The following is a 60,948-nucleotide window of genomic DNA, read 5'->3' as shown; positions in this document are numbered from 1 at the left end:
TCAGTGGGGACCAGGCACGCCTGGAGGTGTGATGTTCCTTCTGTGCTTTAGCTTTGGTGCTTAGTGTCTCCCCAAATGGCAGCAGATCGATTCCTCCTGACCTTTACCAAAAGCCATGGAAAAGTGTGTTGTGGACACATGCCCTGCTCAGGTGCTGAGGAGATCATCTCAGCCCAGAGAAGTAATTCAGCTCCAACCTTTGCTGCCGCCTCACCTGCTGGAAACCTCCAGCAGTGGGCTTCCCACTCCTTCCTTTGGTCCTTGGTCCAGGGCCTTGGTGTCCTTCAGCCTCCTTTAAATGTGATGCCCAGCTCAGGCTCTCCAGTGCTGGCCGGAGCAGAACAGATCACATTTTCTCTCGCAAAAGTTCTGGCAGTGTTTTGTTCCAGTCTTCTGGCTCCTGCTTCTCCAGATCCATGAGACCCATGACTGGTGTCTGACTGACCCTCCTGGGCTTCCCCATTTAATCATGATGAAGAACAGATGGAGCTGCTTTCTAGCATGGAGCCAGGAGACAGCCAGTGGAGATGGCAGGATCAGGCCTGGGAAGGGCTCCCCTGAGCTTCTGAACATCTTTGACTCAGCTTTTAGTGAGGTTTGGCCTGTCCCATCTTCTGCAGGGCTTTGGAGCACAAGTGTGATGGGAGCGGCTGAGGGACCTGGGGGGTTCAGCTGGAGAACAGGAGCTGAGGGGAGACCTTCTGATCTCTGAACTGCCTGAAAGGAGCTTGGAGCATGGAGGGGATTGGTCTCTTCTCCCAAGGAACAAGTGACAGGATGAGAGGAAATGGCCTCAAGTTGTGCCAGGGAAGGTTTAGATTGGACATGAGGAAAAATTTCTTCTCCAGAAAGGGTTGTCAGGCATTGGAACAGGCTGCCCAGGGCAGTGGTGGAGTCACCATCCCTGGAGGGGTTTAAAAGCTGTTTAGATGAGGTTCCTAGGGACATGTTTCAGTGCCAGAATTGGGTTATGGTTGGACAAAGTGATCTCGAATGTCTCTTCCAATCAAAATGATTCTATGATGAAGCAGAGATCAAGGTGAACAGAAGAACCTTGATTTCATCCTCCATCTGAGTTTCCTAGTTGACTTGAACAGACCAAATATGTGTTGCCCACCACCTCCACCTGGTTCAGTGTTTGCCTGTTTATCTGTTATCATTGGTGCTCCCTGCTTGTGGCTGCTGAGCTGGACTGATCCTTGGGGCAGCATCTCGTCTCTGGCTGCCTGGGGAGCTGGTGTACTTCCAGGTTTGCCCTGTGGGTGCCCTGGTCAAGCCAAACAGGGCAGCCATGGTCTGGTTTCCATCATGCAGTTCCCAGCAACCTGTGGGCAGGAGAAGCCTCCAAGTTGCTTTTGGGCACCTCTGGAGTCTTTGCCTCATGGACATCCCAAAGGGGCCCCGAGCACACGCTGTTCTTACATCAGGGATGGGTTGAACAGAGCTGGTTTGATGTTCTCCATGATTGTTTTAAGGCAGGAAGGCATTTGAGCTGAGTTTTGCCAAACTTGCCTAAAGCAGCATTGCCCCGTGTCAGATTTCTCCATCCCTATTCGCCTTCCCCAACTTTTCTCTGCATAGAACCCCCACCAGCCTGCGGGGTGGCCCAGAACTGGTAGCAAAGGTGGATGTCGCGTGTGTCACTTGGTTGTGCTTGCACAGGAAAGCTGCAAAAGATGCAGGAGATGGAGTCTCACATCACCTGGGACCACAGCCACCCTCTATTGCCTCCAGCTCTGCCCATCCATCAGCACCACTTCTTTTATCCCTTGGGACTTCTCCCAGCTCTGCATCACGCTGGGCTGTCTTGGCCCCTCTGAACTTTGCTTTCCCACGTGGAACTGCTGGAGACGGTCTCAGGGGTTCAGCAAACACAGCTCCTGCAGTTGCTTTGGAAGAGTCTTTTCCCACGGCAGGGCCACCTGGCTCTGGCACAGGGTGGGATCCAGGTCGCCTGACACCGGGATCCTTCTGCTCCAGACGGGCGCTGTGTGGGTGGCACACAGATGATTAATGTATTACATGGTGTACTTAGGACAGGTAAAACATCAGGCATTGTCTATCCTGACTACACATTTATGGCAGCTGGCTATGACTGCGGAGCTTATCTCAGGTTTAAACATTAATTGCAGTCCCCTGGAATGCCTGTCCCAGCACTGTCCTGTTCCAGACGCAGCTGCCAATGTCAGGCATCGGGGAAATTTTGAAAACGGTTGGTGAGTTTGGGCCGTTTCAGAAATGGCTGGTGCTGCTCACGCTGCTCCCCTGCCTCAGCGTGGCTTTCCACCAGTTTTGCCAACTTTTTATGGTTCCAAACGTGCCGCACCACTGCAACACCAGCTGGATCCGTGCGGTCGGCCCCAACCTGACCGAGGAAGAGCAGCTGAACCTCACCCTGCCCCGGGACGCAGACGGGGCGTACGAGCAGTGCTCCATGTACTCACCGGTGGACCGGGACCTCGACTCCATCGTGGCCTATGGGCTGAACACCACGGAGAAGTGCAGCAGTGGCTGGGTGTACCCCTCAGCACAGCCGCCGTCCCTGCTGACCGAGGTCTGTAATCACCTTTGATGTGCAGGGGAGGTGGAGGGAAAGGACACCCAAAGGGCTGCCCTGTCCTGCAGTTCAGTTGAAGCCAGTACTGACTGTGGTGCAGCTGGGCTGGGTTGATATTCACATCAGGTGTGTTCTGGGGACCTTGGCTACACCACTCAGCCTCTGGTGTGGTCCCTGAGAGGTTGCAGGCAAGCGGGCTGCGATATAGACATCAGTGGGGCCACAGGCAGAGCTGGTGGAGACATTAATCACTCCTGGTGGGACCTTTTCATAGAATCACAGCACGGCTGGGGTTAGAAGGGACCTCTGGAGATCATCCAGTCCAACCCACCTGCTCAAGCAGGGTCACCAGAGCAGATCACACAGGAAGGTGTCCAGGTGGGTTTGAATGTCTCCAGAGAAGGAGACTCCACAGCCTCTCTGGACAGCCTGGCCCAGGCTCTGGCACCTCAAAGGAAAGAAGTTTCCCCTCATATTCAGATGGAACCTCCTGTGTTTCAGTCTGTGCCTGTTGTCCCTCATCCTGTCGTTGGGCACCACTGAAAAGAGTCTGGTCCCATCTTGACACCCACTCTTGAGATATTGATCAGCATAAATAATGTCCGCTCTCAGCCTTCTCTTGTCCAGGCTCAACAGCTCCAGCTCTCAACCTTTCCTCAGAGCTCTTTTGGTTGTCCCTGCCCCTCCGCAGACTGAGGGCCACCTTCCAGCTTCTCCCTGTGTACAGCTTTGTGCTTTGGCTCGCCGGCCAGGGAAAGCAGTCAGGGCTCAGTGCGTGGCTTTTCCTCCCAGGAATGGTGGGGAACTTGTCAGGGTGACAGGCCGTGGGATTTCTGCCTCAGGGTCTCAGCATGGAAACTCCAGGTCAGGGTTGTCACAAACAGCCGGAATTCCTCACTGCTCCTCAATTTGTGTGGAGGTATCAGTGGAGAGGAGAGGAGAGGAGAGGAGAGGAGAGGAGAGGAGAGGAGAGGAGAGGAGAGGAGAGGAGAGGAGAGGAGAGGAGAGGAGAGGAGAGGAGAGGAGAGGAGAGGAGAGGAGAGGAGAGGAGAGGAGAGGAGAGGCTTGCAAAGCCATACATCTGACCGTCAGCAAGAGCTTCAGCAACACAAACAGTGTTCTGGTGAGCAATGCTAAGGTTCTTTCAGTGCTTTCTGACCTCTCTGTATTTCCTGTACATGTTCTTCCCTATGTGACTCTTTCTATAGATGCACTCTGGATGCTGGCAGCTGCAGAACATCTCTTTACTAGAAACTGCTCGGTCCAGGAATCAGCATTGTACTCATCCTTTTTCCCTCGGGAAGGAAGGCAGTGTAGGAGAAGCAAAGTGCTGGGACTTCTGTCCCAAGTCTCACTTTAAGCAAAACTTCCTAACCAGGAGGGTTCTCTGGGGGTACCTGGCCTGGGGGGGAGTCCGACAGGTTCCAGGGCTTGGGAGAGCTTGTCCCACCACTGACCTGTGTGGTATGTGCACACTATGGAGATGCACATCCTTGGAGGCAGGATCAGAAAGCATCGGTAGCCTGTTGAGAACAAAACCATCCGTGTTTCCTTTCTCCAGTTTGACCTGGTGTGTGACAGGAAGGACCTGAATGACATCTCCCAGTCCATCTACATGGTGGGGCTGTTCCTAGGATCCATGATCTTTGGGCCACTAAGTGACAGGTGAGGAGACACAACCACCCAGACGGGGTCTGTGCAAAGCCAGCAATGAGCGGAGCAGCAGGCTGCTCCCAGCCTGGTCACCGCACCATGTGTGTTTTGTCACTGCTCATCAGGAGCAGGGACCTTGAGCAAAGTCCTCAGGTCCCATGAGGACACGGCTGCGCAGGGGGGTGGAAGGGAGAAGGGTGCATGCAAGGTGCTTTGCATGTCAACCCTGAGTCCAGGCGTGAGCCTCATCACCCTCAAGAGAGGGTGATACAGTCACTGTGTCACCCACTGGGCTCTTCAACATCTCCATGAGGTGATTCGAGATACCAGCTGTGTCTTCCCTCTTCCTCCTCAGGATCGGCCGCCGGCCAGTCATTCTGATCTCCATCTTCCTTCAGGGCTTGTTTGGTGTAGGAATTGCCTTTGTGCCCCATTTCTATGTGTACATGGCCTTCAGATGTGTCGTGGGGGCTTCGGTGTCAGGGATCACCATGACGATACTATCCTTAGGTGAGTAGGATGCTCATGCCCTGATGCAGACAGATGTGGCCTCTCAAGATGCAGTAGGAAAGGTCTGTAAAGAAATAAATCATTCTGTATGACCTGAAAAACACCACAATGAGGACAGGTACTCCGTACTGTCCTTTGGCATGTTGGCATCTCCTCAGCCCTGAGTGAGAGCCACGGACAGCATCTCTCCCTGGCTCAGCAGGTCAGTGTGGGGAGAGAGCCCGGGGGCTCTGGGACATGATTGATTTGGGCACAAGCTCTGCCCCAGCGAGGCGCTCTGTGGATGCTGAGAGCAAAGAGATGGCATACCTGAGCTTCATGTGCTCTTGCAGAGGACCATGACACCCTGATGATAAAGAAAGTTGATACACGTCATGAAACACTAATGACTTGTGTGTGTGACCATTGCCAGAAATCTGTCAGTCCTCTTTCCTCACCTCCAGGAGAGCTTTTCTCCAGGACAAACTCCCTGTCTGCATCCATGGAAATCACTTGCATGGATGATTCTGAACCTTCGCTCTTCTTTTCAGCTACAGAATGGATAGGTGTCTCCTCCCGGCCAAAGGCAGTGCTTCTGTCACACTGCTGTTTCGCCATCGGACAGATGATTTTGGCTGGTTTGAGCTACGGTATCCGCAACTGGAGGCTGCTGGAGATTGCAGGATCTGCTCCTATATTTGCCTTTTTCTTCGGCATCCAGTAAGTGGGACCTGGGCAGAGATCCTTGGAGACAGGACAGCAGCAAGGGTGATGGGTGGCAGTGAGAAGGCAGCAGCTCAGGAGCAGGATGGGTCTTTCCCATTAGAGAGCAGATGCTCCTGCAGAGCCCACCACATCTCCCTGGAGCACTGGACCTCTGAGAGCAGCAGCTGCTGTGCTTCAGCTCTCCAAATGCGACCTTTGGGGCCTAAGTGTAGGCCTGGAAAAACTGACCTGAGGAGGTATTTAGACTCCCTCCATCACATGGAAAGCACATTGGTTGCTGGACGTGGTCACGGGGAGCTGGGCTGTGGGGAAATTCAACTGGTCAGAGCAGCATCTCCTGATTTCACCTCCTGGGCAGGGTGCTCCCAGAATCAGCTCGGTGGCTGGTGACACGAGGCAGAATAGAAGAAGCCAAGAAGCTCCTTAAGAAGGCAGCATCCATCAACAAGCGCACCATCCCACCAGGACTCCTTGAGCAGGTACCCGTCATGGCTTGGGGACCTGCCAGTGGTCTTCAGAGACCTTGCTCTGTGCTGGGGTTTGTAGCAGCCACTGGAGCTGAGGTCACCCGAAAAACAGCTTTCCATGCTGGCTGGGGATGATTTGGGATGGACCGCGGGTGGGTGACTCTGGTTTTGGCTGCGTTGTACAGACATAAGGCCGGGGAGGAGGCCCAGCTTCTGCTGGGGCTCAGCCTGGAGCTTTCTGGAGTCCACCTTGACACATGGAAAGGAGATCCAAGTGTTTCCCTTGTCTTTTTCTCTGTAGGAGTGTTGAGGATGAGCATGAGGCGTCTGTTTAGTCTGTGAATGCCCAAAGGACATGTCCACCCCAAAGGCCCTGCTACTTCTCCAAGCTTCTGCCTTGGGCAAGCAGAGCACAGGTGGAGGATTCCTTTGCTTGGTTTAACTCTTTGTCTTTCTGCATTTTGAAGCTGAAGCCTGAGACACAGACCAAGTCTGGAAGTATTCTGGATCTCTTTCGGAAGAAGCATCTCCTGAAGGTGACTTTAATCATGTCGTGTGCCTGGTAAGACATAGCATGGTTCCCTCATTCTGAACTTGTAGGTGAAGAAAAGAAGGCATTGATGGTTAGTCATAACTGTAAATTCACCTCATGGGTTTTGAGTGTTACTGATGGATATTTGTGCGTCTGACTATTCAAGATGCTATGGGGTTTTTGGGAAAAGTTAGAGCCATTCAGTTTTTGCAGTCCTGTGTTATTGGTCTGGTTCTATGCGCCCTTGGAAATTAGGTATTTTGGTCAAAATGTTATTGTTTGAGATCAGTACTGTATTTGCTCCTGGCCAATAGACATGCTCAGTGCCACCCTGCCTGGCTTTCAGGTTTGTGAACAGCCTTGTCTACTATGGGCTGAGTCTGAATGTGACAAATTTTGGTCTGGACATCTACCTGACACAGCTTGCCTTTGGAGCGGTGGAAATCCCAGCCCGTATTGGTTGTATCTTCTTGCTGCAGTGGTTTGGGAGGAAGAAAACCCAGGCTGTTCTCCTGGTGCTGAGTGGCCTGATGTGTCTGATCATCACTGGCATCCCTGAAGGTGAACAATCTCTCCCCAACACGAGAGGACAGCCCCTGGAACAGAGATACACAAAGACCCAACTCTTCCCTTGCTAGTGCAGGTCCTGGCCTCCCAACCAAGCCATTTCACATCTCTCAGGGCTTGAGCTGGCCCTAGTGCTGTGATCACAAGGGATGTGGTCAACTCCCCAAGGCCCATTCCCATCAGTAAACATTTGCTTGCCAGTTGTAACAAGAGAGGGTAGAGCTGCCTCTGGTGGGCCACCCATTAGCAGAGTTGTCCTCTGGGAAAATGAATTTGTGGGATGGTGAGATGATTGAATCAAAGTGTATTGAGGGTGGCCCCAAGGCCAGAGCTGCTCCTCGGTCCATGTTCAGGCACTGTTCAGTGGTGATGGCTCCCTGTGGGCAGCATGATTGTCATTATGCTTTTCCAACCACCATCCCTGAGTGGTGCTGGATCCTTGTCCCACTGTGGTGTTCTCTCCTCCTGCCCTCAGACCAGCCCGTGGCAACCACAGTCTTGGCCACCATTGGCAAGTTTACAGCCTCAGCCTCCTTCTCCACCTCCTACGTCTACACCGCAGAGCTCTTCCCCACAGTCGCCAGGTGAGGTCTCCCCAAACTTTGATGCTTCCCTCCTCCATGGCTAATGGCAGTGGTGGGGCAAAAGCCCAGTTGCCCCCATGGCCACACTCAGTCCCATGGTGGCCCAGGGGATGCCGAGCCCTGCCTGTGCCTCCCACCGCCCCTCGCTCCCCAGGCAGACCGGCGTGGGGCTGTGCTCGATGTCAGCACGGGTGGCAGGGATCTTGGCCCCACTGATCCGCCTCCTGGGCCAGTACCACCCGGCCATCCCCATGGCCATCTACGGGAGTGCCCCCGTGCTGGGGGGGCTGCTCTGCGTCCTGCTGGCTGAGACCCGCGGCATGGAGCTGGTGGATGACACAGGGGACAGCCACCCCAAAGCTGAGGTAGGTACCTGATGGTGCCTGTGCTCCCTCCTGGCCATGGGCACCACCAGACCCTCTTGGGCAGGACCACAGGGTGCCAATGCTACGGGACACCATCGGCACCACTTGGACTGGGAGCATCTTCAAGGGCTTACAGCAATGAGAGGGAGGGAGGGCTGCCCCACAGCGGGGGTGGGGAGGAGGCCCCATAACGCTGCCCAAAGGGGTATCTCAGACCCATGGTGGTCATTGCTTCATTTCTGTCCATGGAATGGGAGGACTCCAGGAGTGGCTGGTGTTTCGCTTTGCTCCCCCTGACCTCCCCAGAGAAGGGCTGGTGCCTCATAGCTGTGTCTTCTTGGCTTTTGGTCTCATTTGGCTCCCAGCACCCAGTTACCCATGGGACGGGGTTGAATTGCACCCTGATACTTTTGTTGGGAGAAGAGTGTCCATGGGCGCCCAGAGGGAGAGTGGTGAATGGGAAGCCAGGTTGCTGAAGGCTGTGTGTCTCAGAGAAGGCTGCCATCAGCTCATAATGGGTCTTTCTTTTCTTTTTGACTCTTTTCCCTTTCATTAGGTCCACAAAAATGCCAACAGCAGTTCAGAAAATGGACACATGAAAGGAAAAGACGGTGGCCAAGACAATGAGTACACAAAGACCACTTACTTCTAGCTGGACCTGCAAGCGGCTGTAGCTAAAGGCAACCAAGTGCTGTGACCGCACTGAGGACAGGCAGGGTCTCCATTTGCAGGACACCACCACCTCTCAGGTGGTGATTGTCAATTCTTGCCTTTCCTTTTCCTTTTTTACCTTCCTGTATCTCCCTCTATAGCTTGTCCTCAGGCACTGCATGCTGTCTCTGGTGTTTAAGAGCGCTCTTGATGGAAAAAATCTGATGCTTTTCGTTTAAGGAAACAATGAAAGAAAGCAGAAAGCGGGATGGATGCAACATTTTCTCCTCCTCTTTTCTGTCCCATATCCAGGAATGTGAGACTGTAAACTTTGTGCGAGTGAGACACCTGCTAGAGCATTGAATAGACTTGCAAAGGAGGGCTGAGCTCATTAATACCAGAGCAGATGCAGCACTGAAAGCAATATCACACTTGCAAGAAGGAGTGATTTCTCTTGACTGTCTAGCATGGTCTGCTCACCCTCTCTTAAAAACACTCTTTTAAATTTTTCCTTTATTTTTTTTTAATAAATTTGAGACACTCGACTGAGAAAAAAAAAATGTGATGGGAGATACAGCAAGACACAGCGAGCAAAGATGTCTAACAGGCAGCAGAATTGTGGCCTTGGATGAAAACACGTCATGGTGCTTCGTGCATGGAAAACTGTGCTGTCGGGCTGAGGTGTAGGACCACATTAATTCCTTCCAGGAAACTGAGAGATATTGTGGCAGTCGGTCTCTTAGAAGAAAGCACAAATCTTTCTGGGAACTATCATGTCCATTCTGCTCTGTTCTAGTCTATTAATTCTTGCTGTATCCATTTCTGTCTTTAAGTGGTTTAGGACCACTTTTATATTATGAAGAAAAAACATGTGTTTTTCCTGTGCTTCCCCTCCTTTTATCTGCTGTCCCTCAAGATGACTTTCTTTTGCCACTGGCTTGGTACAGATGAAACCCAAAAGTTACACAATGTTGGTGTTCCAGCTTTGTGTGTATACAGCTCGAAGGCTGTTTTCTGATTGTGTCAAGAAGCTTTTAAAACAGACTTTTTTCTTCTCCCTCTTGTCATACCTACATGTTTTCCATGAATCAAAGTATCCCATGGATGTGCAGCATGAGGAAGGCAGAGTTTTGGATAAAGTCAGTGACATGGGACAATGTCCCACCAGGAGGGGCTGCCTGTGGTGACATTATCTTATCTCTGACATTGCTTTTTTAAAGGATTTGCTGTGGTGCTCCTGTTCAGTGGCCCTGAGTGTAGAGGACTTTGTCCTTTGCCCAAGGTCACTCCTTCCTTTATAAAGGCTGGTGGCTGCCTCATTCGGGCTTCTATGGAAAATAAGGTGTTAAGGCTTAAGGCTGAGAGAAGAGCTTGGTGCAAAATGCACAGTTATTGTATGAACCACAGGTCTTTTTGGGAATCCTGCTCTGAGACTCTTGGTTTGAGCTCATTTTATAAATAAAGGTATCCAAGCACATCTGATGTGCTTCTGCTTCCATCTCATTCATGCCTCTACTAGGCTGAAGATCCATTTAATCTACTCTTCTCTAGATCATTGCTTCTCTAGATCATTAGCTTGAAGACTCTGGCACGGTCTTTTTGGCTGAAGAGCACCGGAATAGTTTTCTGAGAAGGCTCAGGGGGGACCATGTTTATGCTGATAAATATCTCAAAGGTGGCTGTCAAGAGGATGGACCAGACTCTGTTCAGTGGTGCCCAATGAGTGGGGATGAGGGGCAACGGGCACAGACTGAAACACAGGAGGTTCAATCAGAACATGAGGAGAAACTTCTTTCCTTTGAGGTGCCAGAGCCTGGACCAGGCTGCCCAGAGAGGTTGTGGAGTCTCCTTCTCTGGAGACATTCAAACCCACCTGGACACATCCCTGTGTGATCTGCTCTGGTGACCCTGCTTGAGCAGGTGGGTTGGACTGGATGATCTCCAGAGGTCCCTTCCATCCCCAACCACTCTGTGATTCTGTATGATTCTGTGTGACTCATGATGTTTTGCCCAGCTCAGCAGAAATGGGAGGATGTCTGATGGTTTTGCTGCCTTAATGTCTCTTGTACCTGGTCTACATATGGTCTTACACTGTCACAAATGAAGCTCACAGTACAGAGTCAAATTAAGTGTGGTGGAACAGCATGTGAGAATGCAAACATGGCTTTGCATGTGTACAATGGGATGTTCTGGGTTCTCATTATGATAACACTATGAGCAAACAATAAAACGTGCCTCAGGTGACCTGAAGGGATAACTAGAGGAAAGAGAATGACCCCATAGCCAAGGGGAGGGAGCCAAAAGGCTGAAGATATGGTGAGGATAAAATGAGGTGCAAGGTTTAGCTGGGAAGAGCAGATTCAAGACCTTGGCAGAGTGGCTTACTGAGCCGTGACTTGAAGGCCAGTTGTGCGAAGGCGCTGAAGGTGGCAGTGGTGAGCAAATGACAGGGACACTGTGAAGGGTTTGCTAAGACATATTGAATAATGTTCAAGCCTTCTTCAGGTTCTCCTATATCAGACACAGGAGCAAGGTCCTGCTGCTGTGCTTATACCCTCATTTACACCAGTTTGTGTTCAGGTCAGAACCTCTCAGCCTCTGTTGTCTCCTTGGAGGAGGCCCAGGTTCGTGCATCTGGACCTCCCTACTGCCAAGGAAAATGGTTAGACGGCCAGAGGTATTGAAGGTATGGAGGGGCAGCAGAGCCTGACCTGGCTCTGTGGCCCAAAGTGAGGTGAGGAGATGTGGGGCAAAGCATCTCCTGTTGCCAGAGTTGCCCCACAGGGACCACTGGGGCAATCACTACAATCAGTGACACCAACAAACTGGTCTGCAACCCTGGCTGTGGGACAGAGGTGTCAGGATCCCAGACCTTGGCCTCTGGCCAGAGGATATTGTTCTCTCCTTCCTTCTGACCCCATGCTGGGGAGGCCCCAGGCCCATGACCAGAGCAAAACCTGCAGAAAGGGATCCAGTGAGGAATGGCTGAGGAGGTGAGGAGAATCACTAAATCATAGAATCACTTCAGTTGGAAGAGACCCTCAAGATCATTGAGTCGAACTGTTAACCTAACACTGGCACTAAACCATGTCCCTAAGAACATCTACTACTTGTCTTTTAAACACCTTCAGGGATGGTGATCCAGTGCCAAAGCCCAGATCTTGCAAATGCCCTGCCCCACCTCCAGCCATGGCCAGTTCCCATGTGACATTTTGCAGTTTGAGGTGAAGTTGAGCACCAAAGCCAAAGCACAGAATGAGCACCACCTCCAGGCATGGCTGGCTTGGACTTGAGACACTCCAGCCTTCAAAACACTATTTACTACAGCACAGAGCAATTAGAAACAAATGGATGCTGCAAACCAGAGTGACCAACCTTCTTCTTGGACCAAGAGCAATGCTGTGGTTTGCGGAGGTGGCTTCATGAAAGGGTGTCAAAGCAAACAGGTAGAGCAAGAGAGGAGGACCCCCTGTCTTTTGTATGAGCTGACAACAGCTGATCAAGGTCACTGCTAAAGGCCGACCACGCTGTTGAACTGCAACATACACGGCACAATTCAGGGAACTTGCACAGCTTCTCACAGGGAAAATAAATATAGATTGTTCATTGGAAGACTTGGAAAAAAAAAACAACTGTGATTGAACTCAGTCATTCCGCTTTAACACTCCGTTTCTGCATTGTTTGTGGCTGATGGAAACCAAACACATTTCCATCTGTGTGTTAAATTACAGGCTTACAGTTGCTGTGTAGAAAACACTCCAGAGCCAATAGCAGTTACAAAGGCCAACTGTGAAACAGTAGGGAAAAAAAAAATAATCAACACCATTATTCATATATTGCATTACAAGTGTCTCTTATCAAACTCAGAGTATAATTTATATTGTTCACGTAGAAACTCAAATTCAACACCATATAATAGAAATAAAAGCTAAATACATGTGTGTGACGGGGTTTCAGTGACATCCTGATCAAACGTCGAGGCTCGGACCGGCGAGAAGGCTGATGGCCCCAGCGATGAGTGCAGGAGGGACACAGCCCGGCGCCCGCTTGCCCAGCACTACCACTCTACTGGCGATTCTTTATTGCTGTAAAACACGACAGCGGTGGTTCCACGGGTACCAGTTTGCAAAGGGACTGGGGGACACATCGGGAGGACACGCGCAGCCGGGCATCACAGACTGGGCTTCGTGAACAGTTCCAAGTGTGTCCTTAGCCAACGCAGAGTGACACGGATCTGCTCTCCCTCTGCCCACAGGTGTTTTGTGGATCATCTGAAAGACCAGTTTCCAGCCTGCCATGCCTCAGTGGTCTGCTTTAAGAAAGACTGAATGAGACTAGACATTCAGTATGTGCCTGTCCGTTCCTTATTTGCTCTCTGAGGTTCTGTAGAAGTCCTTCTGTAAGTCTATTCCATCCCCTGCAGTGTCTCTCTTCGACAAAATTTCCAGTGTCCTGCTGCTGAATACAAGAGGGAAAGAGGAGGAGTTTATAGTATTTCCGTTCTGTTTTCTGACATATTTCTCTTCACTTTACATTTTCATTTTTGGATCTTTTTTGCCTTAAACTCATAGCTCCGGGTACCTACCTCGGCTGGGGGTTGGCAGCCTCTGTGTCATCCACCAGGTCGGTACCACGGGTCTCGGTCAGCAGGATGCAGAGCAGCCCCCCCAGCACGGGGGCACTCCCGTAGATGGCCATGGGGATGGCCGGGTGGTACTGGCCCAGGAGGCGGATCAGTGGGGCCAAGATCCCTGCCACCCGTGCTGACATCGAGCACAGCCCCACGCCGGTCTGCCTGGGGAGCGAGGGGCGGTGGGAGGCACAGGCAGGGCTCAGCATCCCCTGGGCCACCATGGGACTGAGTGTGGCCACGGGGACAATTGGGCTTTTGCCCCACCCCTGCCATTAGCCATGGAGGAGGGAAGCCCCGAGGCATGTGGAGACCTCACCTGATGACCGTGGGGAAGAGCTCTGCGGCGTAGACGTAGGAGGTGGAGAACGACGCTGTGGCTGTAAACTTGCCAATGATGGCCAAGACAGTGGTCACTACGGGCTGGTCTAAGGGGAGGAGGAGGGATTTCTGCTGTGACCTCCATGGAGAAGGTTCAGTTAAACCAAAGATTTCTGCAGTGGGATTTTTTTTTGAGACAGGCCTTTCTAGTGGACTTACCGAGCAAATCTACCACCTAACCCATTGAAAATCACTCTTAGAGCCCCCTTCCCTGGACAGTACCTTCTGGACAACTGATAGGTAGAACCCAGATTTTTCCTGAGGCCTTAAGCATTTACTAAATCTGCAACTGGAGTGAGTGAGCCACTGCTGACCTTTGGAGAGTGCTTGGCTGTAAATATCACATCCATGAGCTTGAAAGCATCATGTAGCTCCCCTTTGTCCTCTAGCCTTATTTGCAGCACTAGGATAGGAGCAGGGGTGAGGGTATGAACTGCAATGTATAAGTAGGAATAGATAAGGGGATGACATTTGCTTTTCCTGTCCATCTAAAGAAGGGAGACGTGGTGGCTTTCAAAACACCTCTTCTGCTACACCTTAGTGAGAGGAGGCCATGGTGCATAGTAGATGGAGGTGCTGTGCATGTTGGGGGCTGGTGATGGTGGTGGTATGTAACTGGTAGAGATGGTGGTGTCTAATGGGCACAGCCTGCCAAGGACCAGGAGCTGTGGAAGGACAAGGCACAGCTCTAAAGGAGGAGAACTTAATGGAGAGAGGAATCCAGCATGTTGGGAGTGCAGCAGCACTTGAGGCAGCTCAGCCCCTGGGAGCAAGTGTGGGTCTGCGGCCAGCCAGGCTGAGATGGTGGGTCTGAACCATGAAAGAGATGGCTGGGGCTCTACCCAGTTGTGCTCTTGTGTTGGGAAGAGGTTGTTCACCTTCAGGGATGACAGTGATGATGAGGCACATGATGCCAGACAGCAGCAGGAGAACCACCTGGCTTTTCTTCCTCCCAAACCACTGCAACAAGAAAATGCAGCCGAATCGAGCTGGCAACTCCACTGCCCCAAAGGCAAGCTGCGTCAGGTAGATGTCCAGACCGAAATGTGTCACGTTAAGGCTCAGCCCATAGTAAACAAGGCTGTCTGCAAACCTGAAATTCAAGTAAAGTAGAAAAGAACCTGTGACCGGGTGCATTTACCAGGGGTTTATCATCAAAAATTACAGTGGTTAGACCAATCGCTGACTTGTTTCTAGCCACCACCTGTGACAGTTCTGTGGGGTGTAGCTACATGAGATAAAGCACTATGGATCCTCATATGCTCAGCAACATTTAGATTGCACCCAGAACTTCTATGGGGGCACAAAACCACTCCAAGGAACAGAGATTACCAAAAGCTGGAGTTACTCAATTCTTTCTCACAAAGCCCACAGCATCTTGAATAATCAGCTTCTCCCCATGCCCAAACAAAGCAGATCTTGTCTAGTATGGGGACACAGAAAGGGGGCAGATGAACAGGCAAAGATGACCCCAAAAATCACATTAATTTACAGTTCTTGTCAACCCTCAGTGCCTTCATGCCTTCTTTTCTATACCTGAAAGTATGGAAAGAGGGGATGCTATGTCTTACCAGGCACACGACATGATTAAAGTCGCCTTCCGGAGATGCTTCTTCCGAAAGAGATCCAGAATACTTCCAGACTTGGTCTGTGTCTCAGGTTTCAGCTTCAAAATGCAGAAAGGCAAAGAGTTAAACCAAGCAAAGGAATCCTCCACCTGTGCTCTGCTTGCCCAAGGCAGAAGCTTGGAGGAGTAGCAGGGCCTTTGGGGTGGGCATGTCCTTTGGGCATTCACAGACTAAACAGACACCTCATGCTCATCCTCAACACTCCTACAGAGAAAAAGACAAGGGAAACACTTGGATCCTTTGCATGTGTCAAGGTGGACTCCAGAAAGCTCCAGGCTGAGCCCCAGCAGAAGCTGGGCCTCCTCCCCGGCCTCGTGTCTGTACAACGCAGCCAAAACCAGAGTCACCCACCCGCGGTCCATCCCCAAATCATCCCCAGCCAGCATGGAAAGCTGTTTTTCGGGTGACCTCAGCTCCAGTGGCTGCTACAAAGCCCAGCACAGAGCAAGGTCTCTGAAGACCACTGGCAGGTCCCCAAGCCATGACGGGTACCTGCTCAAGGAGTCCTGGTGGGATGGTGCGCTTGTTGATGGATGCTGCCTTCTTAAGGAGCTTCTTGGCTTCTTCTATTCTGCCTCGTGTCACCAGCCACCGAGCTGATTCTGGGAGCACCCTGCCCGGGAGGTGAAATAGGAGATGCTGTTGTGACCAGTTGAATTTCCCCACAGCCCAGCTCCCCGTGACCACGTCCAGCAACCAATGTGCTTTCCATGTGATGGAGGGAGTCTAAGTATCTCCTCAGGTCAGTTTTTCCAGGCCTACACTTAGGCCCCAAAGGTCGCATTTGGAGAGCTGAAGCACAGCAGCTGCTGCTCTCAGAGGTCCAGTGCTCCAGGGAGATGTGGTGGGCTCTGCAGGAGCCCCTGCAGCATCTGCTCTCTAACGGGAAAGACCCATCCTGCTCCCGAGCTTCTTCCTCCTCACTGCCACCCATCACCCTTGCTGCTGTCCTGTCTGCAAGGATCTCTGCACCGCTCCCGCTTACCAGATGTAGAAGAAAAGGGCAAACGTTGGAGCAGATCCTGCAATCTCCAGCAGCCTCCAGTTGCGGATACCGTAACTCAAACCAGCCAAAATCATCTGTCCAAAGGCAACAAAGCAGTGAGAAATAAGCACTGCCATTGGCCGGGAGGAGACACCGACCCATTCTGTAGCTGAAAGGAAGAGCAAAGCATGCAGGACTGTCAGGTCCCTTTTGTTGTTGCGTCTTGTGAGGGGACATCTTTCTACCGCAGGACAAGGGCATTCTACTCACCCAAGGCCAAGTCAGTAATCAGAATTCCTGACACTGAAGCCCCCACAACACATCTGAAGGCCATGTACACATAGAAATGGGGCACAAAGGCAATTGCTACACCAAACAAGCCCTGGAGGAAGATGGAGGTCAAAAAGACTGGCCGACGACCTATCCTGAGGAGGAAAAGTAAAGACAGAGTTGGTATGTGGAAAGACCTCATGGAGATGAGGAAGAACCTAGTGGAATATACATTGATTTGGGAACCATTAACAGCAGAGGTGATTTGACACCCATATGAACAAAACTCCTCTATACACCCTGGGAATTAACTGGCAGGAAAAGCAGCATCCTCACTTTTGACCAGTTGTGGTGCTAGCACAGGCAGAAGGAGATGCTACTAAAGGAACCAACCCTTGAAGGGCCCCCATGTCTCCTATCTTGAGAGCAGTGAGGATCAGACTGAAATGGGGTGTACTGCTGTGTGGCACCAGGTTCACATGCTGAGCTCTTCTCCCTTCCATGTCTCCTGTGTGGCCATGTCCTCCAGGGAGCTGAGATCTTTGGTTTGGGTCACCATGATCACAGCATGGCCATTGGAAGGAGGTCACATGGTCTGGTTAACACCGCTGAAGGTGGGTCCAACTCTGTACCCAAATGGAGGTTTCTGAGATTCTTGGAGACACCCTTGGGTAGCTGAGACACCATTTGGGGCTGGACCTGTGATTCCTGCAGGACCCCTCTGTAAGGCTGTATCTGCCTCCCTCTCTCTTTAACACTCAGACATCTACAGATGTCTCAGGTGGACCCTGATGCCCTTGCTCAGGTAAAGGGATAAAATTCTGCAGAGGGGTATTTCGTGCTCAGTGCATGGAATATCCTGAACTCTCAGTGGGGCTGTCTCTAGGTGTCAGGCAATAACTCTGGGAGGCTGGCTGTGTCTCCTCACCTGTCGCTTAGTGGCCCAAAGATCAAGGCTCCTAGGAGAAGTCCCGCCATGTAGACAGACTGGGAGATGTCATTCAGGTCCTTCCTGTCACACACTAAGTCAAACTGAAGGAAAGAAACACAGCTGCTTTGGCTCTTGACAGACCCCATCTGCTTTTGGGGGGTGGGCAGCCCTTCTAGTCCAGGGTGGACACAGGAGTCATGTGCCCAAGATCTCACTCCAGGCCCTGGAAGCAGAGCTCCCACCCCCAAGGACACAAGCCTCCATGGTGAGCACACAGGACACAAGTCAGTGGTGGGACAGGCATACGAGGTGCTCAGCCTGCCTCTTCATCCTGGTGCACATCTCTCAAGCCATGGGACCTGCAGGACTTCCTTCCAGCGCAGACATCCCTGAAGGAGCCTTGTGGTTGGCAAGTTTTTCTTGAAGTGGGACCTTGAGATATGAATCCCAGCAGTGTACTTCTCCAGCTACAAAGGCAGGGTGAAATGGAAGGAGAAGGAGGAGAGAAGGAGAGTGGTAAAGGAGGACTGGTGCAGGAGTGGGAAGGGGTTGCACCAGCTGCTGAGGAGTCTCCAGAGAAACTCTCTGTGAAATGAGCACAGTGCTCCAGGAACTCCAAGAAGCCTTTGCAAATGCTGGGGGCTGAACTCATCTGGTTTCAGCTCAGATGAAGGTACCTGTGAGAAAGTGCTGGAGTTGGGAGTGAAGAAAGAGGGAGGGAGAGAGGGAGAAATGAGGGAAAGTGAGAGAGCAGCAGAGGGTCAGAATTTGGGGTTATTGGCAGACAGAGCCTTTGCTCAACTGCATAGCCCATGGAATGCCTTGATGCAGTCTTGAAGGTCTCTGGAGGTCCCAGAAATGTGAATGACAAGGCCTTGGAAAGTCTTTTACAAGGAAGGTGATGTGAGAAAAGCAAGGCTGAAGAATAAGGAAAACAGTGGCAGGGAGATGCAAAATGTCCATCCAGGCAACATGCATCATGGGTTCAAGGACCTGGAGGCTGGAAGCGGGAGGGATGGTGGGCAGAGCAGGTACTGGACTCATACCCTCACCGTCTCTGCCTGTGGCCACCCCCAGGCATCTACATCACGGTCTTCTTGCACACAGCCTCCCAAGGAGTACCACTGTGATCTGTATGATGGAGCCAAGATCCCCCAGTTCCTGCTGTAAATCTCAGCCTGATGGCACCACAGCTGGTGTTGGCTTAACCAACCTACAGAACAGGATCCACCCATCCCTTCCCCTCCATCTCCCCCGCACATCAAAGGTGATTACAGACCTCGGTCAGCAGGGACGGCGGCTGTGCTGAGGGGTACACCCAGCCACTGCTGCACTTCTCCGTGGTGTTCAGCCCATAGGCCACGATGGAGTCGAGGTCCCAGTCCACCGGTGAGTACATGGAGCACTGCTCGTACGCCCCGTCCGCGTCCCGGGGCAGGGTGAGGTTCAGCTGCTCTTCCTCGGTCAGGTTGGGGCCGACCGCACGGATCCAGCTGGTGTTGCAGTGATGAGGCACATCCACAACCATGAACACTTGGCCAATCATTTGGAAAGAATTAAGAAGTAGCGGGAGGGAGAGGAACAGTACCAGCAATTTCTGATATAGGCCAAACTCCCCCAGAGCACTTATAAAATCTCCAAACTCGGTCATGGTGACAACCTCTGTGGCCAGGCTATGCTAGGGCATATCGCTTAAATAGGAGAACATTAATGTTTAAACTGTGTGAGCCCTAAAACCCTAATCAGATGTGATAAAATGAGCACTGGTATCAGCACGCTCGATTACCTACGATATAACTTATTATCATACACTGCAGTCCTGCGGCGTGCACTTTGTCACCAGCTTTTCCCTCCCTGTTCTTGGGGCCAGAACAAGGGTGCTAGTGGATTGCCACCCTTGGGGATAGTGTGGGGACAGCTTATCTTATCCCACTCCAGAGTGTTTCCCAGGGTCTCCTGAAGGCAATTGTGCTGCAGTGCAAAGTTTTTGTCTGCAACATAGAATCACAGAATAGTTTGAGTTGGAAGGGACCTCCAAAGCTCATCCAGTGCCACCCCTGCCATGAGCAGGGACATCTTCACCAGCTCAGGTTGCTAAGAGCCCCGTCCAGCCTGGCCTGGGATGTCTCCAGGGATGGTTCATCCGCCACCTCTCTGGGCAACCTGGGCCAGGCTCTCACCACCCTCAGCGTCAAAAATTTCTTCTTCACATCTAGCCTGAATCTCCCCTCCTTTAGTTTAAAACCATCACCCCTTGTCCTATCACAACAGGCCCTGCTAAAAGGTCTGTCCCCATCTTTCTTACAGGCCCCTTTTAAATACTGAAAGGCCACAATAAGGTCTCCCTGGAGCCTTCACAAGGTGAAGTTGTGGCTCTGCAAACGAGGGCTAATTTTCCTACGTGTAGTGAAGCAAACAGTAATTTTCCTGCTCTCATTAATGTCTTAATGGTTATATAGCCCATTCTGTAGACCATAGTACAGAAAAGCACATCTCCTCTGGACTGGAAATGTGGCTGGTAGTGAAGTAGGCTTGGTTTTGACAGCTGTGTCCCAAGCTGTCTGTTTTCATTTACCCCATGTAGTCACCCTGGTCAGTCATATAAATAGATCTAAACTACAACGTCTTGGGGACAGTCCTAAAATAGATTTGATTTATAGAGTACCCATATGAAAAACACAGCAGGCTATGCACACAGATATGCAGAGCACACAGGATTTGGGGATAAGAAATGACACCAGCCTGGCTTTGCCTGAGCTTCTGATGTCACTTGGAAAGCAGATTGACCTGATTTCTGCTGCACATCTGAGCCGCTTCCTGGACACACTCCTGGAGTGGTTTGTGTCTTTATTCCTTGAAACTGGAAGGCTGGATTCCCCTCAGTGTGTGAAATTCAATGCATAATTTGGCAAAGGTCTCCTGCCTTCTTTCACTTTAGTGATAAGGACAGGTCACCACACACTGACCTGCGCACTTCATGCCTCCTCTCAAACTTTTTGTCCTTCGCTCTCAAGCCACGTAGTACATCTGAGCCTCCAGCAAAGCTACTGAAGGATGACACAAGTCTGGGCTGATGTTTCATGAGTGGGTACGGCACTGACATGCTTATGGAAGTGGGAAGACAGGTGGAAGGCAGAGTTCTAAAACATCACCCTCTAAGCTGGAGTTGGAGGGAGAGGCCATACCAGTTAAAACTCTTGGGAGTAAAGGAAGGGAGGAGTAAATGTTACTTAGAGTTGTGCATATTCACACCAGCGATGTGTATCATGCACACACCACACAGCCAAACACATCACTGGTCTCTGGATCCACATCCTTGGATGAGAGGACTTGCTGTTATTCAGAGACATGGCTTGGACAGGAGGTTGAGCTAAGCAACCTCCAGAGGTTCCTTTCTGCCCTGAATCCGTCCCTGGCCATGTTGTGGGATGACTTGGCCGAGGAGATCTGCTGTGGTAGAGGCATTTTGACGCTGTCCTGCTGAATTGATTAGAGTTTCTGTGCTTATTTCTCACTGAGTGACAGTTTTGCCCAGGTGGATCACTAAAACTTGCAAAGCCTCTTGAAAAATGGAAAAGCCTCTACTGGAGGTCATGAGAAGCCAGCAGGTCTCAGGGAATATCTGGGATGGACAACTGGAAATGCTGTACATCCATGTGCAAATGTCAAGGACTAGAAGAAGGGAGAGAGCATCCATGGGAATAGTTCAGAGAGAGAAAATATTGCCTGGGGAGGAAGGCTGGTGTGGGCAGTAGGCATTGATGCACTAATTCATGGACTTGACTTTTCTCTTTCACAGCTCTGTACGTGAGGAGTGACTGTGGCTGGAGGCTTATTTGGACACCTGTATGTTGTGGTGAATTGTGATCAGGACAGATTTGTACCCACCAGCTGTGGTACTTCTACGTTTCTCTCTTCCTCTTTAGTCCCACCAGTGAGAGGCTTGGGGGTGTCAAGTGCTGGTGACCACTTGGTCTGGGGTGTCACTCAGAGCATCTTTGGCACAGGTAACTGACCACCCATTTCCCACTGGCTTCACTGAAAGGTGCTTAATCCCTAAAAGCCTTTAGGTCTCATTTCTCCATCTCTTCAACACAGCTTGACCAGGTTTTAGGCAAAGCTGTGACATGGCAGAACTTCTTTCCCAAGTCTTTTGCCCCATCCCAAGGTGAGACTGATTTCAACACCTAATGAGTCATGTAACATTCAAGGACATCCCTCTTTTCCCTGTTTCACGGTGTTTGGACACACTCCCTGCACAAAACACTGACACTGCTTTGCACCAGATGCAGTCACTGAGCAGCTTCATTCCTCCTGCAGATCCAACAGACCCAGGGTTATTTTGGCACTAGTGAGGCAGGGATATGGTTTTAAATTTTAATTTATTTTAAAAATTAATTGTTTTAACACCTTCATTTTTTAATTTTTATTATATATATTTTTTTTTTTAATTATAGACAACTGATTAAAACAGGTGAAGTGATATGCACCACAATCCTTTCCACAATACACGTGTTCTTGCTTTGACCCTCTGAGGTTTCTGTTGAGCTTGTTTATCATTAGTATCGTTGTTAACTCCTATAACATTTATATTATGGCAGCAAAGGACAGCTGGGGAGGGTCAGAGTGCAACCACACTGGCAGAGCAGATGTAGCAATGTTCCCGTGCCCCGAGACTTTAGACCTGGGTTCCCTTTCCCCCTCTGCCCTGCACATGGGGTGACCTTGGCAAGGTAATTTCATTTATCTTTCCTCATCATTGTACAATGAGGCTAATGATGGCAACCTCCTATGTGAAACAATTTTGCTGTCTACTTAAGGAAAAATATAATGAGGGGAGTGAGATATTAAGTGTAGGCAAGCCACATGGTGGAAAGATGTATGGTGTTTTGGGTTGGATTAGTCTCTGGATGTCTAAATGGAGTTGTCTATATGAACAATAGATACCTAAGGTTGTGCTGCAGTTAGTGGAGATGGATAGACACAGTTTCTACAATCCAGAGAGCTCTGTTTGCTTTTTGAATGCAGTAGTCTGGTTTAGGATGGGTTGAATCACTCCCCAGACTGCACTGGCTGCACTTACTAATTCTCTATTGATTCTGATGTAGGATTAAGCATCTGGTTTACCTTTAAATGCTTATATTGTGAACACCTAAACCTATTTTGGAGGGAAATCTTCACCACCCTCAGCTTTGCCTTTGCCCATTGCATTTTACTTGTGCTCATGTGGCCAAGGATTCAGTTCCTCCCTGACAATGGCATTATCTTCTCATTTGAGTTTCTCATTCTTGATTAGCTTGTTGTTCATGGCTGCTTGCTGGCTGGATCTCTTTGGAGGTCCTTCTCCCCTCTGCCATGCAGGCAGTTGCCATCCCCTGAGAGACCTTGGCAGCAGATTGTGTAGAAGATCCTCTCTGCAGAACACCCCTGGGTGCAGAGAATGTGATGCTGGTTGGTCTCTCCTTGGAGATTCCTCACACTGAAGTCAGTTCTTGCAATGTTCTTTTACAGGAACTGAGTACTGACCCACTGTGGCCAGGATAGAGATCTTAAATTTATCTCCTTAATCCATTAATAAATCAACATACCCACAACTGAATTTGTCTCATGCCAGAGGAGTGAGGGATTTCTAAATTGATTTCATGAATCAACTTTTGTCCCATATCAGCTAACTTGTGCTACAGGAGTAGGAGGTGCTTTGTCAATCTTTTTTTTTCAACTATATAAAGAACTCCTGGTCTACAAGACCATCATTTAATACATTTGAATTTGCAGAAGAGAGACTTGTGTAATCTTCTCCAACTCCTGATGGTTTTCTACTCCTGTTCATTTTCTCTGAAGCCTCTGGGCCCATTTTGGCTAAATCCGCATTGAAAGCATCAAAGATAACCTGATTAATGGTTTCAGAAGCATGGCTGGTGATTACATCCATAGAAGGAATATTGTCTTCCTGTGTATATGAATGCTCATTTGTTGAGCCTTCAGCATTGAAACCCAATCCAAATGTATAATCTCCCGCAGTCTTTGGAGGCTGGCACTGTGGATCCAACTGCTGCACCAGTGCACAGCTCTGAATGCCTTCCAAATCTCTAATATTCATCTCATCCTGTCCAGCAAGAAGTGAGAAGCTGGAGGTGTCCCACAGCACCAGTGGGGCATTTGTTTCTGCTTGGATTTCCTGGCATAATTTGGAAGTACTTGGAGCGAAGGAAGGTGGAGTTTCTGCCTCTGAATTTTGCACGTCTGAAATTGGGGTTTTACTTGCCATGCTGGGAAAATCCCCTCCTCCGGAAAAGAATGAGTTATTGTCATCCAGAAAATCCACGTTGTCTAACTGAAGGTCACCTTCCTTGGGTAACTTTTCTGAATTGCCTGGTGAAAAGGATGTCCCATCCTCTATCACTGTGTCGTGGACATCCAAACCCAATAGCTTCTGAACTTCTAACAGATCAGTATCGTGATAATTACCCTCCCTGATGAGATTTTTCCTGTTATCAGCTGCAGGCATAAACTCTGGAGGAGGATGTAGAAGGTTTGTTCCACTTTCTGAGGTCACTGCAGCTTCTTTCTGATTTTCATGTGCTGGCATCAGAGAGGGCCAACTGCTGTCCCATTGCTGTCAAACCTGACTATTGAAAGCCAGTTGGTCATGAATGTTAAGTTCAGTTCTCTCATGTTTATTGTCACATGAAATATTTGTGCCGGGAGCTAGAAATAGGACATTGGTCTCCTTGCCCTCATTGGAGTCTGAGAAGCCTCCAGAGCTCTCCTGGATAAAGATGTCCACATTTTCTGGCTGCGGCAGCTGATTATTCTTGGAGGACTTTTGTTTTGCTTGGCTGGAGGCGCTGAGGAGCTCCTGGGGCTCTTCTGGCCTGTCATCAATATTTGTTTGTTCTGAGGATCTTGCAGGTTTTTCTTGTTGACTTTGCTTCTCCTCTGAGGAGTAACCAAATAAAGTGACAAGGGCTGACTGGGGCTTAGTGGCTTTCCTTTGGGTTGTTGTTTCCTTTTTGGGAGCACTGCCTTTGTCTTGAGAACCAAAAAGTGTAGTGAAGGGGTTTTTCCCAAGCCTGAAACCTTTACCTGACATCTCTCTGCAGGCTTGGCTGCTTCCAGTCTCTTTGCTCTGGGCACCAGGTGTTGTAGGTTCAGTGCTTTCCCCTGGCAGTTTCAATTCCATTGGATGACCTCTGGATTTGTCTAAGGATATATTCAGTTTGGAAGAGTCTAATGTATTGGTTGGTTGCTCGGAAATGTGAAAGACGTTTCCACTAAGAACTTCTCTGGGATCGTTTGATTTGGAGTTGTTGACTTCATCACGTGAGGTCTGAACGGCACAGATTCCTTCCAGAGGTGTGTCTGCTGACACTGGAAAATCCTTGCCAGGCGAGTTTATATCATGTCTAAAAATATCCTTGTGAGGGTTAGTTATCAGTGCACCACATGTGCCCTGAGGTTCTGTTTCTTGTAGAGAGGACACACTGTGGTCATCTGTCTTATCTGGCAAACCAGGTGAAGAGACTCTGCTCTTTTCTGCTTTGTTTTCTTGAAACATATGCTCAGGAATAGGCTCTCCCAGAAACTCTGATGTACTTATTGGTTTCAGTTCTTTCGCCTTATCAAATTCTGCCCTTTTGCTCTCAGTTTCAGGCAAATGACTTATGCTGGATGGCTGCGTATTTTCCCCCAAAGTTCCTCGTACCTGTTTCCCGAGGAACCTATTAGTGTTTATCTTTGATTTCTCATTCACCTGCTTAGTGATCTCAGGTGACACACTCAGACTTTCTGGTTCCAGGGAGCCAGAAGATACAGAAGGGGTCCTTGGCACATCAGACAGGCAATGGGCTTCGTCAGCTTCATTTTCAGGGGAAACAACACCCTCAGCTCCACATTTGAACTCTATACTTGTGGTGGTTTTCTTTCCAGACTCTACTGGCACACAGGTGGGCTGTGGGCTGTTCATTCTCTCCCCAAGATGATGCTTGTCTTCTGCAGTAGCTGGGGCAGCTATGGTCAGTTCAGGCTTGTCATCTGTCATCACAGGCATGGTACATCCTTCGTTGGGTGTGCTTAGAGACCCACGGACCTCGTTCTCCTTCACTGGGATCTCTACAGCAGAGTGGATGCGGCCCCCTGCACCCCCCAGGTACATCCAGTTGGTGGGTTTAGTGCTTTGACATCTGGCGTGGTGGACAACAAGCGATCCACGAGGCAGGGGTGTCACGGGCTCCAGGACTAGAGGGGACAAGGCAGAGACAGGTCCCCTCTTCAACAGGGTTTTGTCCTGCTGGATCGCAGCCACTCGCTGGGACACCTTCCCCCCTCGCTTCCCTTTGGGCACGTCCTCATCCCCAATCTTTTCACCATCTCTCTGTTGTCTGCTATTGGGCCAGGGACACGTTTGCTTTTTTCGCTTGGTATAGGTGACACCGGGTAAGAAGCTTCCCTTCTCCACCACTGCCTCTGCCACTGATTTTCCCTCCTGACCCCTGAGCATCACCCTACCTGCCCTGCTGCCCACAGCCTGGTTGGTTTGCAGGCTCAGTGCAGGCTTTTTCCAGGAACATACTCCAACTTTTCCATCCACAGCCAACAAGGCTGTCTCTGAAGGCGGCCAGACCATTTTGAGCTTGCTCCCTAATGGGACAGATGTATTGTTCAGCTCTTGCCTGTGTTTACCCAGCTCCAAGCCCCACCGTGCATTGAAGGATGTGGGTTTCTCTCTTGTTTCAATTTGCTTTTTGGCCCCGTTATACCAGTCCTGGGGCTGTGGTCCTCTGCCTACCATTGCCATGTGCCGAACCTGGTGGCCTCCTAGCCGGTGCTCCAGCCTTTCCGTCTCGCTTCTGCTTTTAGCTCCAGCCATCTGCTTGTAGTGGACTTGGCAGTAAAACACCCCATGGAGGGCAGCATAGTTTTGCAAGCTGGAAAACACACATTGGCATAGCTGTTAGTGGCTGGCTGTGTGGGAGGGAAGGATTAACAGTAGCACTGACGGACAGGTTTGCAGAAAAATTGTTTTTCAGTGGAAACCATCGGGGAAGGGAGGGGGTTTGTAGAATGAAACCTTTCAAAAGCAGTGTCTGTTTTCTGGGGAGATGTTTGATTTTTCTTTCAAAAACCCAGACACATGAAAAATTAAATATTTCCTTGCAATACCTCTGGGAGTTGTAGTCCAAGTTATGTGCTGTCCCTTTCTCATTTACAGGCCAGGCTTCACACCAGCCCTTCATCTCTCTCCCCTGTATGCACAGCATGGACCATATGGGTAAAACTGTGCAGGGCTCCCATGATACAACAACTTCATGATGAAAGAATGTGTCTCTACAGCTGTTGGGGGGCAAGAGGATGGCAAGGAGCCTTGCAGAAGAGGACCAGTGTGTCTTGGTGACTAACAAGCTGCAAACAAGCCAGCAGCGTCCTCTTGTGACAGAGAAGCCAACCACATCCTAGGCTGCATTAGCAAGACCCCAGCCAGCTGGTCAAGAGAAGTGACTGTTCCTCTGTATTTGGCCCTTGAAGGAGCACATGTGGGGTACTCTGTACAGTTTTGGGCTCTCCAGTGCAAGAAAGACATTGGCATACTGGAAAGAGTCCAGCAAAGGGTCACCAAGGCTGGTCAAAGACCTGGAATGTGTGTCGTCTAAGGAGAGGCTGAGAGCTGGGTTGGCTGGGTCTTATAAGGAGAAGGTTAAGAGGAAGGAACTCACTGCTGTGTGTGTCTATTTTATGGGAAGTTATAGAGAAGACAGAGCTGGACTGTCTTTGGAGGTGGACAATAACAGGACAAAAAGCAATGGGAACAATTTGCAAAGTGGGAAACTGCAATGACGTATGAGAAAAAAAAAACTTTTCTCTCATGGTCAGATCTTGAAGAAGGGGACCCAACTGAGAGGCTGTGAAATCTCCATCCTTGGAGCCATTCACATCTCTCCTGAACATGGTCCTGAGCTACCTGCCCTCCCTGGACCTACAGAAGGCTGAGCAGAGACTTCCAGAGGTCCCTTCCAACCTACCTGACTCCATGAACATGTGAGCATCCAAATTACTCCTCCAGTTAAATTCCATGTCAGCATTCCCAAACTGAAAATATTTCCTATATTTTCAGCTCATGCAGATTCCTGATCCGCAGGTGTCTACAAGCTTGAGGTGAGCAGTCTTCGGAGTCCAGTGATGGAGAGGCAGATTGTATCACAGAAACTCTCTGCCCTTTCTCATTTCTTGAAGCCTGCCCTGTTGGAATTACCCTTGGACTGTTGTGATTGAAACTACATGGACAAGCCTTGAAAATAAATGCACCTGGGTCCAGCCACTCACCTCAGCTTTCTCCCGCAGACCTGGCAGCAGAAACATGAGCGGTGCACACAGACTTTGTCAGTGACCACACGCTCCATGGAGTAGACAGGCTGCAGGCATGAGGCACACACTTCTTTCAACATGGGCTGAAGAAGAAGGAGAAACTGAAGTTAAATAACTGAATTGTGGTCGCTTGGAAATGCATCTGCAAGCTAATTTGCTGAATCTTCTGCTTGTGTTGGATTTTCTTGCGGTTGTTCTTTTGCAGATCTGTTGTGAGAGTTCAGATTCCTGCCTGGCTCAATTTTTTTGTTGTCTTGGATAGGCCAGAATTAATTTTCAGTCAGGACAGAAAGACGAGACACCCTTGGACCCCTGATAAAATAAATCTTTCAATTGGTCAAGAACAAGTGATTCACTCGGTTGAATCATTTGAAAGCTCTGAGTGAGGGGAGAAACATTGTTCAGAGGCTCTGACTCAAAAACTATGGCTAAGCAAGTCCTGAAATCACTGATATCACATGGTTGCTCACACAACGACATAGTCCAAGCCTTAAAAAGGCAGCGTATCTCAGCGTTAAAGCTCCCACAACTCCACAAACTTGGTGGTTTTTCTCCAGTGTGTTTACTCTGTGGGCTGTATTTTATGCCATGACCTGATTCCTCAAACACTGCTTTATGTGAAGAGCCCAGGGAATCTCTCTGGAAAGCATTGCCAACACCAGCTATTTTATTAGTGGGATAAAGAAGCTTGGACATCAGCCTAGCTGCAGAAATTGCTCCAGGTTGTCTGCATGGCCAGGTAATCCAGTGCACGCTGGTGGCAATGTGGATATCTGTGAACTTTTTGCTGTGGTGCAAAGCAGAAGCTCAGCTTACCTGGTGAGTCCATCTGCAAGTCTGTCCAAAGCCCCAGAAAGAGCACAGCTGAGCCAGTCCTGTAAGAACTGATACTCCCTCACATGAGGGCACCTCTGCCACTTTTTTTGGGGGGGGAATTTATGCCACAGTTTGATTTGATGGAGTTTTGCTGGTGGTCTCTGATCCTTCTGGCTCTGTGTTCAATATGTGCTCACCCTGGTTCGCAGTGTTGTCAGCTCACAGAAAAAGCAAGTTTACTTTCTGCTTTTATGTGGAGTGGGCTGATGGCCGGATTTTAGCTTTGAGCAGGGGAAACAGGCTGCCCAGAGAAGTCATGGATGTCCCCTCCCTGGAAGTGTTCAAGGCCAGCCTGGATGGGCATTTCAGCAAACTGATCTAGTGGAAAGTGTCCTTGCCTATGGCAGAGGGTTGAAACTAGGTGATCTTTAAGGTCCCTTCCAACCCAAACCATTCTATAATTCTATGAAACATGAAAGGTGTCTCTGTATCTCAAGAGATGAGTTGACAAGGAAACAAGAATGCTGTTTTTATTTCCTCCATTTTGGCTGAACATACCGGTAAGGTCAAGTAATCTTTCTTTTCCTATGACAACACTTTCAAGAAGAAGAGTGTAATGTCTGATTCTCTTCCCTCTGTCTAGAGAGAAGTACACAAACAAAACCCCGGTCTTTCCTTCAGTCTGCAATGAGCTCAGCATAATTCTGTTTTTCCAGTCCTCTACAGAGGGGAGACCATAGTTCTGTAAGTGTCTACATATGTAATGGGTGTCTAAACTTCCAGTATACTCAGTGGAGGTACAGTTAAGGGAATCTAGAAGGTGATACATCTACCCTAAACCAGGCCCATGTAGTTGGTCGATTAGGCAAAACCAGTCGGTTAGGCACGATGTATTTCACCATTGTTACTACATAACTGTGTTGATGCCCATGGGAGGGCAGTGCTGATAAAGGGGAAGAAGAAATATGCTTTCGTATGAAGATAAGTCCTTCATATAGCACAAAAGTATGTGTCCTGTCAGAGAAAAGAGTAACTGTTGTGTTTCTGTTGTATGAGAAAAAAATATACTTTCCTTTAATCATGACCAAGGAAGGAAGCAGAGCTGTTTAGCAAACAAACAACATCTCTCTCTACTCTTAGGTGGGAATGGATGTGTGCACTCCTGGAGTGTGTTTCCAAAGTGGGATAATCTTTTAGAGGGGGTGCAGGTCTCTTTCACCAGGGGTTTTAAGTGCTCACCATCTGATGCATGGCAAGTACTCTAACTCTTTGGAGGTGTTTTTATCAGCCCCAGGAGTAAGCCTTTCTAATGGTTTGGAAGATAGTGAGGTGATTATCAGCATCAAATGGCATTGTGGGCAAGGGAATTATCTTTGGACTTCTGTGAAAACCAGTTACAGAGTGTTCCTGGAAGGCTCTTGTAGCACATTGCTGATTACTGACGAGCTGAAAGTTGCAGCTGGCTTATGGCTTATCAGTTGTTGCCTTTTTCTCCCCTAGGTGACTTAAAATCTTTATAAAAGGAGGGGTCAGCCTGAAAATGCCTGTACTATTGGGGAGAAGATGGTAAGCACAAAGCTTTCTGAGCTGAGTATCTTCAGGGAGACCAGTGGCTGAAATGGAGCTGGGAAGGATAGTGCTTGATGTAGGCACTTCAAACGTGGTGTATTTCATGTCATCTGTCCTCTGTTCACTGGCCCAGGCAGTTCTCCCAGACATTTTCCTCTTGAAAATACCTATCTAGCACTGTGTGAGAATGCAGCAACCCACCAGGGCAAAGATTAGTGAACAATGTCATGTCTTGTATCTAAAGATCACAGAAAAACTATGACAACTCACTGGGGATTTGAAAATTTGTATGTGTTCTGCTGGTTTATTATTGCAAGGCCTGAGAATATGAGCTGATCCTTCAGCTTGTATTTGAGTTTTGAATCTTTGCATTTGTTTTTTTCTCCAGCTCTTGCAGTGCTTCAAGGAGCCATGTATGGTCCTGAAATAATGCAGTATCTGTCTCCTCATGATATTTCAGTTCCTTGCTGATGGAAACACCATGAAAGAAACACATCTCAAATGATCTTAGCCTCGTAAATGGCTCATTGAGACCTTTAGAAATCTTGTAAAACCAGAAACACAAACAACAAGATCAGTACTTTTAAGCACTGTCAGTGCAGGGAGTTTGGGTTTATTTGAGTTCCTGTGGAATCATTTTCATTCCCCAAGCAACCTGTCTGCAGCTTAGTAAAACTGCTCTGCAGCTGTTCTCAAAAAGAAATGAAACAGATGTGTTATAGGCATCCTGAAAGAAGTTAAGATGAGAAACAGCCAAGTACTAGAAAGCAGTGTTGGAAAAATTTTGAAGAACTGCTCCAAATTTGTAATTCTCCCGTGTTTCTACAATTGGTCCTACTAAAACAATTGGGAAGGTCTAAGCAGTTATGTATTCTGGTTCCCTGAAAACAGATACCTCAGTTTATGATGATCTGCTCTTCTCCCTCAACCTTTGGTGTATTCTTTGGTGGAACTGAAAATAATATTATTTTGGCACATCTAACTTTCAAATTTATGGAGTCCTGAAGGCAAACCAAAGAGCTCTGTGGATGTGTCTGCTTTTCTGGAGATTGAAACAGAACTTCTACTTGATCTACAACACCTTGGACAAGGTTTAGCATGTTGTGAGATGTTATCTACTATTTAAAGATCTAGCTATTGACTGAGGGACATGAAGTGGTAGATGCTGAAGGAGTCCCTTCCTTTCCAGTGTCCTGCTCTTCAATCATCAACATGAATTCTTTTTCCTCAGAGGAAAACAAAGAAAATATTAACCACATCTTGCTGAAATGTGGTGGTTTTCTGAATGAGGTTAGTGTCCCTTTCTGCAGAAAAGTAAACTGATGCACTGAGAGATGAAGTGGCTTGTGCTAGACCAGCCAGAAGGTCTACAGTTAGACCCAGAGGTTGGTAACCTAAGTCTGAGACAAGCAGTAGGACACAGCTCCCTGAGAAACCACCCAGTCACTCTCTAGGCTCCTCAGCTTCTCCCACACCTGGAACAAGCTCTGTGCTCACTCACCTCACTCTAAAACTGAGGCCAACCTGTGATGTGAATTGAGGCACAGAACTGAGGCTGGTTCATCAACTACCCTTCCCGTCAAGGAGAGTCACCACCTTTACTGCCTTCTCAAACAGAGGAAATGGGTATGGACAAATGTTCAGACCTTTCTTGGTCTTCACATCCTTCCCAGTCTCCACACACCTATGCAGGGTCCTGGATTGGGTGGTGTCTCTCACCCTGGACTCAAGTCAGTTTTCAGACAAGAGGATGAATGATGCTTGCTACAGGGCTGTTAATCCACCCAAGTTGTAAAGAAGATGTAGGCTAAATCCCTCCAGTGATTTAGAGTGCTCTCGCTTTATGATTCAACTAGTTCATTGAGAGACGATTTCTACATACATTGAAAGGAAACAAGCACTCAACAAAAGAAACTCAGCCAGACCAAAGTAATTTTCAGAGGTAATGTTTACCTTCAGAATGCAGCAATAACAGTTAAAAAAAAAAAAAAGCCACAAAATATCTAAAATCTTGAGTTGAGAATGTACAAAACAAAGTCATAATAAAAAGAAAATTGCTTTACAAAGTCTCAAAATGAGTTTTAACAGTAAACATGTATCAAAGCATGGAAAATCTAAAATAAGGTTTTTGTATATATTGAATAATAAATTACAATTCTAGAAATAAAGAAAGGAAAGCAGTAACCATTCTGACTCAAGTAAAGAATCTTACATAGAATCTTTCTCTCGGGAAAACAGCACTGATAATAACTGTAGGTCTTGGCTTGACGTTTTTCAGTAGCGAGTACTTTCTAGGAACTGAAAAATAAACTGATAAATTCCTCCCCCAGCCCAATAGTGACAGCAATTTGAGATATATTTTTTCCTTCCTTTTATTAATGACTAAGAGAAAACCTATCCAACCCACCCATCAATATGAGCATGTGTATTTATGTGTGTTTAGGATGCCCTTGGAAAGTCTGTATTGAAATCAGAAAAAGAAGATAGCGTAAAGATGTGTGTTTGTCAGCGACAGGATTGGTTGGTTCTTTAATCAATCCTACCTATCCTTTCTTCTGCACTAATTCAGAGAAGCCAAATATCCCTCCCCCCTCTGCCCCAAACACTCAAGAGGGAAGAAGCTGCCATAAGGTGCCCATGGATGGATTTATCCCTTGTGCTTCTAACAGTGTCCAGGCTCTGGGTTGTGGTGCAGAACCAAATCTGTTGGGTTGGCCAAGTGAGGGCTGTTCTCCTCCAGTGGCAAGGCAGACTGCATTTGTCATGTCTGTAGGCAAACACCAAGACAATGACCCTGAGAAGTCCTTAGGGTGTAGATGAATCCCTGTGTGTAATGTGGATAAACCAGAAGATTTTTTTTTAATTGCGGACTTTCTTTTTTTTGTCTTTTACAGTTCTCTCTTGCTCTTCAGGATTTCCTATTTCTTTGTCTTGGAGTTACCAAAAGTGACAAAGACCACTCCTGGCTCCTGAAAACCACCGTTGGTGTGGAAGTCTTCTCCTGGGCTCTTTGAGTACCTCTGAAACACAGGTGAAGCAGATACCTCATAATGGGGATGAGAGATCACATCACATGTGGAAGACGTTTGTGTCTCAGATTGCTTAGTGACTGTGGTGGATGAAGTAATGATTGTGTTTCCAAACTGGTCCATTTCCTCGTACTGCTCCATGACAGTCCGGGTGGCTCCATAGAGCTTGGATCCATCAGGACCTGTCTGTAGCTCCAAGATGCTTTTCTGCCTCCGTGGATTTTGCGGGCTGGGGACATTCAGGGAGCAGTAGTCTGAAAAGCCTCCTCTCATCCCACAGTGGCAGCTGCCTTTGGAGGTGTCCAGAGGGCACCTCTCTTTCTCACTGCTCTGATGGTTGGAATTGCTGGGCTGTTTCACTGAGCTCTGCCCAACTTTTTTTTTTATGGTCTCAGATGTGTTCTCAAAGGAGGTCGTGTCATTCCCAGTAAACCTTGTTGACGGGTGGTTACAGGAGCTGAAGCTCTCCTGAGCAAAAGCATCCCTCTTTCCTGAAGAGTCAAGACGGTCTGGTGAAGGGATGTCCCAGGGGGAATGTGCTGTCCTGGGTGATTCTGCTGGTTTCCTGGCAGCAGATTCAATGGTGATGAAGGAAGGTGAGGAAGGAGAGCTGCCGCGAGATTGAACAAGGCGGGGGACCTCTAGCTCTGCCTTGGTTACCTCGGTCTTTTCTTCAACCTTTGCACCTCCCACAGATGCTGTTTCCCCTGTCTCCAGCGTGGTTCCCTCCTGCTTGGCTTTGCTTGAGACAATACTGATTTTACGGATATTGCTGCTGCTCGCAGAGCTTTGGGTGCTCCCCAGAGACTCCTTGAACAGCCCTGAGAGCCCAGCGATGTCTGACTCAGACTTGAGACTAGAGACAGAACAAAGAGCTTTCCTGATGGCCTCCTCAATGTCCAGGAGCCGGGCAAGTGTCTGCTCCTTCAGGTGGATGATCTCAGCACTTGCTCGCTCCAAGTCCCCAAAAACCAGGTCCACTGAGGAGACGCTGTCAGTGTCCTCCTTTGCCAGTGTCTCAGCCCTATCCTGCTGCTTGGCCTGGTGGGCTTTCTGACGAACAACCCAGTCAGGAACCTTCTCAAAGAAGCTCTTTAGAGCTTTCACGTCCACTTTGCTTGTTTCCTCCTCAAACTCCTTCACTCGAGTCAAGATCTCTTGCAGCTCCTTCTGTCTCCTGAGATTCTCAAAGATCTCCATAGCCTCCTTGACATTGCCTTTCATGATCTCCTCTTTGTGTACTGACAGCCTCTTCCGACGCTCATCTTCTGTTTCTCTCTTGGGTTTTTCTCTCATAACAACTGCTGGCTTCTCCTGGCCAGGTGTCTCTGCCTCTCCATCAGGACATTTCAATTGCCTACTATTCCCCTGCTGTTGCTCCTCAAAGGAGTTCGTTGACTGCTGATGGAAGGACATTGAATGACACATTTGCCTTCTCTCATTCACCTGTTTCATGACTCTCTGACTCTCCCACAATCCGTAAGAATTAGACACACTTTCTCTTTCCACCTTGGACGAGGCATTTTGTGCAATGTCATTTCCTCTCTTTGGAGGAGTGGTGTGGTCCACAGAGGAGATGTTTGGCTCCATCTGTCCTGACACATGAAGTGTCTGTGCTCTTCCGGGACAGGTTGGATGTGATACTGAAGAGCACCCATTCTCATCTTGGCACAGATCTATAGGCTTCTGAATCATCTCACCTGGACACCTCTTTGGAGCTACTGTTTTCCTACTCGTCATTCCCTGCTCAACTCCAAAACTAACCACTCCATTTTTCATTGGCTTTGAAGTTTCAGGTTCCCCCTTTCCTTGTCCTCCTTTGCTTGCCTTGTACTTTTCCTCTGCGATTTGAAGAGGGGTTTTGGCAGTGTTTTTTGGGAGCTTTCTCTCAGGGGTCATATCCTGACCTGTGACAGGCTTGTCCACAGATGTTTCCAAAGTGCAGCATTTTGCCTGAACCTCCCTGTGGTGTGATTGTTCACGTACTTCCATGCAGCTTAATCCCAGCTCTGTGAGGGGAGGCTTTGGCTTGCTGATGTCCCTTAGGCCTGGAGGTTTTGGAGGCAGGGGTGGAGGGGTGGGTTTGGTTGATCTGCTCGTGGTGTTATTTGCAGAGGCAGAGCGTATCTCGTGTAAGAGGTGCTCAGGTTTTGGAGGGGGAACAGGTTTTTTCCTGGGTGGGGCCATAATTTCTGCTTTTGGAGGAGACCTGAGCTTCTCTGCAGGACTCTGATCACTGGGTTTGCAGGACAGAGAAGGGAGGGTGGGAAGAGGGGTCTGGAGTGGTGCAGAACATCCTGGGGCTTCATCTTTGCTGGTTGATAGTGGAAGGGCACCTTCTCTGGTTGCTTTAGTTGAGGGTGGGCAATGCTCTGCTTTCATCACAGCAGCTGGGGGAGGAGGAGGAAAGTCATTATCAGCCTGCGACCCTGAAGCCACTACAGCAGTCTGGTTACTAACGACTTGAGTCTCATTTTTCTTTTTACACACAGAATAGGAATGCCCTGCATTTCTGTATATCATAGCGGCTTTAAAGTCCCCTCTGGAGACATTAACGTTAGACTTTTCCAGCGACTGAAGTGTGGCTTTTAAATTACCTCGGACAACGTCCTCCTTTTCTACCAGGCGCTGTTCTGTGGCGGCACTTTGCAGTGCTCTGATAGCTGTCTGCACATCCCCTCTGATAATAACATCTCTTTCTTCTTGCACTGATTGCTCTTTGTAATCAGACTCAACAAAAGGGTTTAAAAAGGTTTTCACAGGTGTGGCAGTATAAAGGCCATCCTTAATGCTAACTTCTCTACTAGGCACAACTTGGCTTTCCTGGCTCAATAGTTGTCCTCCCTGTACTTCCTCTGAAGCACTGACCTTTTTGTGTGATGCTATGCTCTTCTGAGACACGCTTGTGTGGGTCTTGGATGCCTCCTGGACTCTACTGGTGGTGGTGGTCCTGATGGAAGTGCTGTTGCTCTCCTGCATGGTGGATGTAGAGTCTTGTTGGCGTGTGGTTGATTGAAGGGTCATTGTGCCCTGTGTGCTGGCTGCCTGCTGCCTGCAGGCCATGTGGACCTCCTCCCTGTTTTTCTGTAGCTTGTTCTGGACATGATGCTGAATGTTTTTTGCCTCTGCTGTTGCTAGCCTCAGGCTTTGCATGGCAGCCTGAAGATCACTCCCAAGGGCCTTTTCTTCTGGCTGCCTCTGGCTGGCTTCCCCCATCACCGAGCTCTGCTGTTGCCCAGCCACTTCTCCCCCCTGAGCCATCACTTGGATTGGACATACGCCTTGCACTATAGCTTTGGGTTCCTTCAAACAGGCAGAGGACACTGCTTCTTTCTCTGCCTTCTTGCTGACATCTGCAACCCTTTGAATTGACTTTGTTGTCACTTTAAGCCCCCCCGACAGAATTTCTTCCTTTCCCATCACTGTGGGCAGGGGCTTCCCGAGACATTGCACAGTGGTGCCTGCCACACCTGCTGCATGCACAGCCTCTCTCTCCAGTGCACACTCTTTGCCCACGCTTTCACATGCAAACACCTTTTTTGCTCCCGCCATAGCCCCTGGCTCACCCTCTGCAATGACTTTCTCTACTTGTTCTCTGTTTGGTAAGACATGTATCTGAGCCCCTTGCACAACCCATGGGGTGCTCTCGTCTGCCCCCTGCTCTGCTTGGGAAGAGATGAGGGACTGTATCTCTGACTGTTGCTGGAGGTTCTTCAGGTAGTCTAGATCTCCCTTCTCAATGCAGCTCGCAAAAAGCTGGACATTGCCCTTCTCATTGTCCTCACGCTTAACGGTTACAGTTGTTTTCTGCTCCTGGGAAGAAGCCAACAGGTTCCCTATCGTTGACTTCACGTCCCCCTTGACAACTTTCTGCTGGACAGAATGGAACAGGAGGGAGTAGAGAGTCATTTTCACTGACCCTGACGCTGTCTCTTGTAAGACCATTCCCTTTTTGATGGAAGCATCTTGACAAAGGAGACCCTGTAGAGCTTTAGCTACATTTCCACTCAGGTCCTCTTTGCCTTTAACAGCTTCACTCTGGTCCAGTAGCTGCAATGGGCTTACTTTGATCTTGCCCTCTCTATCCTCCTCCACCAGCACTCCCTGTGCTTCCACATTGGTTCTGTGAAGCAGCTGCAGCATGATCCTTTGCAAATGACCTCCCACAATCTCTTCTTTCAGGACCTCTGGAGCTCCTGGGCTGCTGAGCTGGTACTTCACCATCTTCACACTCTCTATATCATTGGCTTCAATGAGGATCCCATCATGCTGAATAGCCTGGCAAGTGCAGAGTGTCTCTAAAGTCTCCTTCATGGTCCTTTCTTTCAGTTCTCTTTCTATACTACCCTCAGAAGCACTAAGTTTATCCAAGGGTGTGCTCTCAAAGAGCCATGTTGTACTTTTCACATCTGCACGAGGAATTGCTTCTTGGGGCTCAGCACTGGCCGTCACCTCTTGGTCCTTAAGCGTGTCCATTGGCTGGGTTTCAAACAACCAGGTGCAGCGTTTGACATCCCCTTTCTGGCTGTCCTCTCTCTGGACTGTGCTTATAGACGGACCTCTCTCTGCATCCCCGTACAGGGAGTCCACAGGCTGGTTTTCAAAAAGCCAAGTAGATGTCCTCACATCACCCCGCTGAACATCACTGACACTGACCATCCTCACATACTTCTTCTGGCCCACTTGCTGGGACTCGAACAGCTGCTTGTTGGACTGAACATCTCCCTTCTGCACATCGTCTACTGTTCGAGGCACTGATGTCTTTCCCACTGAAAAGGAGTCAAGAGGCTCTGTCTCAAACCTCCACCGGGCCGCCTGGACATCTCCTTTCTTGATGTCCTCTTGGGTCACAGCCCTAATCACAAACACCTCTTCCTCCTTCTTGATCTGATCCAGGGGCTTAGTTTCAAACAACCACCGGGCACCTTTCATATCGCCTTTCATGATTTCTTCTTTCTGCACTGAGGTGACCTCATGGTATCCCCCCTCTTTGTCCTGGATAGCATATAAGGGTTGACTTTCAAAGAGCATTGTGCAAGACTTGACATTAGCTTTGTTTATGGTATCTTTCTGGATCTTCTGGAGCTCTGTCTCATCCACTTTGTCATGGATTTGATCAAGCGAATAGGTCTCAAATACGAACCTCTTTCCTCCAACATCTCCCCCCTTGGCATCCTTCTCTGGAGGGATTTCCTGGATGCCCTCAGAGCTGTCCTTCAGGGTGTCCATAGGGTAGTTCTCAAACAACCAAGTGAACTTGTACACAGATCCAGCTTCAATTGTCCCATCATCCTTTTGGGATGTTGGTTTGGTGGCTGTATCCAAGGGCTTAGCTTCAAAGAACTCCTTCACTCTGGACACTTCCCCAGACTGTATCTCCACACGACTGGAGTACCGTATGGTTTTCTTTTGGTCAGCTTCACTGACAACACTGCTGCCCAAGGGTTCAGTCTCAAACAGGTGCCTGACAGTGTTGACATCAACTCCTTGTAATTCCTCCTGACTGTATGCCTTACTGACTTGTAAATACTGCTCCTCCTGGCCCTTCAGGGAGTCCAGGGGCTGAGTCTCAAACATCCATGTGTATGATTTTACATCAGCTTGGGGCACACTGTCATCCTCCTCCTTCTTCTTTTCAGCCTTCTCATACAGAGTGTGCATGGGCTGGGTTTCAAAAAGCCACCTGCAGGTCTTCACATCCCCCCGTTGGGAGATCTCCCGCTTCACCGAGGGATGTTCTTCACCTTCCATGGCTTGGTGATGAATGACGTCCATGGGCTGAGTTTCAAAGAGCCACTTGGCTGTTCTGACATCACCAGCCACCACCTCTTGTTTTGTGATCCCCCGTATTATATCCACTTTCTTGGTGCTTTCATCAAACTGGTCCAGGGGCCTGGTTTCAAACATCCATTTGTAGTTCTTAACATCACCACTGATGATTTGCTCTCTGCTTACAGAGGTGACTTCATGGAAATTACCAAAGCTATCCTTGATGGCATACAAAGGTGTTGTCTCAAACAGGATTTGGTTGGCTTTGACGTTGCCAGCTGGAATCTTCTCCTCTTCTTTGGTGATGGGCTCAGCATCAGCCTGCTTAATACTATCTAAGGGAAGAGTCTCAAACAGGGTCTTGAAAGACTTCACATCACCTTTCACTGCCTCTTCTATGCTGGTGGCTGGAATTTCTTCCTCAAATGCCTTGGAGATGCTGCCAAATGGACAGGTCTCAAAGACATGTTTTCTTTGCTTCACATCTCCCTTTTCCTCTGCTGAAAGCTCTACTTTCTGTAAACGTCCCACCTCAAAATTGTCTTTCAGGGTTTCCATTGGCTGAGTTTCGAATAGCCAGAGTGTAGATTTCACATCACCTCCAATGACTTGTTCTTTGGCTACAACACTTTCTGAAACTTCTCCTTTCAGAGAATCAAGAGTCTGGGTCTCAAAGAGCATCCGCTGCTTACTGACATCTGCCCCTGTGACAAAATCTGTTGAGGCCTTGAAATCCTGTTCTTCAACTGTGATTTCTCTGATGGCGTCCAGAGGCTGAGTTTCAAATATCCACCTTGCTCCACTGACATCTGGCCTTCCAATTTCTTCCAATGAAATCCCACGGATTATTTGCACTTTGGAAGTGTCCTTGTTGATGGTATCCAGGGGCTGAGTCTCAAAGAGCCAGCGAGCTGTTCTGACTGCATTGCTCTGAATTTCTTCTCTGCAGACAGACTTGATTTCATGAATGTTCCCAGTTTTGTCTCTGATGGCACAAAGGGGCTCTGTTTGGAAGAGCCTGATAGTTTTCTTCACATCGCCTTTTAGCTCCTGGATTTCAGATTTGAGTTGTAGGATGCTCTTCTCCTCCACTGAGCAGCAGCGTCCTATAGCATCCAAGGACTGCGCTTCAAAGAGCTGTTTGGCACCTTTCACATCACCTCCCTGGACAGGATCCTTGAGAACGGCCTCCTGCACTTCGGTTTCATCTGAGTACAATTTGTTTAATGAGTCTAGTGGTTGGGTTTCAAAGAGCCACCGGGCAGTATGCACATCCCCCCTGGCAAGGTCTGTTTCTGATACCTTGGTTAGTGTTGACAGACCATCACCTTTGATTGACTGGTTTTCAAACCTCAGGGAAGTACTTTTCACATCCCCACCAGGAATGATCTCTTCTTCTGCCAGCTTCTTTGTGGCTTGATGGTCCCCAATGGAGTCAAGTGCCCAGTTCTCGAAGATCCATCGCATTGACTGGACCTCTCCTGGAAGAACTTTGTCCAAGTTCACAGATGCCTGTGCATTGGGATCTTCAGTATTCAGCATTTCTGCCAGGTCCTCAGTCACAGCTTCTTCCAAGTTCTTCCTGAGCTCAGGATGCATGTGTCTGTAGAGCCTCTTCAGCTCGTTCACTTGACGCTGCTGGTAGAACTTGGAGAAGGCTTGCTTTGGAGGAGGCACAGGGAGTGGGTTGGGATCCTGATTCCCTGGAGTGATGACCTGGACTGAGCCAAGGGCAGGGGCAGGTGGGGGTGGTAAGTCATCTTCCATTGTCTTGATGGCTATGTTAGACGATTTCTGAGCCTCTGCCATCTTTAGGGAAACAGTTTTAAATGTCAGCATCATCTTTTACCACCCAACCCCGTGGCTGTTAGTACTGAGAACAGCAAAGGAAAGAAACAGCCAACAAGGGAAATCCATACACCTACTGAGCTCCATACCTTTGGTTGAGTAGCACACAAAGCATCACACCACTGCACACGCTTCAGGCTTCATGTTAGCTCTGGTTCCACAGCAAGGCACTCTAAAGCAAGTTTCTAATCCAGGCATGTGTTGTGGTTAGTCTACAGTCCCCAGGATTCAGTCCAGCTCCAGTGTATCAGAGACGCTCTATTTGGACTGCGTCAGCAAGCAAAGAATGACCACAAGAATAACATGAAGAAAGCTGTCTTAAAATAGTGAGCTAAAAGTTAACTTCTCCCTCCCATTCCCAATGTCCAGGGCAGTGTGAGGACCTGCAGAGAGTCTGAGAACATAGGACATGGGTGCAGGAGAAAGCCAAGGAGCTATTTGTGAAGAGGTCTCAAGAAGAAAATGGAGTGAGGGAACCAAACAAAAGTGTCAAACTAAGCTGATGAGGACAACCTGGTTTTGGGTAGAAAGCTAGTGTGGTGAGCTTTTGGTAGCACCAGGGGCTGCAAGAATGAGGGCCTGGGGAAGGACATTTGCCTGACTGATGATTTCTTCTGCTGGATTTACATGTGTACCTCATATCATAATTTGCATGGGAATAGATATACAATTAGAGACTTCAATAAAGCTCTTTTGACTTGCAGACTTGTACAGGCATGAGGCTAAATAAGGTTTACAATCTACTGGTATTAGCAGGACAAATTCTGTGCTCTGTTCAGAGGAAAAAGCAAAGCTGAGGAATGAGAAGCTGGGGAAACACCCATAGCTGGGGGCCAGGAAGGGTTAGACCTGCTTAGACTCCGTCAGTCTGAGCTCAGCTCAAATTCATGGCAGCATTGGTACAGAAGTAAACAGAGGGTTCATTGGTGACAGGATGGACTGGGATTGTTCAGCCTACCTTTGAGCCTCACTTTCTGCATTTTTTTCTCCTTAGCTTTGCAATCCTGGGTGCCCAACGCTGAACTGAATACCTGTGACCTGCCCTGGCTTGGCATTTATCCAAAGGGAAGGTAGCCGAGGCCTATAGTCATTATCTAAAAGAGACTGTAATCCTGGTGGCTTTCCTTTCTGTAAGCAGATCTGCTGACCCTTGGCATGCCTTTGGAGTTACGTCTGTTGAGTTATGCCTGGAATATTATTAGTTGTTGCTCAAAGCAATGGCGCGTGGTGTTATTTCACTCTGTTACACACAGATTGTTCTGGCTAAAAATAAGTATTGAACATTAGTAAAAAACCCACCCCAGAATGTCAACATTAGCATATTTTTCAGTAAGTGTAAAATGCAAATCTTTCACATAAGCCGACATAATTTGAACACGCTTTTTAAAATAAGGGTGTTTTTTTTTTTGGAGGGGTGAGAATCTGTGAAGAGCTTCTGAAGGTGGGGAAGGGCGACCGAGCAGCTGATAGCTATATTCAGTAAGAAAGTGCTCTGCGCTGCCTTGTGTGAGTATTTAAATCACACTCCACCACAGTCCACAAATATTTGGTTAGATAACGGTGCTTATCTTTAACATTTCTTACCTTGCTTTTTTTCTGGCTGTGGGGAGAGAGAGTGGAATTGTCCTTCACAGTGCTCTGGAAAAGAGAAGGGGAGAAATGGCATCAAACTGCTCTGGAAGACCCTTCTATTATCTGTATATATATATAGATCTACTACAGAGACCTGAAAAACATTACAGGTGAGGTTTTTGGGTTCACTGGCGGTTCTGTACAGCTGGAAAAAAAATCTTATTACAGGTTGATCAGAAATAGTTTTTTCCAAAAATCAATGCACAAAGTGCCAAACACATTTGTTTAGAGTGATTTCTGCAGAGTTTGATTTAGCTTGTAGTTTTGTTTATAATTTAACATTTTAAAAATAAAACTGAGTTACATTTGTAATTTCATTAAGGAATGTGAAATTAAATGTTTCGAAATTGCTTTTATTATTTTTTTTCCCCTCAGACTTCTAACTGGTTGTAATTTTCCAGTTACAGTCTTCACTTATGTATTTTCAACCTGGGCTGCATCAGTCTGGACTCCTCCAGTGCAGAACCCTGACACACGCTCAAGAGACACAATCTCTGAGCAGGGACCCTGTGAAAGAGCGAGTCCAGGTGTGAAATCACATCCCACGTTACTCCTGGATCACCAGTGGAGCTGGGTCAATGGGGAAAACGTAGCTCAGTGCTTCACAACCCTTATAACCCGAATTATCCTGTGATCCAATGATTGGCCTGGAGTGGGTGATTAAATCCCTCCATCCCAGACCAAGGGCTCTAAATGAAGGAACACAGGGAGGTTGTACTGTAAAGTTATGATTGAGTGTGACGTATATGGTCACATATATGTGTGTATGTTGGAATGGGTATAGCATGGAGATGTATGTGTTGCTGTGTGCTGAATATTTCCTCCATGGATGTGAGTGTATAAATATACATGTGTAAATAAAGTGGGAATCTTATGTATGAAAAAGCTCCTTGTATGGGTTAGTGGATGTAGACTTGTGTGCATGTGTTTGGTATGTGTGTGAATATAATGTATATATATGTGTGCATGTGCATTTATATACATCATATTGGCACTTAGGGACATGGTTTAGTGATGCGTTTTCTAGTGTTAAATTTATGGTTGGATTCGATAATCTTAAAGTTCTTTTCCGAACCTAAATGATTCAATGATATACATACGTATCAGCACCTTTGATAACATATATACAATGCTTGCAAATGGCAAGGGAAAGCTGGCCATTTTTGGAAAAACAAACGCCACGTTTCTCCAGATTTCCCAAACCAGATATTTTCTCTCACCCTCTTACAGCCACTTGCTGGGACAGGACATTGTTGGGATGCCGCTGGTGGTTTGCGAGGGGGAGGACGGCATCGCGCAGGACCTACCGGCTGTGCGGGGCTGCCGGCGTGAGCAGCAGCGGCAGCTGTCTGGGAGAGATAGCGAGCCGACAGCTCCTTCACGGAGCGCGCAGAGGACCTCCCTCGTCCTTGGTGAGGTATGCGGCCAGTGTGGTCTGATGTGTCTAAAAATGACCGCGTCCTCTCATCTGAAACAGGAACAGACATGCACGGTGAACAACGTGCCAAAGACAGGAGGGCATGGCCAGGATGCAGTGGGAGCATCGCCTGCTCAGAGCTCTGCCAAGTGCCTCTGCCTTCTGCACACTGACTAACCAAACAGCCCCCACCCTAAGGCCCCAAAATTTTAGGGTCTACAGCGGTCTACTTCTTCCTCACACGAGGAGGAGGAGGGGCAGGTGCTGATCTCTTCTCTTTGATGACCAATGACAGAAGCTGAGGGAATGGCAGGAAGATGTGCCAGGGGAGGTTTAGGTTGGACATGAGGAAAAGGTTCTTCACCCAGAGGGTGCTGGACACTGAACAGGCTCCCCAGGGAGATGTCACGGCCCCAAGCCTGACAGTGTTCAAGAAGAGACTGGACAACGTCCTCAGACACACGGTGTGAACTGTGGGGTGTCCTGTGCAGGGACAGGAGTTGGACTCGATGATACGTGTGGGTCCCTTCCAGCTCAGGACATTCTATGATTCTATTCTATGAAAACTTAACATCATGACCCTTAATGAAGAAAACATGGACATTTCCACCTCTTTCATGGCTGAAATGAACTTTGATCCTGAATGAGAATAACACATTGGGCAGTGACCTGATGCCATGGTCTTGTTGGGGGGGCACAGAGCCTATACCCATCCCCACATTGTTGGACAAGGCCGTCACCAACCAGGAGCAAGATAGAGGACATGAAGAAGCTAGGTATGTTCAACTTTAACCAATTCCCACTTTTTTTTACTCCATGGCCACACTTCTTTCCCATCAACAAGCCTCAGAAATAGTTGCACCCATTTATCTTTACCTCTTCCCTGCTAAATTGTTTCAGGGAACTAAGAGATGAAGAGGCTATGAGACTTAACTAGGGAGGTAGCAGGGAGTCTGCAGCAGAGCCAGAGGACTAAAACCTGTTCTTAGCTTAGAGATCTGATATTTTGAGTGGCACCACCTCCCATGAAGCACCCACTGGTGCCTCAGCATGACATTGTTGAGATATTCAAGATATTCAGCATTCCTCCTACCGTGTTCAGACATCTCCCATGGAGACGACAACTGAGGATGTCCCTATCTGGGTCGTGGAGAAATGGCTAGTCTGGAAAGAGGTGATCTATTAGCCAGACCTCCCAAGGGTTGCACAGAGGGATTGGATGGTCACGCACTTTTGGATGGTGCTCAAGCCATGCTCCCCAGTTCCCACCTGTTGTGCGCCCTTCCCCTTGGTCATTATCCCCATAAACAGCAAGGGGTTCCCCTCCCTCAGAGGATTAGAGCTGTGTCCATCCCCAGAGAGAGGTTTATGTCAAAACTAACAGCTCTAAAGCAGATGGGTTTACTTTTCAAAGAAAGAGATAACTCCAAATTCTTGTTAAGGAATTTCTTTTTTTGCATTAATCCATTAGGTGTGAGCAGGATGACCATCTCCACATCCCACCACAGCCATCTATAGAGCTTTACACCTATATGGTGCATCTGAGTTCTCTAGGTTATTCAGGGCTGTAATTTCTCTGTTACTACTGTAAAAACACGAGAAGGTTCTCCTTTTATCTGCAGGCTTGCACTGCTGCATTTGGATTTAGTGTGGTATTTGCAATGTTTTCTGTTTGAACAATGGGCTCCCTCTCCACAAATCCAGCTATTGCACAGCCGGGAAAGGGCTGATGTACTTTTTAATATGTGCACATTAGAAGCACCGCAGCAATTCTAGCCTTCTTTGCCCTGAAATCTCAGTCCCCGAATCATGAGATTTTGTGAATAACAAACTTAATTCCCCCTTTTTTTCCTGTGTTGTGAGTTCAAATTTTCAAGTTTTTCCTTAAAATACTGAAGGCAGTTTACTCTGGTGTTATTTTAAAATGACAACAGGTAATGTCATACACTAATGGGAGATGGTGCTTCAAATGCAACATCAGTTCCTACAGGGACAAACACATACCAAAAAGCCATCAAGATAAAAGCAGAAGGACCCCAGTGAGCTTGTTAGACACTGGCTTACGTGTTGCTGGAAGGTACCAAACCCCAAGATTTCATTTGTCCTTGGTTCCAGCTGCTTGTGCAGATGTACAAGTGTTTTGAGGCAGAACCAAGGCTGGATACATGAGGAAGCAGCTGGATGCAATACAGATATATTTGCCCATTTCTTTCAGAGGTCAACAGGACACCAGGGGAGGAAATAGAAGATATTTCCTTAATCCTTTTTTCTTTTTTTTTCTAAGTCACCGTGTAAATATGGGACATCTCTCCCTGATTTCTGCTATCCAGAACTTAAACACTGAGTCAAAATGAATTATTAACCTACAGCCAGTGGAGCCAGTGACACTGCTGGAACAGATTTGGTGCATCTTAAGATAGACTGCAAGATAAACCACCCTTTGATTGCATCAGTTTTTCTCCACTCTGCTCAAGAAACCCCAAACTTTGGCTAGAACCTGGCTTTTCGAGATGAATGGTGTCCCAGAAATGAGGAGGAAAGGATCAAGGCACCTCTGAGACATCAACATTTACAGGAGCTAGTGCTGATAGCTGCTAACACAAGTCCCAATATCTGCTGCAGTGGGCTTCTCCCTTCATTTGAAGGCTCAAGGCACACATTTGAAAGGGTCCACTCTATAAAAATGGAAAATGGAGTTATTCGTAGTGAAGATACTTTGGATTTTGTGGTCTTTCCTTATTATGGCTGTACCCTGTGAGAAGAGCACTGAAGCATGTGCTGAATTAGCTGCAGAAAGCTTTGAAGAATCTTGTCTGGAAGTCTCTCCCTTTTCTCCTCCATTGCTGAATTGCCTACTGGAAAGGCAAAAGGGGTCTGATCAGTCTGGAAAAGAGAAGGTTTCTCCCTTGCAATGTGATATGGCTTGGCTAAACCTCCCAGTAAGAGCAATAGGGAGAGATGAGGAGAGTCACTCTTCCTGGCTTTAAAGCAGAAATAAAACCAAGCACAGATTTACAGCCTTTCTGGTTGGTAAAATGAACACAAGTTCTTGGCAAAGGCATGTCCACGCTGAAAAACCTCTCCTAAAAACTACCCCTAGGAGATGGGAGCCTTTACCAGCAAGGCAGGGACCCTGCTTAGGCTGACACCAGCATTACCACGCTTAACTGTTTTGGAGCCAAGTACTTGGCAAAAACATCCCCATGTCCTAGAGCTGGGCTGGTGGTTTTTAATGGTCTCCTCCCAGCCCAGGCTACAGATATTATCACTGAGCTGATGTAACTTGTATTGGCCCATGAGCCCTTTGAGTGAGATGATGAGTCACCATCCCTGGAGGTGTTTAAAAGGCATATAGATGAGGTTCTTAGAGACATTGGTTAGTGCTAGATTTAGGTTATGGTTGGACCTGATGATCTCAAGGGTCTCTTGCAACCAAAATGATTCTATGATGCCCAGTGGAGAGCAATGTGCCCCTCCAGCCAAGAGAGAAATGCAGCTGAATGCAGATTTCTAGTCCATTCGGTAGAAAATAGCACAGCCTCAGTTCTACCCAGTCCTTCATCTGTTAGCTTGGACGGCTGAAAGGCCACAGGGCTTCTGTTTTAATGACGGATATAATTAGATCCAAGACTTCTGTTGAAGCCTTCCTCTTAGCGCTGCCTTTGTTATATTTTTTAATTTTCTTTTAGTTTTTGACATGTTTTTTTTTGCAGTGCACGGGCTGTGCGCAGCCTGCTGTTTGCTTATCGCTTCTCACAAAACCGCCTGCCTTAGATAGGGGCTGCTCCAACCCACCGGGCAGGCGGCTGGCGCTGCACTTGCGGAATGTCTGGCTCTTGCCTGACAAAACAGGCTGCTGCCACCCTCCTAATTGCTAATCGTAGATAAAAGCAAAAGAACAACAGTTCATTCTGCTAACAAGAAAGCCGAGCTGTCACGTGTGTGCGGCTAATGACGTTCAAGCAGCGCCTAAAACATCTCGAGAGGTGTGAGGATGGTGCCATTGCACAGCATCCCCTGGGAGGATTGGGGGAGCTTCCCAGCTGGGAATGTTAAAGCAAAACCAAAGGATATTATGCAGACCTGGCTTAAGGCATTGTTTGTTGCGTATGAGATGGAGGGTATGGAAATCCAGCTTGAGATCTGTGCCAGGCTCCACGTTTCTTCCTCTCTGGCATGTTCGGCATCCACTCCAGCGCTGAGTGATGCATCCCCCGCAGCACTGATTGACTAGCACTGACTGCGGCCCCGGGGGTTTTAAACCTGATACTTCAAGCATTAAAGCATCCTCCCTTAGCTAAAATGGAATAAATGAGCTCCTAAGGACCCCCTCCTCCCATCCCACCCAACAGACTAACAGACGGCACTGCAGACAACAACCCTGATGTCCAAATGAAGGATATGGGGAATGCTTCTCCCTGTTGGGGTTTGCCGGCAAAATGTCCTTCATGCCAGTGTCTGGCGCCAGATGAATCTGCACATTTCATGTGAGGGGCTGCAATGTTAGGACTGTCCAAAGAGAGCAGCTGCCGGGGTTCCTTAAGCTCTTCCATTGCCCCACATATGTGCAGCTCGGGCTCAGTTTACAGACCCCCTGACCCATCAGCCATGTCCCCTGAGAGCAGGGAGGGCTGCGGGACCTGGAAACATGCAGTGGGGAAAAATCATTCCTCATATCCTCATTTGTACTTGCTGATCTTTCTAGACAGAGGGGGGTGAAAGGCAAAGCAACAGAGGGAAAAAACCTCTTAAATATTAATCTAAAAATTCAGTCACTTCCTCTTCAATTATTGCCCATAAATCACTCAACTGCTCTGTCTCCTGCTGAAAATATTACGGGTCTCTTGAATTGTAATTGTATTACATTTGACAGCCAACTCCCAACAAGTGGAAAACAAATCACTAACAAAACATTACCCCCCCTCTTCTTCCTCTGAGAAAACCCCCATCTAGCCAGTAACACAGTAGCTCTGGCTCACTTTCCTTTCTATTTACACCACTTTGTGCTATGCAGAAACAAAGCTACCCACCTGTTGGTGTCCACCACCTCTGCTGCTGGCACTCCTTTGCAGCTCAGCTCCCACCACCAACCCCAGTGAGCTACCGAGCGCCTGAGTCACCTATTAAAAAAGGAAGCTGCAAGCTCAGCACCATTCTCCCGGGCCGCCTGGCCAACCACATGTCATCGGCTTTGCTCCCAAAAATCAGCCGCCCTGAGCAAACACAGCTGCTAAGCAAAGCCCTTTGTGTCACCATGTGAGCCCCACGGCGGCCCGTGAAGCGGGGGTTGTATAACAGGGCCTGAGATTAGCCAGGGGCTTGCACGGGGCTTGTACAAGCTGGATGGAAAGGGAGAGACCAGTGGTGGAAGTTGTGCCAGGGTCCTGTCCCCCTCCATCGCCCGCCAAAGGGAGAGTTGCTCTGGAGAGTATCCCATCCCAGCCAGCCGAATCCTGCATCCTCCATCACCTGCTCAGTGGTTGCCTGATGTTGCTCCTCTGCAGATCAACTTTGAGTTGGCCACCACAGCTGCTGGACCTGGCACGTCTCGCGCCAGGGAGCACAGATGTGTTGCGTTCTCACCCCTTGGCTGTGCCCAGGTTTGGGTGCTACGAGACATTCAGCCCATCCCATGGTGCAGGACCCAAAATCCAGGACTCAAAGGCTTGCGGGAGCAAAGGGACCTGGATCTTCTTATCACTGGGGAAATCAGGGCAGGAGAACAATGTCTTCTTCACACTGCAAAAGGGACTCTGTTTTTCAAGGGGGTGGAGGTGAACCTGGGTTTGTAGTGCTCTGACCTGGCTGTTTACTGGGAATTTGGGGCCATTTCTGCTATTCCTCCCTGCCTGAGATGGTTCACAGGTTACCCCCATGGTCATTACCAGTGGGCACCCCTGACTCAGGCTGTGTGGCTGGACATGTGCCCCCATTCCCACCTGCTTGTCCCTCACATGCATATCAGTGAAACCTTCATGACTCACTGTCTCCCTCCTGATGCTGGAAGCCCATCCCTGCACATGAAGACCCCATTTCTGTCTGTGCTTAGATTTGGGAGCTGCATATGCTGAATCACACCTATCCCATCTTTCTCACAGCTTTGCCCTCTAGAGAATTGGTACCCTGACAAAAGGGACTCCTAAATACCAACACTGCTCCATGACTGGGCTGGGGGAATTTGCACGGATGGGTAAGCACCCATAAAAGCTGGCTGGGAAACCAGCGCTGCCGTTTAATCCAGGAGCCTTGCAGCCCATTGGCGGTGCTCGGTCAGTGGGGAAAGGTTTAAATCTCTGGCCCCAACCCCTGCACCGGTGGCCCTGGTCCATGGGGAAGCTCTGCCAGAGGAGATGCACATCAAAGTGACATGGGAAGTGGAGCAGCTGCCTCACTGCCCCAGTTTGGAGGATGCTGAAAGGGTGAGTGGTCCCAGGATGCTTTGGCGAAGGGTGTGTGGGGAAGGGTAGTCCTGGGAGACTGAGGGTTTTGGGGGGGGAGAGCATCTCTAGCTATTTCTCATTGGTGTCTTGTCCTGCTCTTGAGGCTTTAGTGCATGTTAAAATGTCATGTGCTGCGTTTTCTGAAAGAAGGGGAAAAAAGACGGTATAAGGCTGTGGCAGGGAGTGTCAGAGGATTTAGGTGTCATGCAGTAAAGAGTGAGGACCAGTGATGCCCTAAAACATCCTGCTTATCCTCACGGGTACTCCCTCCTGACTCCCAGATCGCACACTGTTTGAAAACTGCAGTGTTCTCTTTCATTTTCCGTTCTAGAAAGGACAGCAAGGATTTGAAATTCAAGCGTTTTCTTTTTGCCATGTTTTGGTCAATTATGTGGCAGAGTGGCAACTGTAATCATTTTTTTTGTTTGTTTATTTGTTTTGTTTGTTTTTTTAAAGAACTCATCTGGATTTTGTTGGTTTTGGTCTAAGTTACTTTTTATTTATTTATTCATTTTTTACGACTACATGGGCCAGGAATCAACCTTTAAAAGTGAGAATTAAGGTCTTCACATGCTTATCAAACTAACTCAGATATAAAACCACCACTGATCACAGTTAGATAACTAATACAAATCAGACAAATTTACAACACTTTTTTTTTTCTGATTCCAAACTTTCATGAGCAGAGCTTCTCTTTTCAAATAAATTTGCACCGCATTGAGTACAATAGATCCTTGATTTGGAGGTGGGGTCATCTGTGGTATAGATAATAAATGTAAAGACTAATGCACCTCAAAAAATATAAATCATTCTCTTTTGAAAGGTTGTAAGAAAGATTTTGTACCGTCTGTAAGCCATATGTTAAAATCACTTGAGCAGCTCTGGTGCATAGAGCTAATATATGAATTCTGGGGTGGGAAATGGGCTGAAAAGTGCCAGAACCAGTGGAAGGCACTAAACAAGTAAAATAAAATAATGTAATTAAAGAACAGCTGTCTTGAAGAGGAAATGAGATTTAAAATAGCATTTCATGCTTTAGGAATTGTCTACTAGGTTGTAGTCAAATACTTGCAGGTATAAAAAGTTGCATTTCTAAATCTGAAGGGATGGGAGGAAGGGAAGAAAGCAACAGCTACTGGAGAGTGTCTCATTTCCCAGACTTGAATTTCAAAATCAGATCTCTTTACAACTTCCAGCACCTCTAAACTGAAAGTTCATGGTCTTTAGTCACTTCTCCAAATGTTTCTGGCTCCTCAGTGTCAGCTGGACTTCCCTTTGCAGGAGCAGCATCACTACCCTTGGGTAATTTGAACAGCTCCTGATAAGAGCTGGGAAAATTTAGCCTCAGGCAGAGCTGAATATCTGCCCCAAGGCGGCTCGAGGCTATTTCTGGGCTTTGCAAAAATCCAGGAATGTGGAGGACTCTATTCCTGGTACCAAAAATGCCAAGAAGCTCTGCCGAGAGACAGCTGCGGGTGACATTGCTGGCTGGGGACGTGCCCTTCCCGAGTGGGCCAGCAGCTGTGGGGCTCTCTGTCCTTGGAGAGGGCCTTCAACATCACCCGGTCCGCTCCCCTGCTTTTGGGATACATAGTGCGAGACAAGGCGGATGCAGCCCTCACTACCTGCTCAGCATTGCCTCAGTCTCTGTGTTCCTTGACTGCTTATAAAGGGTTAATACAAGCTGAGTGGCTGTTTAATAAATAGCTCCCCCAGGGCTGTGTATCGCTGGGATCTCAGTATGCAGCGCTGCCCTCTGATGTGCTGGGGGTCCTGTATCATGCACTGTTCTGGTACCCTCCGGTAACTCTTTGTCTGTTGTTTAAACAGGTTTTCACTGAAATGGTGATAAAGACCGATGCTTGCCATAGAACAAGAGCTGTTTCTGCTTCACAGAATCACAGAGTGGTTGGGGTTTGAAGGGACCTCTGGAGATCATCCAGTCCAACCCACCTGCTCAAGCAGGGTCACCAGAGCAGATCACACAGGAAGGTGTCCAGGTGGGTTTGGATGTCTCCAGAGAAGGAGACTCCACAGCCTCTCTGGACAGCCTGGTCCAGGCTCTGGCACCTCAAAGGAAAGAAGTTCCTCATATTCAGATGGAACCTCCTGTGTTTCAGTCTGTCCCTGTTGCCCCTCATCCTGTCATTGGGCACCACTGAACAGAGTCTGGTCCATACTCTTGACACCCACCCTTGAGTTATTTATCAGCATGAATAAGATCCCAAATTTCCCTCTTTCCCTGTTTCACCTGTTGCTAAAGGCTGGCCAGCAGAAGTACTATTTTCATCCCTAACCCCTCTGCCAAGCTCCATGTCCCCTGCCTGCTCTACTTTCTCCCCTACAGCAACATCTCAGCCCTTGCAGACTGCCATGCGGGATGACCATTTGTGATAGCGGCTTCCCTCCCCCTAATATCCCCTTCCCCAGGGAAAGCAACACTGAGCCACCCACCGCAATAACCTCAGCCTGGGGAGAGGTCTTCTCGGCATGCCACGAATACCAGACCTTTTAAGGGAAACCATCTCTAATCACCACAAAGAGATACCTTGGGAATGTCTGCGCAGGCACAAGCCCTGTGAGCACCACCAGCCACACATCCCACCTGGGATACAGATCACGGCTGGGCTCAGGTCTGCAAAATGTGCATCTTGAAGCATTTCGTTGCCACACCGCGATGTTTACTCGGGGGCATTGCATGGATACTACAAGGCTCTGAGGAGCTGTTGAGGCCCTGCCTTTACTTTCTATTCTTATCTTGGTGTTTCCATGCTGCTGTCAGCTCTTTATCACTGGCAGCCAAGAAATCTTAATACTGTTTTAGAAGAAGCAGCCGTAGCAAAATAAATAAATAAATAAAATAGCAGCATCTTTTAAAGAGAAAACCCCAACCCACTTGTAGCTATTGAGTTTCCCTGGCATTTTCACTTATTTCTGAATGAGTCAACTTGCCAATGAGAATTTGGGAGAGGAGAGAAATGGGCAGCTTTAAAAGTAAAATACTGGTTTGGACACTACTTAATGCAGAGATTCCTGCTGCTGTGTTCAAACCAAGTCCTGGGGTTTTTGCTGGTGCTGAAAAAGGCTTTCAATCTTCCTAGCATCAGGGCTTGGGCATCCTGGCCTCGTTACCCCCAAAAAGGAGGCTTTTGTATCCTGCAAAATACTGCATCTATTCAAGGGCTAAAAACAGCCTTTGTAGGATGTTCCTATGAATTTCCACCCATGCTGGATGCCTCGATTTCCACTAGTGGATTATCTACCACTTCACCTGATCAAGAACATGGGTTTTAATCTTTTGCCCCTTCTCATCAATTGATATTTGTACCCGAGGTACCAACTCCACTTGTTTTTCCCCAAATCCCTGTTTTTTAATAAAAACCCCAAGGTACTTCAGATATCTTCCAGCAAAGTTTTGAGTGAAAACTGGAGACCTGGAGGGAATAATTTCTGTTGTTCTGGCAGCAGTCAGCAGGATGTGTATCCCAGAAGGAAACCTTAACCACTGCTAAATGCACAAGCAGAAAAATACTACTTTCAGTTTAGGCCATTGGGGTCTAGTCCTTCCCACAGTGACTGGAGTCCTGGCTCTTTTCTGCTGGACATGACACAGACCTTAGAGCTAAAAGGCTTTAGCAGATGGATAAACAGATATGAGACACATTCGCGCACACTCAGGTGTAGGTTTCTGCTCCGTCTTACAGAATTGCACATGGTTTTGGAGTTGCTTTCCACCCGTGAGCACAAATAGGGACTGGTATGTCCATATTAATGCTGCTAACCCAACAGGCTCCTGAAGCCCTTTATTTAGCTCAGGGTCACAAACACATTTCTCAGCTCTCCCTGGAGCCTGGGAAATAAGAGAGAGGGGGAAAAAATTCCCTCCTTAACTAACCCTACTCTGCCTCCTGATCTCTAGGCATGTAAGAGGAAGAAAAGCTCATTTCCCTCTGAACAATCTACATTTTGCTGCCTGCTATCTACTTTCTACCAGTTCTGAACATGGTTTTGATCTGGAACCCCACAGCATCCATCTGGCTTGCCCAAATCCTTGTAAAGAGTTTTTCCCCTGTTGCTAGTCATGGTGACCTGAGTCACAATACCTAACAGTATTTTTTGGGAGAGAGTAGACATTGAGAGCTGGCCCCATTAATTTAAACCTCAAAGCTAGGAACTTGGATATTTCATTAAAAGGAGAAAAGCACTAATGTACTACGCTCTGTTTCCACCTTGAACATGCCCAAGCATCTGAGATGATGGTGCTGAACCAGACCAAAACCTCCATCTGTAGAGCATGGAGACAGCACCTTCTGCAGCAGAGAGTGGGATTTACCAAGCTTTGGACCAACAAAATAAAATCCACAGCTTTCCATGCTCTGCAATACCTCTTTCACAGCACAAGGTGCTCAGGATCCTCATTTGCCCTGCATTTTTGCATCACTCCAGGGTTCATATTCACGCCACAATTCACCCCGTTCTAATCTACCCCAAGGTTACTTACAGGGAGGTCTTGGTAGTCCCAACAGCTGTGTCACACCGTAGACAGCCCCAGTGGAAAATCTGTGTGAAACTTTCAGCCAGGCAGCCCTTAATGTATCCTATGAGGAGCCCTGCTCCACTTCCCGCACCCCCGGTCCTGTTCACTGCCTCCCAGTGGTCTCTGGCAGCTGGTTTTATCACCGAGCGCTGGGCTATGTTGAGAGGATGAACCACTTGGTCTATTTTTAGGGAAGAGTGAAATTGCTGTTCCACCAGGCTGAGTCAATCATAAGTTTTAGCAATCCTACACAGAGGCTGTGAAAGTCTGGGGGCCTGGCTTATTTTCAGCACTTATATTCATTCAAAATGCCCCTGGTGTAACCCAGTACAGGACAGAGGATGCTTCCAGGCAGTGGTGCAATGGGGAAAAGGCTTTTCCCTGACTCACTCTCATGTCCTTGGGTTGTGATCTGCATGACCAAGCCCTCTTTGCCTTTGGCCACCACCAAAGTTTTAAGGGAAAACCTGGGAAGGCGACAGGTATCAGCTGCAATTTTCTAGTTTCCTATTTCCTTATCAGTTCCAGTATTTTAGAACTAAGAAAAAAAAAAAAAAATAGAAAAGTGAGGGGAAGCATAATATGCCAAAAAGGATGATGGAACTATCTGCTTTATGGTCAGCTGGGAATTATCCTATTCTTGCAGTTCCTCTGTTAGCCATGTGGTGACTGCTCTGGGTGAGGTTTGGAGAGGGATAATGATAAAGCACTCAGCCCTGGAGGGCTCTCGATGCCCCCAAAACTCAGCTGGGTAATGGCTGCTATTTTTAGCATATTAATGGTGGGTACAACTGTGTGCCAGAGCTGGGGACCCAGGCCTGGCCATACTGATTTACAAATACAGGCTGGGATAACAATACGGGTGAGGCACCCAGTGATGTTTGAATCAGGTCCAGCTGCTGGCTCTTTGGTTTACTTTTCTGACACCTTTAGAGAACATAGGCTTGAGCAAATCACTATGTGGTGATGAAAGAAGATGTGGGTTGGCTATGCCAGTACCAGAAGTCACCATCCCCTGAGATAAAACACACACCCAGAGTTGCTTAGGATCACGAAACACAGGGCAAGGGCCACAAGAGACCCATGCTCAGTCCCACCCTTCTTGTACCCTCCCAGACCGTGCCCATGTAGGACAATGGGACAATATGGGACCACAGCAATGTGGGAGAGAGTTGCATGGATGTGAGCTGTGCTGGACCACATGGTCTGGGGGCAAAAATCTTATCTATTTTATCTGCCAGCACAAAAGCTGTCTCAGCCTTCCTGTGTCCCAATGCACCAGAAAAAATACAGGGCAGGGGTACTTGCGGAAGGTCTTTCAGCCTCTCTGTGATGTGTTTGCACAGTGTGTAGCACAGGGACATCTTCATTTCAGCTGAGCTCATTGGGCATATAAAGATCTCAGAAGCATTGTGATGAGTAGGTGAAGCATGACCGTGGTCCTCAAACGGGCTCCATGTTCTTTGCTTCAAAGGGCCAAGGAACTTGCCACCGATCATAAAACCATAGAATCATTTTGGTTTGAAGCGACCCTCGAGATCATTGAGTCCAGCCATTAACCAACAGTGGCACTAAACCATGTCCTTAAGAACCTCATCTACGTGTGTTTAAACACCGCCAGGGATGGTGACTCAGCCATTTGAGACACTTAGGTTTTTTGGTTCCCTCTGCCTGAATACCATTGGTGGAGTTTTACAGGGTTGTTTGTTGTCCAGGTGGGTTTGAATGTCTCCAGAGAAGGAGACTCCACAGCCTCTCTGGGCAGCCTGGTCCAGGCTCTGGCACCTCAAAGGAAAGAAGTTTCTCCTCATGTTCAGAGGGAACCCCCTGTGGTTCTGTCTGTGCCTGTTGCCCCTAAATCGTATTGTTGGGCACAACTGAACAGAGTCTGGTCTCACCCTTTTGACACCCACCCTTGAGATATTTATCAGCATAAATAAGGTCCCCTCTCAGCTTCTCTTCTGCAGGCTGAACAGACCCAGCTCTCCCAGTCTCTCCTCGTAAGAAAGATGCTCCAGATCCCTCATCATCTTTGTAGCCTCCGCTGGACTCCTTCCAGTAATTCCTTGTCCTTAAACTGGGAAGCCCAGAATTGGACACAGAATCCAGATGTGGCCTCACCAGGGCAGAGTAGGGGGGAAGGAACAACCTCCCTCAACCTGCTGGTCACACTCTTTCTCATGCACCCCAGGATACCATTGGCCTTCTTGGCCACAAGGCCACATTTCTGGCTCATGGTCACTCTTGCTGGGAGACAACGGAAAAGACCAGCAGGGGCTTAGCAGGGGAAAAGTTCCTTAGGTCAGTTCAGGTGAGAGCACAGACTAGGGCTTGCAGGAAAAGCCAACCAGACAGGACTAACCTGTCTGCTTTGGTGGCTGCTGCCAGCCCAGCTGCTGGTGGAGCTCCATGGCAACCCCTCCAAAAAGGTGCCTGTGATCCCAGCATCCCCAACCAGCTGTCACAGGGTCTGGGAGGGGTGACAGGGGAAAGATGGCACCTGCTTCTGCTCCTTCTTTCTGTGATGTGAGGTCAGGTGGGGCAGATGCTTAAACACCCCAGGTTTCCCTCCTGGCTGAGTCGCAGAGGCACAAAGTGCTTAGAGCTGGATGGACAGACCACTTAAAGCAGTCCTGATATTCAACTGCTGCTTGTCACACTCTTGAAACACGACTGCTGGAAGGGAAATGAGCTTTTAAGGATTATTTTGACTGGAGCCTCTATCGTTGCCATTGCCGGAGCTGCCTTGAACTCAGACCTGTCTGCAGCACCAGTGCAGCCTTTTATCTTAAATCACCATTTCCCCCACTGGCTTTCAGATCTTCCCAGTTTACAAGTGATGTTCTCTCAAACCTTTCTGCTGAACGGGGCATGTTAGCTGCAAGTCTCCGGGTCATGGAGAGATGGAGGGCAACAGGCAAATTCCACTGCTGGAGCTGAGACACGGTGTCTGGCGGCTGCTCTGCAGCAGCATCCTTGCAGAGACCAGTTTTGGAATTGAAGTGGGACAGTGACATTGTCGCTAGATGGCACCGCACCCCCTTGCAGGAGAAAGAGCGGGTGCTACAGGGAGGAGGGGAAAACCCATCCCCTGCCAGGCAAGCGTTGCAATCAAAGCTGGGTCTCCCTGCACGCAGGATGGGGGAGTCCACCGTTTGCTGCCCTCTCCTTCGCCTCCTCCCCTTGCTTTGAAAATTCCCCGTGGATAGAGGTCGAAATGAATACAGAATAGAAAGTGGAAGGGGGAGGAGGGAATTAAATGCATTTCGGAGGCTGTCTGGATGCTCTGCAATTTGCAGTCACGTCAGGCTCCTGTTTCATCTTTTCCTCTGCACTGAAGTAACATTCTCATGTGCCCTTCAGCTGAAAGCACTGAATAATGGAGCTATATTAATACATACATGCACAAGCATATGTATGTATGCGTGTGAGCTGGGGAAACAGCATACCCCTCTTTTCTCTTTCTTGGCCCTGATTTTCCATTCTCTGGTTGCCAAAATTCATCTATAAGTTGTTAATTTTTCAACCCACAGTACTCAGGAGACTCTACCTGCAGCAAATTAGTTGGTGCCTTCTCCTCTTTAATATTAAATGACTCAAGTTTTCAACCATTTTCCTTTGGGGAAAGCAGTTCCTCGAGTTACCATCTTTCTTCACAGGAAGTATTTTGTTCTATCATGTAAGTCTTCCACTGCTCAATTTAATCTCATTACTGCCAACTATAGCCTCTTGGACCTCTTTAATTAATGACTTGGTGATGTCTTTGGTGGCAGCTTCCTCCAGATCATCTGATATTGTCAGTGTGGCCGAGGATGTAGACTGGCTGGTTTAGCTGCCTGGGAATATATAAGGGAATATAAGGAATACAGCAGCCTTCTCTTTGAGCAACACTCAGGGTGCCAGCAGTGTCTCAGAAGTGACTATGCCATTCTGGAAGGAGGTGCTTTGGCTTCATGTGTGGTTTATTCAGCTCTGAACTGTTGCATGGACATGTTTCGAGTACAGGTCTTATGAGAATCAGATGAGAGAACTGGGGGTTTAGCCTGGAGAAAAGGAGGCTGAGGGGAGACCTTATTGATGTCTATAACTTCCTGAAAGGAGGTTGTATCATGGAGGAGGCTGGTCTCTTTTCCCAATCAGCAGCCGATAAGATGAGAGGAAATGGCCCCAAGTAGTGCCAGGGGAGGTTTAGATTGAATATTAGGAAGAATTTCTTCCCAGAAAGGGCTGTCAGGCATTGGAACAGGCTGCCCAGGGAAGTGGTGGAGTCACCATCCCTTGAGGTGTTTAAGAGAGGCATAAATCAGGTTCTTAGGGACATGGTTTAGTGACAGTATTGGGTTAATGTTTGGACTCAATGATCTTAAGAGTCTCTTCCAACCAAATTATTCTATGTATTTGTTTATAAGACAAATGCCAGTCAACAGTGTCTTGGACACTTTCAAGCTGTTGTCCTTCTTATCATAGCATCCCAGACCTGAGAACCATGCTCTGTGATTTACCTTACAACATTGTGTGGTATCGAACTGCTCAACCTTGCCTTCCCCATCCCAGGTCACTGCATTGGCTGGGTGTCCCCTCCTTAGTCCTTTGGGAAGGGCTGTGGGGCAGTCCCTGGGTGACGGTGAGGAGGCTTCTCTAGAAGACCTGCCCTGGTCACTGCTGTGGCTCATGGAGCACTGATGTCTCTCTTGCCCCACGGGAATGACCAAGCACAGCACAGGTATAGTCCCAGACACATCTTGCCCCAGAAGAGATATGGGGCAGCTGGTTCCTGGACTTTTTCTGGGAGGCATTACAACTCCTGTCTCTGAGAAAATCCAGTACCTAAATCAGAGCTCAGTCTCATATTCCCAGACACATCTTGTCCCAGAAGAGATATGGAACAGTCGGTTCCTGGACTTTTTTAGGAAGCATTACAACTGACTCTGAACAAATCCAGCACCTACATCAGAGGTTGTTGTAATATTCCCAGCTCCCTGGTTGCAATTGCCTCCCTAGAAGGACCCCACACCATGAAAACCATATCCCTGATGAAGAAGCGATGCTGGAGATGACATAAGTCTTTGTAATTATAAGGCCTTTGAGTCAGGGGCTGGAGAGTGGGGTAAGGCTCTAAGATAGACCATGATTCATAATTTGCCAGCCAGAGGAAAAGATATTTCTCATGCTGTAAAAGGCACACTGCAGCTAATACTATTATCGTGTTCAGCAAGATAGCACAGTGACTTCACATGCTGTGATACTAAAAAAAAAATATCCCAGCAATGCTGTGGAAACTTCATCTCCTTCATTCGTCTGTGTGTTCATGTAAAAGACCTCTTTTCCCATGCAGCTGGATAATTAAATACAGTGTCTGAAATCCAGGCAGCGTGTGATTTTTAAGTTTGTTTGTTTGTTTGTTTTCCTCTTGTGTGAAAGAAAAGTAATACATGGAAAGGAAAGAGAACAAACCCTAGTTAGATGGGGTATGGGGTCTCTTGATTCCTGACCCAGGCGCAAAGCAGGCAGGATGGTCCCCTGGCCTCAAATCCAGTCATCATGGGATTTTTGTAGAGCTGTTCCTTTCTGCCCTAAACCTTCCTGACATCTAAGTTTGATAAAATTCTACCCTTTCCCATGCAAAACTTCAGCTTGGATCTCTCACTGTTCGCAGATGCCTCTTGCCTTGAAATATCCCTGACCTGCTTTAGTCCCGATGATATCACAGCGTTAGGGATCACTTACAAGTCCTATCTTAAGCCAAGGATGACTGTGTTACATACACCACCACTGCCAAATTCCAAAAGGAGCCCAGCCAAGTCTCCTTAGTTAGGTACAAAGAAACCTCTCTCTTTTCCTATCCTCAAGGCTGAGGTGCAGGGAGATATGATTCAATCTCAAATTAAACATGGACACAATTCTTTCTTGGTGTTTAATACCAGCTATTTTTACATGCTGGGGTAACAGCCCTGGGAGAGTCAGCGTGGCTCTGTGGACTCATCTCTGGCCCAGATCCCAGCTGTACTGGGATTTGCCAGCTCTGTGCAATGGGATCGATCAGGGCTGGAAGGGATTTGGCTGCAGTCGTGGGGTCATCTGCTCTCTGCAGTCCCTTATCCTTGGCCACGCTC

General features: G+C 48.3%; 4 protein-coding genes across 4 annotated transcripts; 1 reads left to right on the top strand and 3 right to left on the bottom strand.

Annotated features, from left to right (window-relative positions):
• Positions 1 to 2,182: 2,182 nt before the first annotated feature.
• On the top strand, positions 2,183 to 8,687 carry LOC309436686 (solute carrier family 22 member 13-like; the record flags this gene model as incomplete). Its single annotated transcript, XM_082046064.1, has 10 exons — positions 2,183 to 2,554; positions 4,119 to 4,222; positions 4,566 to 4,720; positions 5,251 to 5,419; positions 5,784 to 5,904; positions 6,360 to 6,454; positions 6,771 to 6,985; positions 7,467 to 7,575; positions 7,730 to 7,940; positions 8,497 to 8,687. The coding sequence occupies 10 exons, from the start codon at positions 2,183 to 2,185 to the stop codon at positions 8,590 to 8,592; spliced, it is 1,647 nt and encodes a 548-aa protein (XP_081902190.1). The 3' UTR covers positions 8,593 to 8,687.
• Positions 8,688 to 12,917: 4,230 nt separating this feature from the next.
• Positions 12,918 to 20,519, bottom strand: LOC309435884 (solute carrier family 22 member 13-like; the record flags this gene model as incomplete). Its single annotated transcript, XM_082044626.1, has 11 exons — positions 12,918 to 13,049; positions 13,177 to 13,386; positions 13,541 to 13,649; positions 14,481 to 14,695; positions 15,174 to 15,268; positions 15,723 to 15,843; positions 16,216 to 16,384; positions 16,486 to 16,640; positions 17,414 to 17,517; positions 18,696 to 19,089; positions 20,383 to 20,519. 11 exons carry the CDS (start codon positions 20,517 to 20,519, stop codon positions 12,956 to 12,958), a joined length of 1,803 nt encoding a protein of 600 aa, XP_081900752.1. The 3' UTR covers positions 12,918 to 12,955.
• Positions 20,520 to 21,447: 928 nt separating this feature from the next.
• LOC309436681 (uncharacterized protein) lies at positions 21,448 to 31,957 on the bottom strand. Its single transcript, XM_082046057.1, has 2 exons — positions 27,737 to 31,957; positions 21,448 to 26,343 (listed from the first exon to the last, which is right to left on the bottom strand). Exons 1-2 carry the CDS (start codon positions 27,856 to 27,858, stop codon positions 24,036 to 24,038), a joined length of 2,430 nt encoding a protein of 809 aa, XP_081902183.1. The 5' UTR covers positions 27,859 to 31,957; the 3' UTR covers positions 21,448 to 24,035.
• Positions 31,958 to 32,093: 136 nt separating this feature from the next.
• XIRP1 (xin actin binding repeat containing 1) lies at positions 32,094 to 54,959 on the bottom strand. The gene is made up of 4 exons (XM_082046056.1): positions 54,800 to 54,959; positions 43,749 to 43,909; positions 42,394 to 42,447; positions 32,094 to 40,770 (listed from the first exon to the last, which is right to left on the bottom strand). The coding sequence occupies exon 4, from the start codon at positions 40,768 to 40,770 to the stop codon at positions 33,082 to 33,084; it is 7,689 nt and encodes a 2,562-aa protein (XP_081902182.1). The 5' UTR covers positions 42,394 to 42,447; positions 43,749 to 43,909; positions 54,800 to 54,959; the 3' UTR covers positions 32,094 to 33,081.
• Positions 54,960 to 60,948: the final 5,989 nt, after the last annotated feature.

This window comes from Streptopelia decaocto (assembly GCF_964273445.1).
Source record: "Streptopelia decaocto genome assembly, chromosome: 2".
Lineage (NCBI taxonomy): Eukaryota > Metazoa > Chordata > Aves > Columbiformes > Columbidae > Streptopelia > Streptopelia decaocto.
This window is presented reverse-complemented; position numbering and strand designations above follow the sequence as displayed.

Bases quoted from the DNA above. Each gene is read 5' to 3' on its own strand.
- LOC309436681 (XM_082046057.1), bottom strand. From the start codon at position 27,858: ATGTTGAAAGAAGTGTGTGCCTCATGCCTGCAGCCTGTCTACTCCATG. The intron at 26,344-27,736 runs GTGAGTGGCTGG...TGTGTTTTCCAG, and splicing joins GTCTGCGGGAGAAAGCTGAG to CTTGCAAAACTATGCTGCCC.
- XIRP1 (XM_082046056.1), bottom strand. From the start codon at position 40,770: ATGGCAGAGGCTCAGAAATCGTCTAACATAGCCATCAAGACAATGGAA.